At 39.2% G+C, this 72,089-nt stretch overlaps 2 protein-coding genes, 1 long non-coding RNA gene and 1 pseudogene across 4 annotated transcripts in view; 2 read left to right on the forward strand and 2 right to left on the reverse strand.

Annotated features, from left to right (window-relative positions):
* Positions 1-4,723, reverse strand: part of LOC106386450 (adenine/guanine permease AZG2-like) — a 6,411-nt gene extending 1,688 nt beyond the window's left edge. Inside the window, exon 1 of the mRNA XM_048769481.1 lies at positions 1-4,723. This exon is cut by the window's left edge and continues 1,688 nt beyond it. Coding sequence (XP_048625438.1) covers positions 2,931-4,610 — 1,680 coding nt within the window. The 5' untranslated portion in view covers positions 4,611-4,723 and the 3' untranslated portion in view covers positions 1-2,930.
* Positions 4,724-11,113: 6,390 nt separating this feature from the next.
* On the forward strand, positions 11,114-19,007 carry LOC125593206. Of its 2 annotated transcripts, none has more exons than XR_007329160.1 (5): positions 11,114-11,494; positions 11,594-12,380; positions 17,722-18,158; positions 18,258-18,596; positions 18,666-19,007. It is a non-coding gene; the product is annotated as an uncharacterized LOC125593206 (long non-coding RNA). The 2 variants fall into 2 exon arrangements; XR_007329161.1 differs by having other exon boundaries at positions 11,115-11,494; positions 17,769-18,158.
* Positions 19,008-33,024: 14,017 nt separating this feature from the next.
* LOC106383251 lies at positions 33,025-35,238 on the forward strand (annotated as a pseudogene).
* Positions 35,239-48,893: 13,655 nt separating this feature from the next.
* Positions 48,894-49,718, reverse strand: LOC125592636. Its single transcript, XM_048767961.1, has one exon. It carries the CDS (start codon positions 49,716-49,718, stop codon positions 48,894-48,896), a length of 825 nt encoding a protein of 274 aa, XP_048623918.1.
* Between the last annotated feature and the right edge of the window lie 22,371 nt (positions 49,719-72,089).

A 72,089-nucleotide genomic window follows, 5' to 3' on the forward strand; every position in this document is an offset into this window, starting at 1 on the left:
TCTCCTCTGTCACAGCAGCCTTCCATTTTGTCAACTCCACCGAGCTCGCCGCCATCTCTGTTGTACAAGAGGAACCCTAAATCCGAGATCACCTCTGACAAATCCAGATTTAAATCGAAGATAAATGAAAGTGTAAGTCCTGAATCTATGCAATTCTAAGTTATTATCACATGTTCTTAAAAGTATTGTTTGATTCAATGTTAAATTTTGAAAACCCTAATTCCCAACACCTCAACACTTTACTCACATTCCCAGTGTTTTAGCTTTCCTACGGTAAGATTATGGAATGCTTTTTTGTGCGCCAATGCTATATGAAGGGAATAAGAAAAGGTTGTTGTCCAAAAGTTGAATTAAACCTTGTGCAGTTATCTTTCGAGATAACTGAATGTTCACTTGATAAACTCTGACCAGAAGTGACACTTTTTATATTTCATATACAGGTCTTACAAAGAAAAAAGATCTGCATATGCCCCTGAGGCAGGAATGAGATATGATGGTGTTTATAGGATTGAGAAGTGCTGGCTAAAAGTTGGAGTGCAGGTATGTATACAGCTTAATAACCATAATTTTTCACCAGCTATGTCTGTGCAGAGAGTTGATTATTTTTCTGACCTGTTCTTCTGTTTTCTATAGGGTTCTTTTAAGGTCTATTGTTACCTTTTTGTTAGATGTGATAACAAGCCAGCGCCATGGACCAGGTTTCATATAGATCGTCGATTCTTTTATGTTTTCTGTTTGAGTCTAACGCTGCGGGATATGCTGCAGTGACGAACATGGAGATCGTTCAAGACCTTTGCCTAAGCTTGAGGGCAATAGACATGTTTGAGAGAAACGAAACTTCGTCATTGGATCAGCGATTTTGATCTTTGGATTATACACTGTGATTTGGGGAAAAGAAAAAGAGGATTCAACTAGGACTGTAGCAGGCTCTGAGAAGTCACCGTTGTTGGTAAACACATACCTTATAAGATGTGACTGATGAAAGTGGAATACTTTTCAATGGATATGGAGCCATTAAAAGATATGGTCCCTATATTTTTTACGTGTACATTATTTATTAACTTGTACTATCATTTGGTACATACCTTGTAAAGAAGCTCTGCAACATAAGCTAAAATCATTAGCATTCTAGTGTATATATATGGTTCCCTTGTTATTGTTCTTTTCAATATACCCTGAATAAATAAGCAAAGCCTTCTTCTACAACTTATGTGCAATCTAAGATTAGCAGCCGCTAGTATGTTATGTCTATATGAAACTATCTACTTGAATTCATGGAAGCATAACCAAAGAATTTCACTCACCACAGTCAGATATTGGTGAGGCATGAAACCTTATAACTAAGTTTGAGTATTGACTCTTACCTTAGCTCAAACTCAGTAAATAACATTGTTTCTTTGATACATCATTGAGTTCATGTTTCTCCAAACATAAGGAGTGCAACAAGTGATTAAACCACCATAAAAAAGGACAACTTGATAAGGAAGAAAAGAGAAATGACAGAGATGATGACAACTACAAAAAATTATCTAATTCTAATTTTAATTAACGTAAAAATAAACCAGATTCGAAATTAATGTAAACCGATCGAAATTGAATATTAAATTAAGTTTGGTTTACATAAACCTAGATTTCCGTCAATAAATCTGCCATAACATATATTAAAAAGTCTGCCACCATATAAACAAAAAGCCTACCAACAATTTTAAGTCGGATATATAAATCTGCCATAAGAAAATAAGTCGAACATAATAAAATAAGTTGACCACAAAAATCTACCATTTATAATAAATCTGCTACCTCACTCGACAGACATATTCCTAAAAATCTGTTTTCTATTCAAATCAGACAATTAACTCTGTCGTGGAAATAAATCTGACGTTTTTAAGAAAGTCTGACACCACTTTAACAGTAGTTTATTTTTTTATACAGATTTTATAAACATACTTATTATTTGACAGATTTATTTTTTTGAAAATAAATCTGCCGTCGATCAAAAGTTAAGAGTATTTTGGTAATGTTTTTTTTGTTATAACTATAGACAAATGCAATTTCGAGCATAAAAATATTCTAATAATTTTCAAAAAATATGAGTTATTCTATTAATAACACAATTAATTTGTGTCATTTAAGTAAACTTCCCTAAAAAAAGAACAAAAAAGCATTGTTCCAGTCACGAAAATGTTGCAAAAGAAACAAAAATTGGACAACCAATGTTTCGAGGTCGACACCATTGACCAACACCAAAATAGAAGGGTAATTTTCTCATTTTTTACATAATCAAAGCATCAAAAGTTTACTCTGGGATGGAGATTCTCTCTTATTTATTTTTTCAGATCATTTTTGGCGGAAAGACAAATATTTGATTAGTCTTTAAGATTCAACTGATTTGAAATCATTTTTTGAAATTATGGCTGGAGAGTTAAACAAGTTTTAGTGAAGACATATCCATCGGTTCCTAAAAAGAAAACTGTGCAGAAAAAGATCACTCAACCTTGGCAGTATCAATTTATCTTAGTTTAAATTCTTTCTGATATTATTATTCTCCCACCATCATCACACCAAATTCACAACGACCATAAATCCAAGTTAATTAAGATCCAAACGTCTCTGATTGATGTATTTGCTACATTCAAACTGAAGAAAAGCGTTTTGCTGAAACACAAAAACAATGCATGCACAAGCAGCCGTGAATTTTAACAACACACTTCATGGCAGCTAATGCATCCAATGCTAGTTCACTACTCACTCCTACGCAAAGTAAACCAAAATAACAACAGCAACAAAAAGAAGGAACATAAATAAAACCCACCGAGCATTCATTACGGGTCTTTGCATAGTCATCCGACGACCGACCATGTGAAACGTCCACCACTTCCGGTACACTCAGACCAGTAAACCGGTTTAGTGACATCGATTACCGTAAAAAATCATACGATCTCGACGGTTGCGTCAGAGAAAACTTGATTATGTTCTCTCATGACCCGTTTCCTAACTCCGTTAAGCCACGTGACGATTCCCGAAACGATATCGTACATGCTTAGAGCAAGATATATACCAATACCAGCAATAATCCCATTAGCAATGGAATAAGTCAACGGCATCAGCAAGATCGTTATAAACGCCGTAACGGCTTCTTTAGTCTCTCCCCATCTAATATCTTTCACAACTCCCATCATCATCACACCAACCATCACTAGTGACGGTCCCACCGCCCACCTAGGCACGTTAGTCACTAACGGCGTCAAGAACATGGACACCAAGAAGTACATACCGATGATAACGGCCGTTAACCCCGTTTTCCCTCCTTCTTTCAAACCCGCAGAAGATTCCACAAAAGTCGCTGTCGTTGTAACGCCTAACGCTGACCCCACAACGGAGGAGCCTGCGTCCACTAAGTAGGCAGTGTATTCTCCTTCGAACTTTCCGTCCTCCTCCACGAAGCCTCCGATCTCAGCCATCGTGTAGAGTACTCCAGTCGTGCCAAGGAGATCGACGTAAAAGAGAGTAGCGAACGCGACCCAAACCTCGCTCTTTCTAAACTCCGTGAAGCTTATAGCTCCTAACGTTGACTGGATCTTGTGAAAGTCAACAACTTTTGTGAAGTAGTTATAGTTTGAGTCACCGAGAGGAGTGTGAGGAAAGGTTGTGACTTGGGTGTTTCTAAACCAAGAAACAACCGTAACGAAAACGATTCCATATATCATACCCCCCTTGACGTTCTTCATGAGACCGTAGCTCGTTATGAGAAACCCGACGACTGCTAACCAAAACGTAGGACTCTCCATTTTCCCTCCCAGACAAGCTCCGGTGACTGGATCTGTCTCTGAGCATGCGGTCAACGTTACTAAAGTTGACTTATCGGGTCCCACAAGACCAACACCTTGGTTCATCTGCAAACCAACAAAGGCAATGAACATTCCGATACCAACAGCGCATGCTAGTCTCACCGTTTGAGGGATGAGACGAGCCAGTCTTCCGCGGAGTCCTAAAGCAGACACTGCAAGAAATGCGCATCCCTCGAGTAGCACAATGGCCATAGCGGTATGGTAAGAGATTGAACCGGAACCGCGAAAACCAACCACGTCGTATGCGATGTAAGCGTTGGCACCCATACCAGGAGCAAGTCCGAATGGGAGATTAGCTAACAACCCCATAGCTAAAGATCCCACCATGGCTGACAAAGATGTGGCTACAACGAGGTCCTTTTTGACCCTCGCAAGACATTCTTCGTAGCCTTGGTTGGAGCCAAGGACGCAGTTCGGTTTAGGTGATGAAGAACCAGAGTCGGTGGAGCAGTCATGGTCATGGAAGGAGCAAGTGGCACCAGAGTCAGCTAGGATGGTGGCGTTTACGGTAATGATGTAAGCCATGGTGAGGAATGTGGCTGTTGCAGCTCGTAGTTCGGTTGTGAAATTTGATTTTCTTGCTTCTAGCTTGAAGTAACGACCGACTATGCTCTTTGAAACGGTATCATTTAGATGTTTCTTAATTTCGTTCCATGACTTGCACACCTTCGTCTCTCTCCCCATGACGGAAACCAAGAGAGGAAAAGAAACAAAATATGAGGAATTTAGGGAGGAAATGCAGGTGGAGGATGCCAGATACATATGAAGGCCCTTTAATGTTTATTATTTTTTTTCTTTTTCAATTGACAAATATTTAGTAAATATCATATTTTTATATATTTGTGTTTTATTTTATAAAAGACTCGCAGGTTTATTTTTTTTTTTTTTTCAATTGACAAATATTTAGTAAACGTCATATTTTCATATATTTGTGTTTTATTTTATAAAAGACTTAAACTTTTTATCTGTATTTATCGTATTTCATTTTAAATGACTATTTATGTTTAAAAAATTAAACTTTATTTTTTAATGAATTAAGTTGGTATAACTCTGATAAATTAATTTTATTATGTGTTTAATATTTTAATAAAAAAAAACAATACACTTTTCAATGAGAAAATTCAATTTTTTTATGAATGCTTAAATTATATTAAGAAAAGAGAAAAAAATAATAATTAAGAATGGTTGAAAAAAAATTATTTGAACTTGGACTCAATGGCCCAAAGGAAAAAAATATGTGAGAATTGGATGTGATTTATTAATCGGTCCAAATGACCCAAGAGAGATCTGATGTGGGCTGGATCCGAAAAAAATGACCCAATATAAATGTGTTATTAATATTACTTGATTGCCCTTAATAAAACATGCAATGTTAGTAAAGAAAATGGCAGACTAAGGTAAAAAAGACAATAGGATCCTGCTTTAATAGTATATATATATATATATATATATATATACAATATAGTTTAACAACTAGTAATTAGTAAACATGTGAACACAAACTAAGAACATTACCGATGCATTTTGTTATTTTTCGTTTAAAATTGAAAAACTTTATAATAGATATGAGATTTGTTCCCATATATTGCTCTATAATATTAATCTTCAAATATAGAATATAATATAAAAGAATGTTATTTCTAAATAGAAAAAAAAAATAATTATTTTTGAAGAACAATAGAGATGAATTCAACTAATTTTGTCTATAGATGTTATTATAAAAGCAAATATACAGATGCTTTAGAAATGCTCTAAAATATATACAGTTGACGAATAAAAGACACTCGAATATACTCAAAAGCCAAAAGAAAAACAAAACAAATAAAAAAGACTTAAATCTTTTTCGTTTCAATTAATAATAAAACTAATATGAAGGCTCTCAACCACGTGATACGCTCTTGTGTGTGTGGAGAAAATCTATCACAGTCTAAGCTTAGTTTAAAATCCTGATTAGAAAATTGATACATAGGCCTCGAAAAAGTTGTTGCCTAAACGAAGTTATGAATTGGCTTCGGTCCAAGAATCAAATTAATTCGTTTTTTTTTTGGGAAAGAATTGACAAATCAACAAAATAAATTTAGCAAAGGCGGTCTTCAAAATTTTCTTGCAAAGTGTAAAAATAAATTCCACTACGTATCAAAAAATTGAAATAGAACAACATGTTGGATATGGACCCGAATACCTGATATACCAAAATTTTTACCACTTTTTAATCATTGTACAAGTTTTTTATAGAACTTTTGTTATGTATTGTAGTCATTTCAGGTTTACGTATAATTCGTACAACTTTAGAGATTCTTGAACTATTTAAAATGCAAAACTACACAAATGCGTTAAAAGTTTAGCAATAGATAGAGAAATTTCCAGGATCTGGCTAAGTTCATATTTTGATACAGTATATAGAATTGAGTTAACTTTTCAATTATATAGAATTGAGTTAACTTTCCAATGTCACCGGTTTGAAGTCGATCATATGGTTAGATCAAAATTTATGCTCGGTCTACTGAAAAGTGGTCTATCTGACGCGCGGGAGAAAACTATCGAGGTTTTAGTCTAGTATCAACCGACACCACCTTGGTGTCGAACGAAATTTCAACACACTTCCTGATTCATATCTGACGAGTTTTTATCAAGTTCTAAGAATTCAGTTTAGCTAAGAAATTTCCTTTATTTACAAATGAACACAAAACATGTTTAACATATATTTATCTTTTTTTCCAGCCTTTTTTAGGCTAAGTTTTCTTTTAGGTTTGGTGAGAAGATTAAACTCCTCCAGAGATCTGTTGAGAACTCTTTTTAATTTATATAATATCTATGTAGACTCTGATTTGTGTTATTTCTTTCATGACAGAGTAGTTTTCTTTTTAGATTTAAGGATTTTATGAGTTTAATGTCAAACTGATAATCATTGATTGCTAGGGTTATTCATAGAATTCTACACTAGGATTGTATATCATACTAGGATCTAGAGACATTAACTAGAATCTAGAATCGTAGGATCATTGCGAGACACGAGAGTGTAATCAATACCTGAATCTAATCGTAGGCTAAGTTTTCTTTTAGGTTTGGTGAGAAGATTAAACTCCTTAAGAGATCTGTTTAGAACTTTTTTTTATTTATATAATATCTATGTAGACTCTGATTTGTGTTATTTCTTTCATGAAAGAGTAGTTTTCTTTTTAGATTTAGGGATTTTATGAGTTTAATGTCAAACTGATAATCATTCATAGAATTCTACACTAGGATTGTTTATCATACTAGGATCTAGAGACATTAACTAGAATCTAGAATCGTAGGATCATCGCGAGAGACGAGAGTGTAATCAATACCTGAATCTAATCTTCTTGAACTAGATTTCCTTTCGCAGCGAGGTTCGGTCTAGGATTTTTAGTTGAAAAATATTGAATCTAGTGTATTGTTGTTTGATTCATCAGATACACAATAAGAGTTGGTATTAGATTAGAGTTAGACGTCTGGTAGTTTATCGCAGCGAGAGTTGTATAACTTACTGATTGCATTTGAGTTTTGGAATTGAATCTTACAAATCCTTTGCACCATCTCTTATTTGATAAATCCCTAGGTCTAACGTTTTCTTCCATCGTTACAGACTCTCTTTGATTTACTGTCTTCTTTTCCACTTTTGAATTATCCGCCTAGCTTAATTTGAATCCAAAGTCTATGGTGCAAAATATTGAATCTCTATTGATATGATCCTTAAATACTACTACAAAAATGTTATTTTTGAGAGTTGCTTAAGGTAATTTGAGCATATCAATTATACAGAACCCGAGTCGATCCAGTCCCAAAAGAAAAACAAGGCCAACGAACAATAAAAAAAAGAAGAGATTTTAGGTCCATTCTCAATTAGCAATCCACCTGCTTGCGAAGAAGGATTCTGATACAAGCAATGGGACGGTGATATACCATGGATTTTACCCATTTTTAGCCATGGTATATAGGTGTTTTAGGAACTATCTAGTATGCTTTAGAGTCTTTTAAGCACATTTACAGGTTCATGAGTGATTTGGAGAAAAATGATGATTTGGATGCATTTTGGAGATAAAATGAGAGGAAACTCGAAGCTGACCATCGAACCAGTTTGAGGTCGACATTCAGAGTCCACCATCGATCGATGCGCAAAGCCCAGCCGGCTTAAAACCCAAGTTTAGACATATTTATAGAAATATCCATGGCGACTTTTGACCTAATATTTATGTGCTCTGCTATCGTTCTAGGCAACACACGCTTTCTACACTTTCTAGTTTTTACACATCAAACTACTCCTAAGGTTTTTAGTAGATTTAAGGAGAAGATCCAAGACTCCTTCAGAGATATATTGGAACACCAGTGTGTCTAACTGTAATCTATTTATGCATTCTTTTATGATTATTGTTATGAATTGCTTTGCTATGTCGGAGTAGTTAATCTTGTTAGGTTTAGGGTTCAAATAGAATTATGAAGGATTAGCCCTAAATATAGAATTGCTGAGTTGTTTGTGATATCCATCAATTGAATTGCTCTTATTGCTTATGTTCTAGAGTAGCTAACTAGAACCCTGATATTAGGATAATTAGGCGCAAGCGGAAGGCTGTTCTTTTACCTGAAATAATTCATATTGTGGTAGGATTGCTAGAAATAAATGAAAGTTGATCTAGGAAACCTAGTGAACATAGTTCAAATCCGCTCGGTAAAGCTTACTGGAAGGAACATCGATCGACAACCCTATAGGTGTATCGATCGACATTCTGAAAGGTGTATCGATCGACTATCCATCGATACCATCGATCGACACTTTCTCCAGGTCAACAAACGATAGTTGAGATCTGAGATCCAAACAATTGAGATCTGAGATCCAAACAATAGATATCCTAAACAAACGGAAGTTGATAGAATATTACTTTGTTTGAGTTCTAAAATATCCAATATTCAACCTAGCTTCTATACTATTATAATCCTGATTACCTGAATAGAAACCCTAAGTCTAACACTTTCTCATATTGTTTACAAAACCTCAAAACCAATCAACCAAACAATTGTTCACCAATGGTTGCAATTTACTATTTTCATAATTTATCTATCTTAATCATAAACTGTTTAAGATCTTTCGTGTGCCCCAGTTCTTTGTGGATTTGATCCTTAAGTATTATAATTCGATTTCTTAAAAAATCACTTAGGGTAATTTGAGTGAAATCGGACGGTTTAAAATGAGAACGCAAGACCTAGACGCAGCTTTGAACATAACTACTAATTGCTTTGTCGATGACTGTGCAAGTGAGTTGCTGTAATGAAGATTACATGGAATAGTTGAAGCAAAGAAAAAGAAATGGATCTTAAAAGGAGGAAGAAGCGAGAAGGAAAAAGAGAAAAAGAAAACGACTACCCGATCTTAAACTATTGACTATATACTATTCATTCTCGAGAATTCAAATTGGTATCATCTTTTCCCCTTTGGTTTGTGCATTTCAATAAACAAAATCTCTGGTGTCATCTTCTATAACTATTGTTTTTCTAATCTCTAAATTTGGTTACAGGTTTTAGAATTTAACACAACACTAAACACTAGATCACGATCCGCGCAACTACGGGGATTTTTGTTTTCAGTTATTTTTTATAAACATTTTGTTTTCAATTCTAAATTGGTATATATTATAATATATACGAGGTGTGTCTATCAATTTTTAAAACATAATAATTTTACTGTATATTTTTTTATTGAATAGATTGTTTGAAACTTTCACATGTATTTGTATCTTCTTCTATATATATATTTTTGGATTATTATTTCATTATTGAAATCGTAACTATATATATAAAGATTGGTAAAATATTATTTTATTGTCATCTTCAAAGATATTGTAACATTTCCCAAATTAAGAAAGTTTTTATAAAAATTAAACTTTTAGCTTCATAGATTTATATTATCGAGTAAATAATTAAACATTTAGTTTTTGTTTAATTTTTAAAATAAATTATAGAGTTTTAAATTTGTTTTCATTGGTTTAAGGTAGTATAGATTAATCATTGTTAGATAATGATGATTTTTGTTATTAAAAAAAATCTTTATAATTTTAAAAATTAAAATCGATAATTATTTAAATAATTAACATATGAAGGTATACTATTACAACATTAAATTATATCTATTTAATTTATACAATCTATAAATCCAATGGATGATCTATTGTTTAAATCCAATTATTGATAACCCAATAAAAATTTTTCGTAAGCCCAAAATTATCAGGTAACTAATTTTTGTTTGGGAATAAAACGTGCTGTAAACCTAACATATTTTGTAACTTGTATGGGGTGTATTGTCGGTGATCTTCATCGTCCCCTCTGTTTCCTCTGTAACCTAAATAGGTAGAAAAACATACGAATTTATAAAAAAAACTTCAATCCATAAGTAAGTAAAAACAACAGCTTGACGAAATTCAGGTACCATAATAACTAATTTTCCTTTCCTCGAGAAGTGAATATCGGTTGGAGTTTCTGGAAAATGAAAACACCTCTTACGATTTATAACTTTTAAAAAACAGTCATAGCATTTACTAATATACATTAAGGTATTTATTTAAATCACATACCTCTTCATGCCTCCTTCGCTTATAGTTGATTCTGTTTCGAAAAATATAGGAAACCATTTGAGAAGGTCAGAGCTTACAATCATATAATCTTTGTTTATGTCGCTTACACTCATAAACCCGGTCCAAATACGAGTTATAGAGTTATATGTCTTTGACTGAAAAAACAAAAGTATTAACAACACCACGGAAACACAATAAAACTTCATATTCATAACAAATAAGAAACTGGCATACGAGTTATAGAGTTCTATGTCTTTGACTGATAAAACAAAGGTATTCATACTGAAAAACAAAAGTAATCTTGATTTTTTCATATGTTTTTGTAGAATGATTTTATTTTATCATTGATATGGGTATGATAAAAATAATATATGTGTCGTCCAAGAAAAAAGAAAGAGTAATATATGTTAATCATTCAAATTAGAGTTAAACCAATAGGAATATTAGTTTTCTTAAAACATAACCGTGAGATAAGTTGGTTCCGATCGTTAAGGGAATAAAGCAGATCAAACAAGTAATAAAAGAAGAATATACTCAATGGAGAGTTTGTCCACGTCAGATTAATAATTCAGACCAATCAGGAACAGGTTTTTGTACACATCAGATACGTTCTCCGTGTGGGCCTACTTCAACGTATGGGGTTAGATTAATTTGTTTCAGCCCAAGTGGACCCATTCAGAAACCCAAACCTACGAAGAATCCGTCGATCGTTATACCCCACCACTTCGTCTTCTCCGATTGAAGATCATAAAAACTCAGATCTAATCGAATCACTTCTCAGCAATCAGTTCTCTTCTTTACTCATGTCAATCAATACCTTTTTAATGAGTTCATTTCACCTTCCACTTTTTCTCCTTTTTTATATACAACTTTTCTTTCCTCCCTACAAACCAAAACCCTAGAATCGACTCCAATTAAGCTCTAGCCATAGCGATGAAACCAAACGGAAAGTCCCCTGTCTCCTCCGTCAATGATCACGAAGTTATGTTCTTCAAAGATATCTCACTAGGTCCCCACGAAACCCAGTACGATTTAACAGAAGCTTAAAGTGATCATCACTAGGTTCAAACTCATATCTCAATCGAGATCCAAACCCTATTTTTCAGAAAATTTCGTCTGTTAAATCTCAGTCATACTCTAGGAAAAATGGCCTCATCGCAGATTCAGATGTCTGAATTGAAGGCGAGACGGTGCAGTCCACGTGTTGAGACAAGGTTTTAGCGTTTCCGACAAGCCCGAAATGTTGAGAAAGGTGGTGAGCTCATGGGCGTTGATATGCTTTCGGTTGATGCAAGGTAACTCCCTTCCACTTAAATTGTTATGGCCACCGTCCCTTCACAGTTGACGCTAATCCAAACCTCCATCAATGTTCAACGGTTTAACACCTTCTAAAACCTCTATTCAAAAGCAAGCTGAGAGCTTGACTATTACAGTATCATCGATTGTGATTCACACAATGATTTCCCAGCCGTTTGTTTCAATCCTTACTCCTTACCAATTCTGTTACTTTTTAATCTGACAAAACATGCTTATTCGATGTTTGTTTGGTGGTTTTACAGGCTGTTTTCTCTTGAGATTGAAAATCATTAATGTAGAATGAAATAGGATTGTGTTGGGTTTACTAAGGATAAATTTAGATAGACATTTATGTTGATTCTTAAGATTTTTTTTAATGCACACAAGCTGTTAAACTCTAGACACATGTTTATGATTTCTCCAACGGGTAAATTGCTTGCTTGCTCATGCTATTGTTCGTTTATACAATGTTTCAACACAAAAGTTTTACTGCTTTCTCTGTTTCCAAATAGAACGTTGTTGGTTAATGAACCTATAATGGTATCGCAAAACTGAAAAACAAGAATGATTTACACAAGAACTCTAGGCCTGAATTAAGGACACCTAACCTGTTTTTTGGTGAATCAATATCTGATGCAGCTCTTCCTCCAAGGTAAGAGCCTTCTATTTGTTTCTGTTATTCTCCCAGTGACATTTTTTACTACTAGCCTCATGTTCTCAGTTCAGGTATACATCATAGAGTAAAATATATATATTTTTTTTGAATGAATGTTAAATTTTATTCATATCAAAAAAGCCTTTATACATATCATATGCTTCCTTTATGCTAAAAGCTAATAAAATGAAAAAATCAATTTGTTTTAAAAAAAAAAACTCTCTAGATTCTTGTTTGAAACTAATATTGCATCAGCTTCTCCATACCCTTTACTCTCTTCATCCTCATCAAACTGATTCTGTTTCGAACACCCTTATCAATCATTTTAATTAGCACTGGCATTGGCAGGAGTTTATCACCATGCTTTATCTTGTTCCTCTCCCTCCAAATCGCATAAATGACTGCCTGGAAAGCATATCTAATGCAAAACAAACTCCATTTATCCCTTGTGTCATCAAGAATCAATCCCTGAATACCAGACCAAACATTAGTATAAGCATTCAGCAACATTAATTAGTTATCTTCTCCCAAATCTGAGCAGAGTAAGCACACTCAAAGAAGAGATGATTCCTTGATTCGTTTGCGTTTCTAGAGAGTACGCAAGTAGTGTCAATCCCATTACTCCATCTCGCAATCCTATCCATTGTTGACATTCTATCTTGCATTGATAACCAAACCATAAACGCAAATTCTGGAGTTGCTTGAGCAAACCAAACAGCTTTAGCCCAATTGCATTGCGGCTTAGCTTCTCTCAACAAAACCCAAGTCTCCTGTGTAGAAAACTTCTGCTTATATCCAGTTCTCCCTTTCCAAAGAATTCTATCTGCTGTCTCTGAACTCAAATTCTCCTTTATAATACTAAGCTCTGTTTCTATCTCATTTAGTATCTCCGTGCTATGTCTTCTTCTCCTTCTAGTGTTCAAGACCGCATCCTCCACTGTTGCTTCTTTACCCACTCCCATATCTATAATGCCTCTAGCACCCAAAACATCCGCTAGAACGCCTTTCTCAGACCATTTATCATACCAGAAGGATGTATGCCTCCCATTCCCCAACTCCTTCATAAAGAAACTCTTTGCCACCTCCCTAAGTTTCAGCATCTTATGCCACATCCAAGATCCAGACTGCATTTTAGAGTTAACAGTCCAGAAACTCCTTCCTTTGAGTAAATTGCTTTTAATCCATCTTCCCCATATAGAATCCTCAGATAACAATCTCCAAATCAGCTTAAGCCCAAACACCATATTAACTTCCTTTAAATCTCTTAGTCCCAACCCTCCTTCACTCTTCATACTACATACTACCTTCCATGCCACCTTTGCATTAGTTGATTTGAGCTCAGATCCAGTCCAGAGAAAAGCCGAACATATTTGCTCTAATTCTTTTACACATCGACTTGGTAACCAGAAGACTGAGATCCAAAAGTTGATTATGCTGGTCAATACTGAGTTAATCAATTGTAATCTACCTGCATAAGATAAAAATCTGCAGGCCCAAGAGCTGATTGTGCTTCTGATCTTCTTCAGTAGAGGTAGATAGTCCTGTCTTCTCATTGCCTGAGTCATTAAGGGCAAACCCAAATATCTCACAGGGAGTTTCCCTTCTGCAAAGGGAAAGTTTCTCAAAATACTTCTTTTCTCAGATTCTTCCACACCCGCCATGTAGATAGTGGATTTCTCCATACTTATACGCAATCCTGACCATTCTTCAAACACATCATAAACTGATAGAGCACCTTTTATAGATTCCTTAGAGCCTTCAACAAACACCATAAGATCGTCTGCAAAGCAGAGGTGAGTGAGAGAGAGTCGTTGACATCCCGGATGATACATAAACTTCCTTTCCTCCACTGCTTTATCAAACTTCCGAGACAGTACATTCATACTCAATACAAATAGATACGGCGAGAGAGAGCATCCTTGACGAAGACCTCTTGAACTCTGAAAATATCCCGCAAGATCACCGTTAACTTGCACCGAGAAAGAAGGAGTAGTAATACAAAGTTTGATCCAGTGTATGAATCTCGCAGGAAATCCCAACGCCCCCAAACACTTCAACACAAAATCCCATTGTACCGAGTCAAATGCTTTCGATATATCAATCTTCATGACACATCTTGGAGTAATCCCATCTTTATGGTAATCTTTAACCAGTTCTGAAGCTAACAACACATTCTCCATTAAGAGTCTCCCCTGAACAAAAGCAGACTGATTCTCTACTATCATTCTAGGAAGTAGCCGCTTCAACCTGTTAGCCAATATCTTCGAGACGACCTTATAGAGCACATTACAACATGCTATAGGACGATAGTCTTTCATCTCGAGGGAATCAAGCTTCTTGGGAATCAATGCTAGTATAGTTGAGTTCACTCCCTTTGGTAAAAACCCATATCTGAAGACTGATTGGACTGCAACGGTAAAATCCTTCGAGATCACTGCCCAAGTTGTTTTGAAGAACTCACAGGGAAACCCGTCTGGTCCCGAGGATTTGTTATTAGGCATTGCAAAGAGAACTTTGCGAACCTCCTCCTCATTAACCTCGGCTTCAAGCAGTCGACAGTCCTCTGTACTACATCTGAAATTGAGTATATCTTGCAATTCCTCCTCCAAAACTCCCTTATAACTCTCTGGACTCTGATTTAGAAAACCAGAGAAGAAATTTTCAGCCTCTCTTTTTATCTCAGAATGAGTAGTCACAACCCTTCCATTAGCACATCTAATTTCTCTAATCAGATTATGAGCTTGTCTAGTTTTTATAGCTCTATGAAACGTCTTGTTGTTCTGATCCCCCATATCTAACCAGTGTAGCTTCGATCTTTGCTTCAGAAAGTCTTCCTCCAGACTCGCAACATGCAACCGTTTTCCATAAGCTTCACCTTCTTCTTTAATAGCATCTTCACTTGGATTTGCAAGAGTAGCACTCTGTTTCTCACAAAGAACTCCAAACGCTGCCTTGGCTTTCTTAGTTAGGTTACCTAGCTTATCTCTCCCCATCTCCCTGATCAATGGCTTCAAATTTTTGAGCTTTTTCGAAAATCTGAACATGGCCGATGTGGAATGGAACAATGGCACCGTAGAGCTCCAATACTCTTGAATCATTGGAAGAAACGCACGAAGACTACCAATCGCATTAACATACTTAAATGGACGTTTGATTCTTTCACTTTGGGGGAGAAGCTGAACCTTACATCTCATATGGTCTGAACAGCCTCCTGATTCAAAAACCGAGTAAGCATTGCTGAATTTATGCAAACCTTCTTCATTTAAAAGAACCCTATCCAGCTTCTTACAAATGATTCCCTCCTCTCTTTTGTTGCACCATGTGAACAATGGCCCTTGATATGCCATATCAGTTAGTTGACAATGGAGAACCACGTTCTGAAACTCCCTCATACCACTCAAAATTCTTCCTGTATCCTCAAAATTCGAACTCTCCAACCCATCCAAAATTTCATTAAAGTCACCCATGATCATCCAAGCCTTGTTTTTAAAACTTGAAGAGTTATGATGATGAATAAGATCCTCCCATAGCTTCCTCCTACCTTCTACTTGATTACTAGCATAAATACAAGAACAGTAAAAGCCCTCAACATCCTTCATCTCCACCCAAGTAGTGATTATCTGCTCCGTTTTATAAACTGGAATTATATTAACCGGCTCCCTCCATAAGAACCAGATTCTTCCTCCTTGACTGTCTTCATAATTAGCTATTGAAGACCAATCTCTGAATGTAGAACTCAATATCTTTTCTGCCTTCCTTTCTTTTACTCTAGTTTCTAAAATGCATCCAAACTTCATCTCCTTATTATTAATCCAATCAGTAACCACGGAATGTTTCAAAGTTTTGTTAAAACCACGCACATTCCAAAAAAAACACGCCATGATTAATGATTTCGCCTAGAGGACCTTTTGCTCTCAAGAATTTCCTGAGCTTTGGCCTTCTGGACTCTCTTCCCCCCTTTTTGCGAACCTGCTTTATCCTTTACCTTAACTAGTTGATCTAGTAACTCGTCTTCTAACTTATCCTCCTCTGTAATCTCATGATTTACTCCTTCCTCACTGCCTTCAACACCCCCTACATGTAAGTCTTCCTCCGGGATTTCCCCTTCCTCCATATCAACCAAACTTAGAACAGAGAATTTTGAAGCTGATATTTGAACTCCCATATCTTCCTGCGTTACTTTTGTTCTTCCTAATTTATCTGGAGATACTGAATTCCAACCATTCACCTTTTCCTTCATATTAGAGTTATCAACAATAGTTTTCTCTCCTGATGACTCTAATGTATCCTTCTCAACCATATCAGCCAAACTACTCTTCCTTTGTTCAGAGTCTTCTTTCTGATCATCCAAAATAACTACATTCTCTTTCACCTCTTCTTTACCCGGAGATGTCCCTACAACTCTAGCTCCCCCACTCGCTTTGACTCCACTTCCTTCATTCTTCTTTTCCCTCTTCTTCGTCACACAAACAGTCTCCTTATGACCCCATTTTTCACAAATCTTGCACCTTGATGGCAACCACGGATAGTAAAACTCAGCAGTAAATTCTTTCCCATTCAAAGAAAACTCAATCTCCTTTGGCAGTGTTTTTGAAACATCTACGTTCACAAAGATCTTTGCCTCCTCAAAATTAGAACAAGCTGCTGTCTCTGGATGAAGATGCAGAGGAAATCTCACCGTACTCGTCATAAAACTTAGCGCTTCCCATGAGAACATATTCAAAGGAACCTTCTTCAAGTGAACCCACATCGGTATGGCTTCTTCCTCCTGCTTCTCTTCTTCTGTTTTTGGTGTCCATTTCTTCACTACCATCGGAACACCCGCGATATTCCACATCCCCCTTTTAATAACCTTTTCTCTAGCTTTCTGATTTGATATCTTAAACCTCATCATCTTTGCATCCACATCATACACCTCCACCTTAGAGTTTGAATCTCCATAGCTCCAAATCTTGTTCACCACCATGTGAACTTTTGCTATGTGAGGCGCTATATCCAAAAATTTCTCTACTACAAAATCCTCCCAAAGTGGAGTTGAATCCACCAGAATCTCTCCTGGAATCACCACCTTGTGCTTACCATCTTGCGATTTGACTTCCACCTCATACTTTTTCAAACTTTTCTTCTCCTTAGCCTTCATAGCCCAAGTCGAGCTTCCATTCTTCAAATCAACTTCCTTCACTGCCCCAGATCCTACCTCTGAACCTTCCTGAATCTTCCGATCCTTTTCCGGTGGTTCAAATGAGCCCGACGGAGCTCCCAGATCCATCGGAATAGCCGTAGACTCGATCGCACCTTTTTTGCCAGTAAAATTCTCTGTTACTTTCTTTTCATATAGTGCAACACAGAGCCATGGGTTAAGTCTTATCTAAGGCTATGATGCAGTTATATTACTGCAAGTTGGTTACTTGAAAGCTGAAACAATGCTTCAAACTGCCGATGAACAAGTCATGACCTTAAAGAAGCATAGTACTTTTCTGGCTCTGTTAGCAGCAAAAAAAAATCAATATGCAGAGTCAGTTAGCAGAAACAATCATCTCTTACGCTTGATTCGTGCTCAGGTCTGTAAGTTTGCTTCGTTTACTGAATTTTATTTTTTCTCAGGATCCTTCTAAGCATGTTTTTCATCTTGCGACAGATAAACTAAAATTTGGAACAATGACCATGTGGTTCATCCTTAACCCACCTGGAAAGGCAACCATACCTGTGGCAAACGTGAATTCTTTAATGCAACATATGAGACTCAATTCAACTTTGGCAATGAGATCAGTGCTGGTTAGTGGTTCCTCTACATATAAGATGCTCAAATAATAGTTTTTTACTTACACTTTCATCATAGACGCCTACTCAAACATGACACATTATTCACCACAGGTTGTGTTACACTGATGGTCATTGCTCCTCAAGTTCTTTGATGTATGGAGGTGTTCAGAAAATATAAACAGTAACGGTGCCAGAGCTTGATTCGTCACCACAGGTCAATACCGTACTAGCTTCTTATTTTTAAGCAGGACCCAAGTGTGGAGGATCCGTTGCGATCTCCCACAATGTCTCCCGCATCTCCGCTCTCCCAACAGTGCTGTCAGAGCCTAAACTTTTCAGTTGCAGCTGTCTAAATTCAAATTCTCTTCCAACCATCAGACATTCACTATCTCCGCTCTTCGATCGCAACTGATATAGACACAGTAGTAGCTATCTAACATTGGGATAGACGTAAGTCCATCGTTATCAGAACGCGTTCTCATCTATAATCATCTGACATATTAAATGGTGTGTTGATAGGGAGGCAATCACAACCCTGCCGATGATATACCAGGAGCTACATGTGTTTTCTGCAACAGTTCTGAGGGAATGAAGCTCACTGGTAGCTACTGGCCTTGCTCATGAAACACATCAACTCGCAAGTCAAAATGACTTAAACTTCTCAAGTTTCAGATATTACGACCCTATTTACTAGCAAATCATGATATCACCTACTATGTTTTCAAATTATGCGCACAATAAATTCGTACTTTGCACTTATCCAAAACTTTTTGATTTGCTTATTTGCTACTTTTGGTCAACTTATTAACAGAAAACAACAATGTCCTACAAACTTAATGAAAGGATGATGTTTTCTCTATCCAAGTCACCGTATGGTCCGAGAAGAGACGAAAAAAACACAGTAGTAGCTATCTAAAATCCAACCAGAAATTTACATTGGAAGTCCATGCAAATGTACGCACTCATCTTATATACACGATAGGTTCGTTCTTTACATATTTCCATCCTAACCAACTTCACAATGTTACTAACAGAGAGTCTACATTCTAACATTTCCTATAGATAAAAGCAAAAGACTTTTAGGCAAGTGCATGCTATTCAGAGAAAAACATATTTTACTTCCCTCTAAGGCATTTTTTGAGAATTCACTGAATGAACAATAATTTCCATTGTTTAATTATTCGTAAGAATATAAATCAACAATAACATTTTTTAGCAGCGGCAGTGAATTATCTCTAACATTACAATTCTAGAAAAAAAAAACAATTAGGAATCTAGGAAGCCAAAATATGAAAAGATATATCATAGTAAAACATAACTCATAATGTGAAAGTGAACTTACCATTAATCATAAAATAAACAAAAATGCAAATATATCTGAATTAAGCAACACAAAATAATAGAATGGAAAATAACATGTCACTATACTAAACATAAATAGATATGTCTAAAGTTCACAATCACGTGTACTCCCCAAACCTTCCATTTCACACTTGGCTCATGTTTTCATATTTGAAACTATATTTTCAATTGTCGGGGTACTAATTTGACATCCAGTCAATGAATTTGTGAAACGGCACATTGCCTTACTCCTAACATTGTTGAAGCCATAACAGTAAATCTAAATTACATTGATTTTGTAAATCCAGCATCATAACGTCTCAAGTCGTCATTCAGTTTATGTTACTGATATTCTCCTTTACGTTCCACAAACCAATATTTCTACTATGAGAAAAAAGAAGCAAACAAACTGATTATAATAATAACTAAAATAAACTAAACATAAATTACTTTTAATTTAACATTTTAATGGATAAATGCCAAATGTAGTAAACGATTGTGATTCATTTGTATTAGCAACCTGAACACATCACTATGGGAATGAAATAATTAAAAATAAATCGTGAAACATATGTTTAACAAAAAATATTACAAATCACACCAATATAAATATAAATTTCAACCATTATATTTCACTAAACTAAACATGGAATAACAGAATAAAACATACGAATCCGGCGCTACGCGCCGGAATACCACTAGCTATATTAATATCTCTTTTTTAATATCAAGATTATTAATGATTGAAAAATGTAATGTGACCAACTCTAGTAGATAGTCCATTTAAAAAAAAAAGAATCACACATGAAAGAGAAGTCATGACTCCTTTTTTAATCTAATATATATATATATATATATATATATATATATATATCTTTGCTCACAATGGAAGGAAGATGAATTGACTATCACTTTGTGCCTAAGTTATATCTTTATTGTAAATTGCAAACTATTATGGTAATGAAAATATCAAATATATCAATATAATATTTAAATTATCCCGATATTAGATAGCTGGATAAAGTTGTAGAGATTTTTATATATGACTAGTTGGGATACAAAATGAGCTAGCAATGCATAAAATCAGGCACTAGTTGACGATAGGGGAATCGATTATTGTCTTATTGATGTACGTAAAATATAATTGGTATATGACTTTTTCATAAATATTGATTTGAATATGTGTACTTGTTAATAGATAACACATGGAATACAAATTTTGAAACAACTTTGTCCACTATAATGGTGACTTTTTTGTTTGATAACCCGGAAATACCTGATCGATCGGGGCCTAACCGACTAATTTTTTTAGGAGCTTATCTACTAGCTTCAGACATATCTTGTTGCTTGTAATAGAAATTAGGTGTGTCAATTAGCCACAAAAAAGTAAATTTGAATTTGATAGGTTTCTAACCGAGATTATTAACACATTTCCAAGTTCGTCGTACTACTAGACTATGCTTGCGTAGTTTAACGGTGATTTCCTCATAACTAAATTCTAATATATACATGCACAAAAGCGAAGCTAATTATTCAGCCACAATACTCCACATGCGCTTGGTTTTTCTCCCCAAAACTTTTGTTCGTCCTCGCAGCTCGTGAGATTCCATCGGTCGAATTTCAGTATCTGTATATATATTGTTGTTTATTAAAAGAGAAATATACATATTTGTCTCCTTTCATATTCACTTACCGTTACCTTTGTTCTTTAAAAAAAAAAGATAAAGTGGCAACAGGCCTGCACTTATTTTATGCAGTTAGACGTAGCGGGCACAGTGCCATAGCATTCTGTCTAAGAACGTTTAGGTTTTGTTGTTATACCAAAAATAATTTATTTAGTTTTACCAAAAAAATACATTTAGGTTAATTAGTAGTATAATTCACACTACAAGAATTTTTTTTTTTTTTACGAGGACCGTGTTCCTTGTTAATTCATCGTAATTGGGCTATTACGACGAATTAATGAGAAAGCACGTTTCTTTGTTAAACGTCCGTTATAACGGAAGTTTCGTCGTAAATGCCTCGTAACATTTACGAGGAAGAACATTCTTCGTAACACGGAAGGACGATTTCGTCGTAATAGCGTCGTTACATTTCGTTGTATAGTACTCGTTAAATTTCGATGTAACCTCCATGTAATATTTACGAGGACTTAACATGTCCTGCGATGTAAAGAACTCGTAAAATTTGCGAGGATTTTACGAGTCATTCCTTGTAAATTTCATGTAAAGTTTACAATGAATTACATTGTTTCCCATATATAAAAAATAATTATTCTTTAAAATATTATGAAATATTCAAAATTTAAAATATCTTAATTATAAAAACGCAATATGAAAAAAAAAATTTAAAAAACTAGATAAATGTCATAAAATAATATTTAAATTTATAATACAAAACGAAAGAAATTAAAAAAGCTACGGGAGCACATTCTCGAAGTTGTTGGCAGTGGCGCTCAGTTCTGGAGACTCTCGATTGTTTGATTCGGGATCCCGTTGTTGCATCCTGAGAGCCGCACGTCTGTCCTCCAACGCTCCTGCAAAGTCAGGTTACCCACCGCCATCACGTCCAGCAGATCCTTCAGGGAGTCCAAACGATCCTGTTGGGACTCCATTCGAGCCTGCATCCGAGAAATCTCCTGGTCCCGTCTCGAAGAGTATGACAAAGTCGCCCTTGCAACTTCGTTAACATAGCCTATTCCCACCGTCCATCTCTTCTTTCTAGGAGCCACCTTTAAAAGCTAACATATTAATATAGTTAATTGTATTAAAATAGTTAAATTAATTTAAATAAAATTTTAAATTTTTACCTCTTCGAAAATCCTGTCGATCTTTTCTGTTCTCAATTTGACGGGTAATCCATTGGGAGACTGCTGGGTTAGTTGCATCTCCCGCTCTTCAACCCGAGCATCCACATCGTTGAAGAGTTTCTCGGATGCAGGATCGACAAAAATCCCGTCTGATGTGGCGTGAGTCATCTTGAATAAACCAGACAGAGATGGTAAGACTCTCCGTCTTCTCAAGCTAGACACATAAAGAATACATAAAATTAAATATTAAAATTAAAAATAATTAATAAATATAAATTTAAAAGAATAAAAGTAAATATTACAACTAAAACTTACATCTTCTAGAAGGATCCCGACATAGGCTTTTTGTCCGGTTCTATGAACCATGGGAAAGTGACCATCTTTATCCTTCGTTCTTCGGGAAGCGGACCAGAAGTTGGCCTTACGGATCGAGGAGGGTAGCTTCCAATAGGCGATGAGGCCATCCCATGTGTCCTTCGTGATCTCGGTGGGCTTTCCTTCGTAACCGTAGTACTCCATCTTGTCCTTCCAATCCGAGACGATGTTGCAAAGGAAGGTCTTTGCTTTCGAAACAAATTCCCTCTTCACCCTCTCTGTGATTCCTAAGGACCAGTGACACCATTGCTGAAACAAACAAAATTTTGAAAAAAATTAAATAATAAATTAATTATTAAAAATGAAAATTTATAATTAAAAAAATTACCGCAAAACATTTAAACCACGTCGTCTTAACGTGATATGGAGTCATGGTCCAGTTCAGATAGGGCCATCGAAATATTCCTTGATCGTCTCCGAAACGCTCCGGCCTACACGGTTGTTGGCCCCAAACCTGAAAATAGAACCAATTTGTTAGAAATTAAAAAAATTTCAATTTTAAAATAAAAAAAATTAGTAACTTACTAATAAGTACCCGGCGGTTTACCGGGGTCCAGAATTTCCAAATCGTCTCGTCCAGGCTGGCAAGCAGATCCTCCACCGTATATCTCGCGTATGGTGCAGACGGAGGCACACACAAATCTGGATGAACTGCACGTGTTGGGACAGGCTGAGGTGCAGCAGGTGGAGCTGCTGGAGGAGGAGACATCTTAGAGGGCATTTGAGGTGGAGGAGGAGGGCTCTAAGGAACTCTCTGAGATGTCTGAGAGTCAGGAATTGCGCGGAAGATGAAGGGCTGGAAGAAGATGGCCCGGCACCATCGCCAAACATCTGGGAATAAGTAAGTGGTCAGTGCTTCCTGTGAGCCATCTAAATAATAATAAAAATATCAGAATAAATTTAATTGAAAACCGAAACATAATCTTTAAATATTGTTCTCTTACCTAAACTAACTACCTAAACTAATTACCTATAAACTAATCACCTAACTAAACTAGTCTTAAAAAAAAAATTAGAGAGACAGAGAATACCTTAGTAAGGAGAGAGAGAGGAGATTGTGAGAAGTGAACGAGGCTCGCCTTGTTCTGGCGTAGTGTATATATAAGAATGATGGCGCCTCGTAAATTCGTCGTAATGTTACAACGAAGTTACCACGCCGTGTTTTTAATGTTACGACGAATTTACCACGCCCGCGTTTTTAACGTTACGAGCCGGCGTTACATTAAGACGAAGTTACGAGCTCACGTGTTTTGACAGATTACAACAAATTTACGTGGATCGATGTTTTACGACGAAGTTACCACACCCGTATCTTTTTACGACGACTTTACTAGGAAATATATGAAACCCCTAAAATCAAATCTCTAAACCCCAAAGTTACATATCTATAACATCATCATCTCCTTTACACCTTCATCCTCTATATCAAATATCTTAAACCCTTAATTCCAAATTTATTTTTTAAAACCCAAAAGAATAAGTATTATATAAAACAACATTTGTTACACATACATTAAGTCTATTAGTTAACTGATAAAAAAACATTTGTCACATATATTACATCATTTTGATTCGTTTGAGTTCTCATCAATATCAGTACAATGATCATCGTCGCTTCCATTAAACTCGTCTTCACGTGCTTCGTCTGTAACATCTTGGGGGAAGATCTTCATACTGACGGTTATCCGGGATGATTTGAAGGATTTCATCAGTTTGTTAATATCAGCCAAATCTATATTATAATGAGGCAGTTGCCTCATTCTTGTGCCGCCACGTCAGCGGTCAGTGGGTCCCACTTTTAAAAAGTGTGAAAAAAGTGTCAAGCTTGTGGCTCGAACCCGAGTTATTGAGATATAAACACCAACATTTATACCACTAAACTAAAGGATACTTTGTACATTGATGACCGAAACTTCTATATTATAATGAGGCAGTTGCCTCATTCATGTGCCGCCACGTTAGCAGTCTGTGGGTCCCACTTTTAAAAAATGTGAAAAAGTGTCAAGCCTGTGGCTTGAACCCGAGTTATTGAGATATAAACACCAACATTTATTCCACTAAACTAAAGGATACTTTGTACGTTGATGACCGAAACTATATTATAATGAGGCAGTTGCCTCATACCTGTGCTGCCACGTCAGCGGTCTGTGGGTCCCACTTTTAAAAAGTGTGAAAAAGTGTCAAGCCTGTGGCTCGAACCTGAGTTATTAAGATATAAACACCAACATTTATCCCACTAAACTAAAGGATACTTTGTACATTGATGACCAAAACTTCTATATTATAATGAGGCAGTTGCCTCATTCCTGTGCCGCCACATCAGCGGTCTGTGGGTCCCACTTTTAAAAAGTGTGAAAAAAATGTCAAGCCTGTGGCTCGAACCCGAGTTATTGAGATATAAACACCAACATTTATACCAGTAAACTAAAGGATACTTTGTACATTGATGACCAAAACTAATATATATTTATGATATGAGAGTTTACTCTGTCCTTAAGGTGTATACGTATGCATTTTATAAAGACTGTGGGGTCCATGATTCTCGGTTTGGTTTAGTAATTCTGTTCTCGCGTTTGGTTTTTAAATTATATGGTATGATTTGAGTTTTCCCGTTCAATTAATGTTTTATTATGTTATTAAACACAGCGTTTTGTCGATTAGGGTTTTTTTAATTGTTCTTCGTCTCTTTACCTTTGCCGTCTCCATTCAGTTTCTCTGCAAACACCAAACATTAATCTTCCCTATTGTTCAACATATGTCTCTTGATTTACCAATTAATGTTTTCGTCAATTAATTCAGAAGTGATGTCGACCTCTCCGTTTCCTTCACGCCAAACCTATAAATTATAGATGAAACTTCAGAACCTCTGTTAGTTAATCTTCTTTATCAAGCGTTCATTGTTGCTCGACTTCCCCCGTTTTTGGAACTCGAAAAACATCAAGAAGCATGATGAATTCATGGGAACCACTCTACTCAGGTATTGTATCGACAAAAAATTAAGAGATTATTTACTTTCATTTTTTTGGATGCTATATGTTTCAGATTGTCCCTCATCACACTGCAGGGAATTATATGAAGTCAAAGAAGGCAAATAAGAAGTTTGATTTCAAGGTGTTCACCGAGACCGGTCCAAAAACAAGTCTGATTATGGATGGTACACAACAAAGTAAGCGTACAAGTCTGATTTCTTTTTATGCATTAGAATTTCAAGAAGAAAACATCAAAAAGAAACATAAGAATTTTATCTGATTAATTTTCTATATTATAGGTTCAAGATAGATGACAGTGACCTTAAGAATAAAGGAGGCAAGCCTACTGTTAGAGTTTCTAACGTTGGCCACGCATTGTATGATTTTAGAGAATAGAGTATGTATTGAGAGAATAATGGTAGATTAGAGAAGATTAATGGGAGATTTGTAGAGAGATTAGGTAGTAATCATGTTTAAGAGTATTTAAGAATCATCATGAACAAGAGAGAGAGTCTAGAGAGATAATCTCAAACTTCTTAATTATTAATCTGATAAGAGTTTACAATATATATGAGGAGGCAACACTAGGATGAGGGTTTCATAAAGAGGCACTATTACAAGAGATAAGGTTTGGTTTAATTCAAACCATCCAATGAGCTTCTTCCTTGTGCATAAAGCTCCTTTTGCTTTATCCAGCTCTTCTCCAGCCTGTCACATGCGCCTCCTCTTCCCTTGCAACGGTCTGATGCCTTAGCAAAGGGAATAGGACTTTTCTTCTTCATCCAAAGTTACCCGCGTAACTAGTATAACTAGTATACTAGGATAACTAGGGTAACTTTGGTTTAACCTTTGGAAGTTACTCGGGTAACTAGTATTACTACGGCATGTACGGCCTCTTCATCATACTCAACTCCTCATGTCTTTCTCTTCCCATATATTGATCTCATCACAACACTCCCCCTCAAGCTTAGCTTTGTGAAAGTCTAAGCTTGGATAGCCATGAGATCTTTCTCACTAAAAACCTCATCAAGGAAAACCCATTGGGACAAAACCTTGATGAGGGAAAAAGAGTAAAGACCTCATGACTTAGGAGATCAGTGAAACACCCCAACCCGGAAATCTTGAAAAAGACTTGAAAAATTCTAAGTAAAAATTCAGGAAATTTTCCAAGAATAAACTCAAACAAAACTCCAACTTTATTAATAAATCCGAGAAAATAATGTAGAGTAATAGTATATGATTCATAAAACACCCAATAGAAATCCCAAGTTTATAAGAAAATAAAACCCGCCCCGATGGTCTTCATTGTCCCGCGCTCCGGCCCAATCAACTACTCGTCACCTGCATCACAAAAGGAGGCATGAGCATACAAAAGTACTCAGTGAGGACGCTCAATACCGCCCACTATAGCCCAATAAGAATACTAAATCAAACTAACACCCTAGCATCCGGTTCTATCATTCTAACGTAACTAGTTAAATCCTTTTTATTTCTTAACATTTCTTAACCTTTCGACCCGAAGGCCCATAATCCTGCGGCCGAAGCCAAACCTGCGGCCGAAGCCAAACCTACGGCCGAAGCCAAACCTGTGGCCGTAGCCAAACCTGCGACCCGTCGGTCCATTACATTTCCTGAATCATTTTTCCTTAACCTTTTTCCTTAACCTTTTCCTTACATTAACTCAATTCATTTATTCTTTCCTTAAACACATTATACCTTCCTGACCTAGGTTCTCAAGATCAAACATTCATTTCTTAAGAACACGATGAATAAACTTTCCATAAACAGTTTCTATCATACATTTCCCTATGAACATGATGAACGAACTTTCCATAAACAATTTTTATCCAAGCATAAACACAATCATATCGAATCAAAACAGGACAAATAGTTCTTATTGGACTATCACGAATCACGTCCTCACCTTAGCTGAATCTCTAGGATTCGAAGACTCTGAACTTCCTAGCGTTTCTGACGAAGAACTCCTTAGCTCCTCCTCGTTTGATCCCTCTTCTCAATCTTCTCTCTCTACCAACCCGTTCTTGCTCTGATTTCTCTCTAAATATGTTTTTCTTGGTTGTGTCCTAGAAATGAGAGTTCAAGGAGTCCTTTTATAGGATTTCTCAAGCTTTCTCACCAAGTCGGGCACTTAATGCCAGTTTCCTTATTTGGCTTGGTCAAAGATCACCATCAATGACTTGACTTGATATCTTTGATTCTTTCCTTAGCTGACTCCCGCAGATCCGACCTTCCTTTGGTATTATCCCGCAATGATGGCTAGTCAAACTTTCCTTACTTGGAACCCACATTGCCCAACAGCCGAACATTCCTTAATTGGTCTTGATCTCGCTTCATGTATGTTCTGATCGTTCCATGATCAGTTTATCATCGCTCCGCTAGTTCCAAATTTATTCCATGAGCTCACTTAAGATCTGACACTTAGTTAAAATACATCTTCATACCCAATCTTCACGATTACAAGTGTATCTACACTTAGAAAAATACTCTCCTTGTAGACAAAAAACTTCTCACGGTTTATTTCCTTCAAATTTAAAAATACTCCGGGAGCGGGTCGTTATAATCAGCTCCTTCTCTTCCCAAGATCTATGAGTCCCAATCTGTTGTGAATGGACTCCATAGTCTTTTGTCTTGCTGCCTTGGTGAACACATCTGCCAACTGATCTTCACTTCTTGTATAACATGGCAAGATCACTCCCAAGACTATCATCTGCCTCACCTTGTGGCAGTCTACTTCAATGTGCTTTGTCCTCTCATGAAACACTGAGTTTGTAGCAATGTTAATAGCCGCCTGATTGTCACAATGCATAGTCATTGGTGTTGCTTGCTCAATCTCCAAGTGCCTAAGAATCCCTTTGATTCATACCAACTCTTTGGTAAGCTTGAGCATAGCTCTATATTCAGCTTCAGCACTAGAGTATGATACAACCTTCTACTTCTTACTCTTCCAAGTAACCATGTTTCCACTAATGAAAGTGCAATATCCTGTTGTAGACCTTCTATCTGCTCTATCTCCAGCCCAATCAGCATCACAATAACCCACAACTTCAGTGCTCTTATTGACTCCCATCCATATACCAAGCCCTCGAGTTCCATTCAGGTACATGAGAACTCTCTCTACCATGCGCCAGTGATGTTCTCGTGGAGCTTGCATATGCTGGCTTACTTGGTTAACAGCAAAGCATATGTCTGGCCTGGTGATAGTCAAGTATATCACCTTCCCCACAAGCTTCCTATACATCTTTGGATCATAGAACAGCTTGCTGTCTTCAATCTCCCCCTCACGTGGAACCTTGTACCCATCTTCCATGGGCATCTTGGCTGTTCTTCCTCCATACTCACCAGCATCCTTCAAGAGATCCAATGCATACTTCCTTTGAGAGATGAATAACCCTTCCTTGGATCTGCACAGCTCAATCCCAAGAAAGTACTTCATCTCTCCCAAATCCTTTATATCAAATACTGATTTCAGAAACTCCTTGGTTGCTCGGATTCCTTCCTTATCACTGCCTGTTATGATGATGTCATCCACATACACAAGCAAAACAATGATGCCTGAGGGAGTATTGAGGGTAAAGAGGGTGTGATCAAGCTCGGACTTCCTGAAGCCTCTACCATTCAGTGTTGTGCTTAGCTTACTGTACCATGCTCTAGGTGATTGTTTCAATCCATAGATGGCTTTCTTCCGTCTAAGAACATTTCCTGGCTTCACCATTCCTTCAAGACCCGAAGGTGGTAGCATATAGACTTCATCTTCTAGCTCTCCTTGGAGGAAAGCATTCTTCACATCCATTTGCCAAAGATCCCACCCAAGGTTGGTTGCAACTGATAGTACAATCCTAATGGTATGGAGCTTTGCAACAGGTGCAAAAGTATCAATATAATCTTCTCCATAGGTTTGTGTGAAACCTCTTGCTACCAGCTTTGTCTTACGCCTATCAGTCTTCCCATTAGGTAAATACTTGATGGTGAAGATCCACTTGCATGACACATCTCTCTTCCCCTTAGGCAACTCACTCTCATACCATGTATCATTTCTAATCATGGCATCAGCCTCATCATTGACTGAATCCCTCCACTCTTGAATCAACATTGCTTCTTCATAGCTTTCATCTAAGCTTACCATAAAGGAGTAGTGCTCTTCCGGAAACTCAGCAAATGAGCACACAGCTTGGGAAGGATGCTCCATAGCCTGGGCATTGTAGTACACTCTCGTGTTTACCCAGTTTCTCGTGTTTGCCCACTCGGAAGCATCCCTCCTTACCCGTGTGCTTCTTCTCAAAGGAACTTCTACTTGTTCCTCAATAGCTTCTTCTTGTGTCTGGATTTCTTCTCCAGCTTCCTGGCATTCATTCTGAACTTCTCTTACTGATTCATCTCCACTTTGGACAGGAGAATATGAGCCTTGATCTTCTAGACCTCCAGCTTCTTCTGAGCCTTGATCTTTTAACCCTTCAGCTTCAGATTCACTTCCCCCCTCATGTTCAAAGTGGGATGGTTCTTCAGTGGCCACTTGAGTAGACTCTTCACGCCTGCTCTAATCCTGGGACACGCCAATACCGAGTTCTTCTAGTATGTTTCTCAAACTAGCAGCTCTATCTGATGGTTGAGAAAGCTCTTCAAGCTCCTCCCAATTCTTCTCTTCATAATACCCTTTATCTTCCATGAACTTCACATCCCTAGACACCAAGACTATTCTAGCAGTGGGATCAAAGCACTTGTATCCCTTTTGAGATGTGGAATATCCAATAAGCATAGCCTTGGTGCTCTTTGCTTCAAGTTTGTTTCTCATCTCTCCTGGCACCAGTACATAGCACACACACCCAAATGTCCTCAAGTGATCCAGAACTGGTCGACTCTTGTTGAGTACCTCAAATGGAGACTGATCCTCTAGGATTCCGGTTGGTATCTTGTTGATCAGATAGCAAGCAGTCATCACAGCATCACTCCAAAATCTCTTAGGGACACTCTTGTGGAACATCATTGAACGGGCCACTTCCAAGAGGTGTATGTTCTTCCCTTCAGCAACTCCATTCTGTTGTGGAGTGTAAGGACATCTAGTCTGATGTAGAATCCCATGTTGAGCTAGGTGATCTTTAAATGCATGGCCTATGTATTCCCCACCATTATCTGACCTGAAAATCTTAATCTTGGCATGATAATGGTTAGTAACATAGCTTTGAAATTTTTTAAATGCATCAAGAACCCTATCTTTTGTTTTGATGAGTGTTAACTAGGTGTATTTGGATTTTTCATCAATGAATGTGACATAATACTTATAATCATCCCTAGATAAACAAGGTGCAGTCCACACATCAGAGTGAATCAAATCAAAGAAATTCTCATAAATAGTGGATGATCTTTGAAACACAGTCCTACAATGTTTGTCCAAAATACATGCCTCACAATCATTATTTTTAAACATGACACCTGGTAACATAATGCTTAAAGCCCTAACATGTGGATGTCCAAGTTTAGCATGCCACAATGCATCTTTACTTAAGGAAGAAACATAACTAAATGAGAAGCAAGAACTAGAGATGGGACTAAGATCTTCAAGCATATAAAGGTCTCCTTTGGTTGCTCCTTGCCCAATCAACTTACTGCTCTTAATATCCTGAAACTTAACATCATCAGGACTAAAGATAACATTGCATTGAAGATCAGTGGTGCATCTTTTGACAAATAAAAGATTAGAAGTAAACTCATGCATGAAAAATGCTTTAGAGTCCTTATTAAACAGTTTCAGTTTACCAATTCCTCTAATAGGAATTCTATCTCCATTAGCAATCATAACATGTCCATGAGCCGGTTCTATGTTTTTAATCAGGTTATTATCACTAATCATATGATGAGATGCACCAGAATCAATGATCAAAGGTTTATGCATGTTTCTAGTAATCTCAGTCCTTGATGGTTCATTTTGTTTTATCAGGTTTCCTAGTAATCCTAACATCTTACTAGTTATACTCGGCTCACTAGTAGCAGTGTAAGCGCTTTTAAACATGTCTAGTAACTTATCAGTATTACTAGGATTACTAGCAGCAGTGTAAGAGCTTTTAAATATGTCTAGTAACTTATCAGTAGTACTAGGCAATGTATGAACAGCATATGAGTATCCAAGGGTGTTTCCGAGACTGTTACGAGACTCCTTAAGAGCTTTGAAGAAGGCTTCAAGGTCAGCTCTCTTGAATACCTCCTGATCCATACCCTTTCTAATTAGTTGATGAGATGCCAAGGCTCTACCTTTACTTTCACCCACCTTAGCGCCTGAGCTAGCTCCGGATGAACCATTACCATTTGCTTCAGCAGAAAGATGAGCCTTTGCTTCCCTATCCCTGTTGAACCCGCGTGGTCTGAGGTGAGGATGTAGGATCCAAAACTCACTCTTCTTGTGACCGGTCCTCTTGCAATGCTCACAGCTTCCCTCATACTTTTCATACTTCCTTCCTGAGCCTCTGTATGCAGCCTTGTTTGCTTGCATTCCTTCAGCTTGATGAGCCATAGTGAGCTCACCCTTGCCTCCAAACAGGCCAAGAGATCCCTCCTCCTTCTGAAGTTGCGCGCATACTTCCTCCATGGATGGTAGGTTAGGCGATCTCAAGATGTGTTTGATGCCATCCATGTAGAAAGGATCCAATGTCATCAACAACCCAAACACTTGATCTTGTTCTCTTCTTTCCATAAGAGTTGCTTGATCAGTGGTGTTAGGTCTTAGACTTTCAAGTTCAGACCATAATGATCCAAACTTTCCCATGTGTTTGGTGAGCTCTCCTCCATCTTGCTTCATGGAGTTAATGGCTCTCTTCAGCTCAAACACACGGCTGATGTTGGAGACGTTTCCAAACGTCTTTAAGAGGGTCTCCCACAAGTGTTTGGGAGTCTCACAGTAGCTGTAAGCATCAAGAAGAGGGACATCAAGAGATCCTTGCAGCACGGAGAGCACCATCAAGTCTTCTTGCACCCACTTCTTTGCTTCAGCTTTTGTGAGAATCATTTCCTCTTTACCTTCTTCACTTTCTTTGGTCACTGGCTTCGCACCATCATCAGTGATGTGGCTCCACAGCCCTAGCCTTCCAATAGTAGTCTTCACCAATCGAGACCACAAGAGGTAGTTTGAACCACCTTTCAACGCAACCGGGACAGTAACTAGCTTGCTGAAGTTGTTTCCCTCCATCTTCTCTTGCTTGAACCAGAAATGACCAGAAAGCTTCAAACTTGCAACTCAGCTGAAGAACACACAGTACCAGACTTCAAGAACACACGAACTCAAAGCACAACACCACATGACTCAACTTTATCACACAGCTTCACGGAACACTCAAGAACACAAGAGCAAGAACACAAGAGCTAGAAAAAGAAAGAAATGGAACGAGGTTTCTCAATACCAAACCCAACCTGGCTCTGATACCATATGATTTTAGAGAATAGAGTAGGTATTGAGAGATTAAAGGTAGATTAGAGAAGATTAATGGGAGATTTGTAGAGAGATTAAGTAGTAATCATGTTTAAGAGTATTTAAGAATCATTATGAACAAGAGAGAGAGTCTAGAGAGATAATCCCAAACTTCTTAATTATTAATCTGATCAGAGTTTACAATATATATGAGGAGGCAACACTAGGATGAGGGTTTCATAAAGAAGCACTATTACAAGAGATAAGGTTTTCTTTAATTCAAACCATCCAATGAGCTTCTTTCTTGTGCATAAAGTTTCTTTTGCTTTATCCGGCTCTTCTCCAGCCTGTCACACGCGCCTCCTCTTCCCTTGCAACGGTCTGATGCCTTAGAAAAGGGAGTAGGACTTCTCTTCTTCATCCAAAGTTACCCGGGTAACTAGTATAACTAGTATACTAGGATAACTAGGGTAACTTTGGTTTAACCTTTGGAAGTTACTCGGGTAACTAGTATTACTACGCCATGTACGGACTCTTCATCATACTCAACTCCTCATGTATTTCTCTTCCCATATATTGATCTCATCTCAACACTTTCATGTCTGGCTCAATGGAGAATACCATGGTAAGATTCAGAAGCTACAACATTTAGATGTTATGTTTAGAGAATTGGAATAATTAATGAATTTGTTCAGGAAACGGACATGGTAGCCATGATGAGAAGAGCCCATGGTCATTGTCAGGACCCTGCTCTGTTACTTTCTCTGTGCTAAGCCTAGCAATGCCTTTCCATGGCTGGCTCTCCTTCTTCATTACACTATACTATAAGTTGCCTCTCAAACAAGATAGGACAGGTTACTATGAATATGTTGGTTTTTGTCCATGAACTCTTGGTTCTGGAGTGCAGTTTTCCACACTCGGTAATCATCTCACATTACTTTTATCATCCACAATCTTCTGATGATCTGTCTCTATGGTTTCTCAGGGATGTTGACATCACAAAGAGGTTGGACTACTCATCTGCAATAGCCGTTCTCGGATTCTCACTCATTGTATCCATCCTAAGAACCTTTGATGTTCGGGTGGAGGCTGCAAGAGTCATGGTATCCGCTCCAGTACTAGCTTTAGTCACCACCCACGTACTGTACATTAACTTCTACAAACTTTACTATGGTATACAGAGAACTCTTTCCCCTATCTGAAACCAGTTCCATTTTTTTTTCTCCACATTCTCTGTGAGTTCAATGTTGTTTACAGATTGGAACATGATTGTGTGTGTGGCCATGGGAGTCGCTCAGCTTTTCCTATGGGCAAGATGGGCAGATGTTTCTAGGCATCCTTCTAATTGGAAACTGTGGGTGGTTGTGATAGCTTTAGGTTTAGCTATGCTTTTAGAGATATATGACTTCCCTCCGTATGGAGGCTACTTGGATGCTCACTCTATTTGGCACCTCGCCACAGTTCCTCTAACCATTCTCTGGTGGAGGTTTATTAGAGACGATGCTGAGTTCAGAACTTCTAGTCTTCTCAGGAAATCTAAGACAAAGGCGAAGTAACTTTACTAACAGATGCAGAGGTTTCTTGAGCTTTTTCAATGTTTTTTATTCAGAGATTTGACTTGGTCTTGCTTTTGGTCAATTGAGTCTTAAGACTTTTGTTAATCTTTTTGGAGTCTTAAGACTTTTTGTTAATATTACGAGAAAATCTTGTGATATATATGTGATTGTGTTACTAAAATTCGATTTTACATAAATTGTGTGAATTGTAGGGTATTTAATTAAAAAAAATTAGCTTTAGTGACCATTCATAAAAAATCTAAAGTATTTCAATAATTTCATGACACCATATTAACCATTGCGCAAAGTCACTTAAAACAATTGCAGCAAGGAACCACAAGTCGAAAGCCTTGGTCAGTTTATATACATTTACTCATGTTTGATACAATAATGTTCCATATTGAAAAAAATATATTTTCGGAAGCGCAGGACTACGCTCCTAGATGCCTTTGGCGGGGTGGACGATCATTGGGTTGAATTAATAACTAGAAACCTAGAAGCTCTCCCAACGATGAAAAATAAAACGACCTAACGGTTGAGTTAGAAGCACATAAAACTAATGTTCCAAGGTCCACCAAATTTCAAACCTAAACAATTTAAACCCAGTTTATTTTCTTGAAACATAAAGCTATACCAATTTCTTTTTTTTGTCTACGACTGAATTTTTTTTTAAAACCACAAAACCATTTTTATTAAAAAAATTAAAAAAATCGCTAAATCTCTATACCAAATAATTATATAACAATATAAATATATAAATATCTTCACTTATTACTTTAATTTTACAAAAAAGACTACATTTGAGAAGTTTCACAATAAAATCCGTGTAAACTAAGAAAACTATTTTATTTACTGTACATATACATTTAAAATTTTTAAAATAAAAATAAAAATTTTAAAATCAAAATCAAAAGTTCGGTTATCTTTGATCATTTTTACGGTAGAGGTCAGTCAAATCTATACCAATATAAGATTAAAAAAATAACAACGAAATAAATACTATGGTTTTTGTTAGATCTACCTAATCAACATGTATAACTTTCAATCCTCCATTCATAGACAATTATAGACAACATGACAAAATTAACTTTTATCAAAAAAAACAAACAATACAATTACATGCACAAAACAACACAATGCATCGACAACGTACCCAGCCCCCGCACAAGCCTCTAATTACCATAAGGAGTGACTTTTACTCTCTCAAATAAGAGGTTCAATTGTAGTACATAGGGATCGAATCCATAAGAAGCTAGTGCACACAATATATCTAAATAGTTTGTGAGTAAGCTAGGTAAATATTGAAAACAATAAATTGCAAGGTGAACAAGGTAGTTGTTCAGTTGATTCGTTTGAGGTTTTGTAAACAGTTATTAGAAAGTATTAGATCTAGGGTTTCTATTCAGATAGTTGGGATTATAGAGGTATAGAATACTTAGGTTGTCAATCCTAGAACTCCACTTCTAGTGTAAAGATATCCAGCTTTCGCATGTGATTCTTATGTATTGGCTAAGTCCGATATCTTAGCTATTGCTTGTTGATACAGACCGAACGTCGATCGATATTGTGGTAAGAACGTCGATCGATGTTCTCTTAGACAGGCGTTAGCGAGTTAATTGATAGGTTCACCAGTATTGTCTAAATCAGCTTCCGCTTGTTTCTAGCAATACTAGCTCAAAGGAATTAGTTCTGGTGCAGAACCTACCGTTGTAGTTGTCCACAATCCTAAGTTCAAGGTTCTAGTTAGCTACTTAAGAACACATGCATTAACCACAATTCTTTGAAGGATATTTATCACCTTAGCAATTCTATATTTTGGGCTAATCCCTCTTAACCTATTTGAACCCTAAATCTAACAGGTGAATTATTCTGACATAGCAGAGCAATTCATAAGCATAAACTGAATAAAATGCATAAATAGATTAAGGTTAGAAATACTGGAGTTGAAATATAAATATCTGAATGAGTCTTGGATCTTCTCTCCAAATCTACTAAAAACCCTAGTATTGTTTGCTGTGAAAAGTAGAAAATAAGAAAGCATGTTTTGCCTAGAACAATGGCAGAGCCCATAAATATTAGGTTAAAAGCGGCCAGGGGTATTTTTATAAATGTGTTGTGACTTGGGATTTAAATCGGCTGAAAACCTAGCTGGGTGTTGCGCGCTTCGCTGTCGATCGACGGCACAGAATGTGCGTCGATCGATGTTTATCTCTAAATGTCGACCTTTGGACTGATTCGCTGGTCAGCTACGGGTTCTTCTTATTTTATCTCCAAAATGCACTAAAATCAGCACTTTCCTCTAAAACACTCCTGAACCTGTAAATATACTAAAAAGACTCCAAAACATAATAAATAGTTCCTAAAACACCTATATACCATGGCTAAATATAGGTAAAATCCATGGTATATCAACTCCCCAGACTTACGCTTTTGCTTGTCCTCAAGCAAAACAAAGAGTAGTCTTTATTAAAAAGGTTTGAAAACAGCAGGGATTCACACAATTCAAGAACTCACTATCATCACCTCTACAATGTTGCAAGCCATATCAAATCAATTATAACTTTAGAGGTTTTTAATATACAATATCCTATCTTGGCAACCAAATCCATCTAACCATCAATTTAGCTAATACTATATGACTAGCCCCTCTACTAATCTCATTTAATACATATATATATATATATATATATATATATATATATAGTGGAGGCTTTACCTTGGGAGTATCAATCAAAAGACACATGGATTCTTACTCAAGCATGTTTCTGAACACACAAGTAGTCTTATCTGATCTCTTTCTTCCTTCTTTCTCTCTTCTCTGAATCTCAATTCAAATGAACAATGATGCTTATACGGTACATCTTTATTCATATTCTTGTCGATTTCTCTCTCTTTCTTTTTCTATGTGTATATATATATATCCTTTTCTTTTCTTTACAAAGTGTAAACGAATAATGGGGTCACATGAGACACTCCTTGTATTGACCCTGGTTAAGAGTAAATATGGTCGAGGAAATCAAAGTGTTCAGATGGAGGAACAATGAGTTGTATTAGCTTCAGAGGATCAGAACTAGAGGTTTGGTCGAAGCGATTTTTGTTTGGGTGGAGTAGAATGCATGATGGTCGATGCATCTAAGTTGAAGGTCGAGGAGGACCAAAACGAGATTTTGAAGATGTGTAAATTGTGAGGATCTTTGTCTAGACTAATAAAGATTGTCAGGAGAGGACATTTGGTTGAGAGAAAATTAAATTGGTTCAGGAGGAATCAAGAGTTGGACGGAAATCGACATTTTTCGGTAAAACAATATCGATAAGACCGATAAGCGATTTTTGTGAAACGAAGCGTATTTGAGGGTTCCTGAATGGTTTTATAGTGAGATTACATTCAGATGAAGTTTATTTTTGGAGTTGACGTGGCAAAAGTGTTTTGGTCGAAGATGACATGGCGGTTTGCGATTGGTCGAACTAGAAGCGATGTGGCGTTTTCTTTGTGGAACCAAGTGTCAAAATCTCATTGGCTGGAAGTGGTGGACGTGTGGCAACCTCAGGATAGTATTCTAGAAGGTGTTTACTTGTCATAAGGAGAAGTAAGCATTGCCATTTGTCATGGGAGATCCCATGTGTCCACATTTCACACCAAAAGTGAATGTGTGAGTGACACCTTGCACAGCCATGCAAAGCCACCCCTTAGCTATATATACCCATCCATTTTCCTTCATTTCTTCCATCCAAAACCGTGGTGAACTTTCCTTAAAGAGTGAGAAAGTTTCTAGTGAGGAAAGTGAGTTTTCGGAAGGGAACTTTCGGTTCGGGAAGCTAGCGTTTAGGAAGAGTGTTGGGAGAGCTCGGGTTGTTTCAGTTCGCCTTAGTCCAAATCATAGGTGGGTTCCAGGGAGTTCTGTGTGTTTTCCTGATGGTTTGTTGCAGGTGGAGAGCTTAGACCGTTGGGTCTCTAAGCGAGACCCGAGAAGGGGTAAATTAACAGTTTTATGCAGGCGGTTGGAACTGTGTGTAGACGCCATGCACGATAGTTTTGTTATGTTAATGCATGTTTATTATGATGATATTGATGTGTTATTTCATGCTTGTTTAGATGACGTTATGATGTTATGTTGCATGCATAGTATGGATGCAATATCGTCTAGACGATGTGAAATTATTAGGCATGCATGATGTTAAGTTGATGGTTATGCATGAGTTGCATATTGTTGAGTTGAGTTGCATGTCGAGTCTAGCGGAACCATGTAGGTTAAATAGGACTATTGTTGAGTATAGCCTATTCTCGAGGAATATTGCTCATTTTGAGTTGTCTACTCTGTGTGAGTAGAACATGCAACTTGGCTGTGTGCGATGGTCTAGCTTGATCCCGTAACGGAGCGCTATGACTTGTGGTGATGACATAATCGCTGACCAGCGGGGCGCGTCATGTGTGATGTGAGACGGATTGACCTCGCTCATCCGCTTATCATGTGAAGTGGGTTGCGCCCATGGACAAGCGCTACATGACAATGTAGCTCAGACTCGAAGTTTGGCCGTTTGCCGAAAATGATGTTTTTCAGCTATGTGACTTTTGTGTTTGTTGCTGGGAGTGTTCATATGATGAGATGGATAGGCTTCCAGTGTGATGTGTGGGATCCCATGGATGTTGTAGCAGGTGCTCCATCCGAATGTTGAGATTGAGATGAGTGTTGAGTATGGGTCTAGAATCGAGTCTAGACGAGAGTTGTTTAGGACAAGGCTTGTGGTTGTCTTGGTCCTACGAGTTGAGATGAGTCTCTGTAGTGAGATTGCATTCATGCATTGTTGCATTGCTTCCGCGTTGTTCAGTTGCATGCATTTTTACCCTGGGACTATGTGTTGTGTGTGTGTGTTGGGGCATGGTTTTTGGGGGATTGTTGTTGATTAATGGAACTCACTAATAATAAGGAGATGGATAGTTTCACAAAGAGGATTCTAAGAATCTCAATGGATAAGCCATTTGAGGAGGCTTACTTTACCCACAGGCTTTGGATGTTCTTTAGAGAAACTAAGGAGACTGAAGAAGACATTATGAGAATGTTCCACCAGATCATAGAGAAGATGAGACAGAGGATTACACTAAGAAGAAGAGTGATCGTGGAAAGTTTCTAGTACCATGCTTGATAGGAGGCATTGATTACCCTAGTGCACTCCGCGATGCAGGTTCTTCAGTCAGCATTCTACAAAAGGTGATGGCAGATCATCTAGGTCTGAAGATAGAACCTTCATAGGATTCATTCACTTTTATTAATTATTCTCAGAGAAAATCAAGAGGAATCATCAGAAACCTTGAAGTGCAGATCAGTAATGCCCCTAGTTTCAGTAGACTTCTATGTCCTGGACATCAAGCTCAACTGGAATTCTTTTCTACTACTTGAGAGAGCCTTCATGGACACTGTAGGAGCAGTTTGCGACATGCATACTACAAGTTGTGCTTGAAACTCATATACCCCACTGTCTACTACGATCCATTGAGAGTTGTCAAGCAACAGACGGGCTACATGGAGATTGGACATGATCCATGATTCATTGCAATTTGCTACTGCGACCATGAAGTTGAAGTGGAATCGAAGATTGAAGCATCAATCGACACTCAACCTGAGGCATCGATCGACTGTGAAGTCTGAAGCGACGATCGACAAAGAGTTAGAAGCACCGATCGACAGTGGTTCTGCGAATGAGATAGACGACTTCCCAGAAGGATCTATCAAGTTGGGAGAATGATTACTAACAACCTAGCTTCAACACTCAAATTTGTTTCGCTTCAGAGGCGCACTTCTTGCTCCAGAGCTGGGAGCAAGGTAGGGGAGAATTCGGCCACAAAGTCTGCAAGGACCTGTGACTTTATAGCTGTGGCTGGTCGAAAAATCACATCGTATTCCCCTACTTCCACAGCCCATTTCGCTAGGTGTCCAGACACTTCAGGCTTCTGGAAGACCAATTTTATGGGGACGGAGGTGAAGACCATGATTAGGTGAGCCTGAAAGTAGGGCCGCAACTTGTGGGCGGCGACTATCAGGGCTAAGGCCAGTTTCTCTAGATGGGTGCAGCGGGTTTCTGCATCCAGGAGAGCCTTACTTACGTAGTAGATTGGTAGATGCTTTCTTCCTTCTTCGCGCACTACGCTTACGGCGTGCTCCGAGACTGCTAGATATAGCAGTAGGACCTCACCGAGCAGTGGCTTGGATAGGAGAGGAGGAGTGGTGAGATATGCCTTTAGCTCATGGAGAGCGGACTCGTACTTTTCCGTCCACTGAAAATCCTTTGGGTTTTTGAGGGTCCCAAAGAAGGCGTGAGATTTGTAGGAAAGCCTGGAGATGAACCTGCTCAGGGCTGCCATTCTTCTCTTTAGCTTTTTGACCTCTTTGACGTTCTTTGGGGAAGGGATCGAATGAATCGAGCTGATTTGCTACGAGTTGGCTTCAAGGCCCCGGTGGGTTACAATGTACCCACGGAACTTGTCGGAACTGACCCCAAAAGAGCACTTAGCTAGGTTGAGCTTCATGTTGTACTTTCGGAGAGTGGAGAAGGCTTGTTGCAGGTGAGATATGTAGTTTTCAGCCTCTAGAGATTTGTCCAGCATGTCGTCGATGTAGACCTCCATCGTTCGCCCTATCTGGTCCGCAAACATCATGTTCACCAGAAGTTGGTAGGTTGATCCTGCGTTGTTTAAGCCAAAGGGCATAACTTTGTAGAAATAGATCCCTCTGGATGTCATGAAGGACGTCTTCTCCTGGTCTTTCGGATGCATGAGTATTTGATTATAGCCGGAGAACGCGTCCATGAAGCTCATCAGCTGATGCCTGGCTCTGGCATCGACCAGCTTGTCGAAGTGAGGCAAAGGAAAGGGGTCCTTTGGGCAAGACTTGTTGAGGTCTGTGAACCCTATGTAGACTCTCTCCTTCTTGTTCTTCTTCTTGACTACGACCACGTTGGCTAGCCATTCCGGGTATTGTACCTCGCGAATGAACCCTGCGCCAAGCAGGCTTTTGACTTCATCGTTGATGATTGCGTCCGTTTCGGGGGAAAACTTCCTCCTCTTTTGTCTGACGGGTTGGTGTAGGGGATCCATCTGTAGCTAGTGCATGATGATCTCCGGATCGATCTCGGGAATGTCGGAGTTTGACTTGAGGAAGTCTATTAACCTCCTCCTTAGTCCTTCGGTTAGCTTGGAGTCGACCTTTAGATGTTGGGTCTAGTCCTTGATAGGTCATGGATTTTACCCACTTTTAGCCATGGTCTATAAGTGTTTGAATATATATTTACTACTATATAGAGTGTATTTAGAGTATTTACAAGTTCATGGACGATTTGGAGGAATGTGGTGATTCTGGTGTCTTTTTGAGCCTTTTGATGTGCAGAGCTGCACAGACGCATCAGATGTTTAGCTATGGATGGATACCTTCCCACCGTTAGATTGACACAAGATAGAGCTTTTAGTTAGCTTTCCAATGCCACCGGTTTGAGGTCAAGCAGCATCCTATGGCAGAAGTTATGACCGTTTTACTGAAGGGTGGTCAATCTGCCTCGAGAGAGGAAGCTGTCGAGGAGATGAAGGACTGTCGATCGATGAAACAGCATTGGTGTCGGTCGACAGTGATGTCAAAATATGGTCTGAGCATATTTTATGACCGACTGAAGCCCAGAAGCAACCACAAATTACCAGAATACCTTTGGACGACCTAAAACACTGTTTATGTGTTTTCCAAGCCAATGTTGACAGCTAAACTTTATTTTATTCATAGTTCTAATTTAGGAGAGAAGAGAGGAACTCCTGGAGAGAGTCCTCTTGGAACTCCTTTGGTTTTTATAATATCTATTGCAATTTCATCTATTCATCTATGATTTTCTGTGACAACTTCATGTATGAATAGATCCACCTGTTAGGTTTAGAGTTCAGATAGGTTATGTGGGATTAGCCCCAAATATAGATGTGATAAGTTCTGATATTCATCATTGAGTCTGTTCTTATTGCTTGTTCTTTAATTAACCTGAACTTGATCATAGATTTATTAAGCACAAGCGAAAGCTTGGTTTTTTTATCTGACTTGTCTTCTCTGAGCTAGGATTGATAGAAACAAACGAGAGTAGATCTAGAAACCCTAGTGTACATTTAATCAACCCGCGCTAAACGCTTACTAGAAGGGTGTCGATCGATTCTCATGAGATAGCGATCGACACGACAAAAGGCGTATCAGTCGATGCTCCTATAGAGACATCGATCGACGCTTTATAAGATTCGACATCGAGAGTTGAAGGTCTTGGATCTAGTAATAGATAATCTAGAAATCGAGAGATGATCGGTTATTCTAATCGTTGAGCTCTATAATATCATGCTTTAGTCTCTATATCATTATAATCCTGATTTCCTGAATAGAAACCTTAGATCTAGCAAACCATCCTTCCATCAAACAACTCTCTGCCAAGCTGAACAATTGTCTTGTTCAACTTTTTTACTGCTTTATTTACTACTTTTCTATCTTTATTTACTGCTTTAAACCTATTAGCCTAGCTTAATGATATAACTATTACATCTTTTGTGTGCCGGTTCCCTGTGGATTCGATCCCTAAGTACTACAACTCGACCTCTTATTTGAGAGAGTATAAATCACTCATTAGGGTAATTTGAGTGATATCAAATTTGGCGCCGTTGCCGGGGAACTTTGATCGCCATTAGATCTTGTCTAGTTAGATTTAGTCTAGGTTTTACTACTGTTCAAAAAAACTGATAAAAAATTTTCTTGTGTTTTAGGTACATCCATATGAGTACCAGAAGAAACAAGCGGATAAGGCTCTTACTAGTAGAGCCACTGGATTTGGAATGCGTGATCCATAAGTCTAAGAGGGCAATCGACACCCTCCAAGCAGCGATTGGCAGAGTAGAAATCCAAACGTCGATCGATACTGTTCACCCAACGTCGATCGACGCTGTTCACCCGACGTTGATCGACACTGTTCACCCGACGTCGATCGACACTGTTTACCTAACATCAATCGACACTGTTAACCCGACGTCGATCGACACTGTTCACCCGACGTCGATCGATGGTTATCGACACTGTTCATCAACTGTCGATCGACACTGCTCATCAACCGTCGATCGACACTGCTCTTCCACCATCGACAGACACTGTTCATCTGCCGTCGACTGACACTGTTCATCTGCCGTCGATCGACACTGTTCATCCACCGTCTGACACCACTTGTTTGGAGGCTGAGAAGGTGGAAGTGCTCATACTTAAAGTTGACGAGAATGGGATGCTAAGAGACGAAGAAGGTCACACTTGCAACAACACATGACAATTGATTAATGCAGAGGGTGCTCTAATCCTTGATGTGATTGATGTTGCTGAGACAAACGACTTTGATCTGAACCACGAATGGTATGATTGGGGAAGTGTGGACCGTTTCCAAGGCCTTCCTTATGAAGATCCCAGAGACCTTATCAAAGAACTTGAGGAGCTAGCCTCTGCAAGCGAGCAGAATGAAGTATCTGTAGACCACATTATCTGCAAGATATTCCCCTATTCTCTATCTGGAGATGCATTTAGCTGGTTCAGTCAGCTGCAGCCAAGATCTTTAACCTTCTAGGAGGACATTAAGACCGCCTTCCTCAACAAATTTCTCTATGAAGCTACAGCAACTCGACAGAAAGAGTTTAAATGATATGTTGGACAAGATGATTAAAGGCCAGGAGAAGGAATTGATGTTTAGTTTCAGTCAGATGTTGGGTACAGTCTACACTGAGCCGAATGAGGAATCTGAAACCATGAACGCTCAGATCGAAAAGCCAGACATTGAGGTTCAATGGACAGATGAGTTTGCGCGAATAGAAGAAGCTGACATTAGTGACACAACCTCCACGTCTACCGACGGTACGACCTCAACGTCTACCGACAGCAGTACTTCAATGTCTACCTACGGCACGACTTCAACATCGACCGACAGCAAGACCTCAACGTTGACCGACAGCACAGCCTCAGAGTCGATCGACGGTACGACCTCAACGTCTACCAACGGTACAACCTCAATGTCGATTGACGATATAGAAAAAGAGATCACCATGGAAGATTTCTTGGACCTAGAAGAGTTCTTGGAGTTGGAGTTAGAAGAATTCTTGGAGCTGGAGGAATGGCTTGAAGATATGGATCAGAATTCGAAGAAGAAGCTTGATGACGATCAGAATACTGTGAGAGGAGATCTGGAAACTTCACCAAAGGCTAGCATCGGTCGACACCAACCTTATGATATCGATCGACACCCACCCTGCATCATCGACCAACACCCACCCTATATCATCGTTTGCCATATACCAGATAGCCTCGACCTACACCTACACGAGAGCATCGATCGACACCTGTTGTTGGACGAACCGCACAGTTTCATAGTTGCGATGGAACCAATTGAGGAAAGAATGCACGAGTCTGAAGCCTCACACAATGCTGACTCCAAACATCTGAGACCACTTATATGCGCAGAAGAAGCTGCTGGGCTTCACAAAAGAGTGAAGAGGATACATGATCCTGTGTAGATTGTGGTTTCATGCGCTGTGGTTGAAGTTGAATTTCCTATCCCACCAGATAGAAGTATGCAGTTAAGTCCTTACAATGGAGCACTTGATGATCCTCTACATGCAGAAGCTTCTCAAAGAAGGTTGCAATTTAGAGATGAAGTCGATATGTGCCCAGAAAAAGCAGCATCGATTGACACCGACCGGATACCATCGAACGACACCAACAAACCAGCATCGATCGACACTACCACTTCACCATCGATCGACACTGGGTGCGTATCAGAGCTGAATGAGTTTGATGTGTGCGGAAATCTTAGGGATGGAGATTGCACCATGCGATCAGACAAGTCTGGGGGAAAAAAGAGGAGCAATTGGAAGAAGAGGAAAAGGATCAAGGACGGTCTTCAGGTATCATTAATCCCTCACTTCTCAGATGGTGTCAGGAAATCCAGAGTGCGCAGGATATGCTTCTCATAACCATTTACAAAGCTTCGAGCACTCCTTATTGCTGAGATGATAGACAAAGGAGAAGAGTCTATGGAGGAGTCTTTCACACAAGAATGAAAAAGCTTCAGAGAGCAGACATTGAGACTTGTTTTGGAGCATGTTCTCATTCTCATTCAGACTAAATCAGATCTCCAAAGTCAAGCTAAATGACTATAACAAAGCGCTGAGTGGGAGGCAGCCCACTATTAGGTAATTTCATTCAGTTTATGTTAGATTGTTACTGATTTTTGTTTTTATTTTTTTGCAGGTCAAAAAAAAAAAAGATGAGCAGTGACGACGACACTGTAGCATCGATCGACACTGTAGCAGAAACGTCGACCGACACTGTAGCAGAGGTACTGTTCATCAAAAAAAAGATCCAAGGTCCATGAGTTCTCAACCAGCATCGATCGACGGTTGGCCAACGTATCAATCAACAAAGAATCACATGTATCGATCGCCACTTAACTGTGTTGATCGATACTCACATCAATGGCAGGTATACTCGCGAAACCTTGTTAATATTGTCCTTATGATTTATTTTCCCACCAATCTTAGATTGTATAACACTGGTCACAGTGTTGTTTAAGTCTGGGAGAGGTTCTACTAATATTATGTATTAGTTAGCTATTTAGAAAAAAAAAATCCGAGTAGACGATTGAGTCGAGAAGGGGATAACGAACTTATTAGATTTTTGCTTGTTATCTAACCACTCTTTAGCACTATTCTAGACTTACTGATTGCAGATAGTATTAAAGATACTAAAGTGGATCAACTTATCAACTATTCACACTTGCTGAGATTGTTTGAAGGAACTAAAGCAGACCTCCAACACTAAACCTGACACAACTGCTTGTCTTGGGGCTTGGTATACATGAGATCGGATTCTTCAAACAAATTGGGAAGGTAAAGCCTTGTGTAGATTTATCATCTTTTCTCTCTCAATTTCGACCCTAGATTTATAGGTAGAGATACTTGTTTTTCAAAAAAAAAAGAAAGAAAGAAAGAAAAAAAAATATATATATAAATAAAAAAATAATATATATATATATATATATATATATATATATATATATATAATAGGTGTTAGTTAGGTGGAATCCGAACAGGATTTGGTGGCTACAACCATTAAGGCTTGCTTCATAAGGATTCCAACAAAAAGAATTTGAACGGGACTTGGTGGCGGCAATCATCAAGGTCCGATTCACATGAATTCTTGGATATAGGTCAAAAAGAACTGAACATGACTTGGTGGCAACCACCATTAAGGCTTGATTCATGGAACCTTGTCCAATCTTGGTCAATGATCCTGCAATAGAAGCAGACTTTGACTAAAGAGAGAAATTGAAGAGACAAAAGATAGGAACTAACTTTTACCAGCAGATCCAGATACTTGTTTGAAAATCCTTGCATCATGTGATCGATACTCCCAAGGTAAAGCATGTACTTTTATTTAAGTTAAGAAATGAGGTTGCTGGAGGGGAATGTCATACATGATTTGCTAAGTTGTTGGCTAGGTGAATTTGGTTGCTAAGTTAGGATATGGTATAATGTGCTTTTGTGATTAGGACTTCTTAGATGTGGATTGCAATATTGTAGAGGTGATGATTCTAAGTTTTAAATCATGTGAGTCTCTGCTGTTTTCAAATATTTTTTCAGAGAGACTGCCCGTCTGTTTTGGTTGAGGACAAGCAAAAGGGTGAGTCTGGGGGAGTTGATAGGCCATAGATTTTACCCACTTTTAGCCATGGTCTACAAGTGTTTTAATATATATTTACTATTATATAGAGTCTATTTAAAGTATTTACAGGTTCAGAGACGATTTGGAGGAATGTGGTGATTTTGGTGTCTTTTGGAGCCTTTTGATGTGTAGAGCTGCACAGATGCATCAGATTTTGGAGACCTTCCCACCGTTATATTGAGCCTATATTTTGACACAAGATATAGCTTTTAGTTAGCTTTCAAATGCCACCGGTTTTAAGTCAATCAGCATCCTGTAGCAGAAGTTATGCCCATTTTACCAAAGACTAGTCAGTCTGCCTCGCGAGAGGAAGCTGTCGAGGAGATGAAAGCTTGTCGATCGATGAAACAGCATTGGTGTCGGTCGACAGTGATGCCAGATTATGGGCTGAGCATATTTTATGACCGACTGAAGCCCAAAAGCAACCACAAATTACCAGAATATACTAGGACGACCTAAAACCTTCTTTATGTGTTTTCTAAGCCAATGTTGACGGCTAAGCTTTATTTTATTCATAGTTCTAAGTTATGAGAGAAGAGAGGAACTCCTGGAGAGTCCTCCTGGAACTCCTTTTCTTTTTATAATATCTATTGCAATTTCATCTATTCATCTATGATTTTCTGTGACAACTTCATGTCTGAATAGATCCACCTGTTAGGTTTAGGGTTCAGATAGTTTATGTGGGATTAGTCCCAAATATATATGTGCTAAGTTGTGATATTCATCATTGAGTCTGTTCTTATTGCTTGTTCTTGAGTAATTAACGTTAACTTGATCATAGATTTATTAAGCACAAGCGAAAGCTTGGTTTTTTATCTGACTTGTCTTTTCTGAGCTAGGATTGATAGAAACAAATGAGAGTTGATCTAGAAACCCTAGTGAACATTTAATCAACCCGCACTAGAAGCGTGTCGATCGATTCTCCTAATGAGATATCGATCGACACGATGAAAGGCGTATCGGCCGATGCTCCTATAGAGACATCCATCGACGCTTTCTAAGATTCGACTTCGAGAGTTGAAGGTCTTGGATCTAGTAATAGATAATCTAGAAATCGAGAGATGATCGGTTATTCTAATCGTTGAGTTCTATAATATTATGCTTTAGTCTCTATATCATTATAATCCTGATTTCCTGAATAGAAACCCTAGATATAGCAAACCATCCTTCCATTAAACAACTCTATCTCTACAAAGCTGAACAAGACAAACTTGTTTACTGCTTTATTTACTGCTTTGCTATCTTTGTTTACTGATTTAAACCTATTATCCTAGCTTAATCATATAACTATTAGATCTTTTGTGTGCCCTAGCTCCATGTGGATTCGATCCCTAAGTAGTACAACTCGACCTCTTATTTGAGAGAGTATAAATCACTCCTTAGGGTAATTTGAGTGATATCAGTCTCTTTCGAGCAATGGCACGTTGTTCATTTCTTCGACCTCCGGTTCCTCGGTGTGATGAGCCGGAGGTCTGCTCTGTAATTGCTATAAGACCTTGGTTTTTCCCTTTAAAATAGTCTGGTACTAGGAGCGGGAATACTCTTGATCCTCTCTGATTGCTCTTATGCCCCACGGTGTAGGGAATTTCACCATCTGGTGAAGAGTCGAAGGAATGGCTCCCATGCCGTGAATCCAAGGCTGTCCCAAGATCATGTTGTAGGATGAATCGCAGTCAACGACAAGGAACTTGGTTGACATGTTGATCCCTTCAGCGTATACCGGGAGGGTCACCTCTCCAGCAGTCTGGTTGACTTCTCCGCTGAATCCTATGAGTGGGGTTATCCTACGAGTTAGAGCGCTTTCCTCCAGCCCCAGATTCTCGTATGCAGCCTGGAAGATGATGTTGCCGGAGCTTCCATTATCTACCAGTATCCTTTTCACAAGGCAATTCGCTACAATGAGCGATATGACCAGGGCGTCATGATGTGGGGTGAGAACCCTTTCCTGCTCCTTGGCCGTGAAGCTTATTTCCTCCATACCCAGGAGCAGGCGTTTCGTCTTGCCTGCCTCTAGGCCATGCTTGGCATTCCAAGTGTTCTTCTTCGCGGCTGTGTGGCTTATACCGCTGATTTCTGAACCACCCGATATGACATGGATCACTCGAGGTGGCGAGACGGGAGCAGCTTCAGTGGGCTTCCCCGTTGTCTCCTTGCTTAGATGGCTCTTGGCCTTTTCGGAAAGGAACTCCCTGAGGTGTCCTTTCTTAAGTAATTTGATGACCTCGACCTTCAGTGCGACGCAGTCCTCCGTTTTGTGACCATGGTCACGGTGGAAGTCGCACCAGAGACCAGGATTCCGGAAAAAAAAAGGTGCTTTCATCTTCTGAGGCCACTCAACCTGTGGGCCCATCTGCGTCAGAACATTGATTAGCTCTAGCCTTGAGATGGAGAGGTGAGAGATGTCTGGCTAGGTGGACACTGCCATCCCTTATGCCTTCTCGATCGGCCGGTCCTAGTATTTGCTTCGGCTTCTGTTCCCGTAATACCTGGCTGGTCTTGGAGAGGGTTTCTCGTCTTGCTCGGCTCGGTCCGGTCTGACCGCCTTGGGGTCTTGCTTAGCTGCGCCTTAGCGCGACTGGCGACATCTTCTTTCCATTTTACATGTGCCCAGGCTCGGGACAGAACGTCTTCCATGATCTTTGCACTGGTACTTGGTCAGCTCCTTAGAGAGGTCCCCATTGGGGAGTAAGCCTCTCTTGAAGGAAAAGATGGCAATGGGGATGCTGCATTCAGGAATGGTCAATTTCTCTTCACTGAAACGGGTTATGTAGCCTCTCAGGGGTTCCTCCCGATGCTGGAGGATTTCGTATAGACCGTTAGAAGTTTTCTCTAGGTCTCTGCTGCTGGCAAAATGCTCCACGAACTTGTCGCTAAGGATAGTGAAGGAGGCTATGGACCTGGAGGGTAGGTTGATGTACCATTGCAAAGCGGGTCCGGTCAGGGTTGAGCCGAATCCTTTGCACATGGTAGCTTCGCGTAACTCCTTTGGGAGTGCTACAGCGAGCATCCTTTGTCTGTATTGGGCGACATGATCATCCGGATCGCTGGTGCCATCATACGCCTTCATGCTGGGAAAGGAGAACTTTCGAGGCATCTCGATCAGGTTGATCTCATCCGTGAAAGGAGTATCGGCGTAGGAATCGGGGTTGCTCTTCTGGATGGGCGGAGCTACTTCTGGGAGCCTTTCAACCATGGACTGCATGGCGTCGAGCCTCTTGGAGAACATTTGCTCTAGGTAAGCAACCATGGAGATTCCGTCATTACTGCTCCCTCGGTGCTTCCTTGTTGGGGTTTGGCTCAGATTCGCTGTCTTCTACGTCGTAGGTTTGAGAACCCTTAGTCTTTTCGCGCGTCGCTGCGTCTCCATGTGACGTCTTAGGCGGGAGTGTCGTGCCTGTTCCAGAGTTAGGTGTCTCCAGAGTCGGCATGGGTCGGATATGAGCTCGGAATCGACGTTTCTTGTTACTTGCCGTATTGAGGGCTTGGTTCTCGTCTTGGAGGGTTAGATTCTCCGATTCGAGCTGGCTGAGCTTCTCGGCGCTCTGCTCTAGTTGCTTGGAGTGTTCGTCGAGCTTCTCCTTCAAGCTCTAGACTTCTGAAGAGAGCTTGGGATTCTCCACAACCTCTATTCGAGCTCTCTTTAGCTCGGTTACTTGACTTTGTATACCGTCGAGTTGCCTTTGGAGCTCGGCTTCTCTCGGAGTAGCTTCGGGTAGCTCGGTCAGCTCATCCACCGCCATTATCACGTAGCTTAGATTACTCCCCTCCTTCTAGCGCCAAACTGTCAGGGAATTTTTGTGTAGGATCTTTGTGAGTACCACGGAACGATGGACAAGGCTTTGATTTTGTATGAGTTTGAGAGAAATATACTTGAAGAGATGTTTTATTGAGTAAAGAAGCCGAAACTTGAATGATTTGAGTATGAACCCTAGTTCTAGCCGTCTAACTCTAATCTCTAAGTCTTGAAGTGTCGATCCCTTGCTATAGGGTTTAGGCTCCCCTTATATAGTTCTTTTTAGGTCGGCCTTAGTCGGTTTGGGTAGGTTAAACTCTTGCATATTCAGAAATATGGAAGGTTCTCCTTATCAGAAGTTTTCATTTTCCCGAAGGAAGGGGGTGGTCCTTGGGACCGGACCCGGAATACCTCATAGCGGGGACCTGAGGCGTCTTCTAGCGGGGACCCAGAGGCCGGTGTCATGCCTGGGGTCTGCAGGAATTCAATACCTGAGTATTTTTCCCCAACACCACCCACAAGCAAATTGCCTAACAATAATTGACTTTACCGTCAATTATTTACTCAACCACTTTAATATTCTTTAATATTGCTAATTTACCAATCATTTATTTTATTTAATAAATAATGCAACACTTCATTGGATAAGAAAACAAACCTTATATCGAACCCTTCGGCGGTCCGGATGGTCCTGGTAACTCTAAAGTGTAAGCCCTACCAGCACTGGCTTGTCGCATACCAGGAGGTAAGGGTAAAGGTGGGTTAACTGGTACAATGGGTGGAACATTCGAAACAACAGGCTGAAGAAGATGAGTGAGTGGACATAGTGTCTCATAACGTCCTCACTCTCCACACGTGAAACAAGTGATGTGAGATGGTACAGCCGGTCGGAACTGTCCCACGGCTGGACAATCCCTCCAAACATGGCCTAGCTGGCCACAACTGAAACAAGTCAGGGTTCTCGGTCTCGGTCCTCCCGTACCACCTCCCCGAAAAACTCTACCTCATCGTCCTCTCTGCATAAATGAAGATGGCTGACGCTGGAATGGAACATATGGACGTCTAGGTGGTGCGGAATGGTAGAAGAAGCTCTCTCAGCAGAAATGGCTTTCTCAACAATCACAACACGCTCAACAAGATCATCAAGCCTATGAAACTCCACTGCTTCGAGTCTGCTTCGGATATCCGGGCTAAGTCCTTGAAGGAACTTACGAATAATCATCATATCTTCCTCCTGACCATAGCAGACTTACTTCCAGAGAAGGGTGAACTCCGCCTCATACATCCTAACAGATAATCATCCTTGAACTAGCTCCATGAACTTAATCTCCAATCGATCATGGGCCTCCGGTGGAAAGTACTTTTGAACGAACACTGTACAAAAATCCGCCCAACTCAGATCGAAATCTCCGAAGTTCCTCTCTACATATAACCACCAACTAATGGAGTCCTTTTCGAGATAGTAAACAGCCATGTCCTTCTTGAATTCTATCAGAAACCGGGTTCCGGCGAAGTTTTGCTCGAGGTCGTGTAGCCACACATCAGCTTCAAATGGATCAGTGCCTCCCTAGGAATGCCTCGTCCCTAAGTTCTTCATAATCATGACTATCTTCAGGAAGTCTGGATGAGAAGTGGTAGGTATTGGAGCTGGCTTAGCACGCTGTGTATTCAGTTGATGTTGCAAATTTACCATCTCAGCCATCAGTTCTAGAAGTGCCACTATATACAGATATGTTGATCCTGGTTCAGGTTGTTCCGCCGGAATAGGTGCCGCACTGGCTGGTGGAATATGAGCGTAGGAGATGCAGGAGCTGTGGGATGATCTCCAAGAACTGGACTATTGTGTACCACATCCACCTCGATGCCCATAAAATATGGGTCTGGAGATAAAACCATGTGCACCGGTGTATGATTATATGACCCTTAAGACGGGTCAGTCTCAAAGCTAGAGCCCGAGGTGTAGCCTCAAACCTAGGGGTCGAAACTGGTGCCAGAGTAGATGGCGTCGAATAGTCTGAAGATGATGAAATAGGTATCGGTAGATAAGCTCCATCACGTTGTGCCTGTCTTGGTTGCATCTGCAAGGAAAGATCATGGTAAGTTTCTACCCATGTCTACCTATTTCTAAAATAAGGAACAAAACGGCATATCCTGATTATCTTTGCGACACGTTTTTGACTCGAAAAATTATTTGAAACAAGTCCCATTATAGCATCGTATAACAATGCTCTAATACCACTTTTGTGACACCCCCGTGTCATGAGCAGCTAGTGAATATAAAGACTTCACATGATTTTCACTTCTATAATTATTCCATAACTAATAATTAATTAGTCCAAGATTATTCAATAATTACACGATAATTAATCGAGTTAATCTAAGACTGGAGTTGGCCTCTTAGATTAATCATTAATTAATCCAAGATTAATCCTTAATTAATCCATAATTATTTCATAATTATTTTATAATTATTTCATAATCATAATTAGTATTTGAGAACAAGTTCTAAGGTTTGGATTAATGCCGCTTAACATTTTCGATTATTCTTTAAGGGTAGGTGTTTACAATGAGTAAACACAACACCATTCTTAAAGATTTTATAAAATTTACTAACTTAATCAAGTACTCATTCATGATCTATCTCAACATCTGTCTAGACTATCACCTAAAGATTAGTTTTAAAACTGGCTTGGACATGACTTGAGTTTCACTTGAACAAAGCTGAATGGACCTGAGAATGGACAAGGTTCTGATCGGTTACTATGGTTAACTCAAAAACTCTCCGAATCAGTTGATTGTGTCTTATGAAAATACTGACTGGACGGGATGGGACTAGCAAAGCTCCACACCTTGCCTGATCAAAACAGAGCAAGGTTCGGTTCAGAACATCAACAATCCGACAATTCGGTTCAAGCTAAAAAACTTAAGAACAATTAAGTTTAAGCTCAGTTCGTCTCATACAAGATCAGATCAGTTCAGTTCTATTCAGTTAACAACAGTTCAGAACAAGATCAGACTGAGTTCAGTTCGGTTTAACTCCAATCAATCCATAACAGCTTAGCTAACTGTTTTAAGAGATGGATTCAAACCAAAACTAAACAAGAACTAAACTGTATCACAACTTATACAACTGATTCGAGCAAGATCTAAGATAGCCATGAACTGTTCTGGTCAGATATTGAATGAGGCAAGGAGACCAAATCTTTCCAAGACAAACCAAAGGACTAGATAGCCTCGGCTGATCCTCTTCCCCAAGGTTAGCTTGCGGCTGAACTTCTGATCATACTCTCAATAACAGATTGAACCAACTTATGGATGAACTTTACCAAAGATTAAAAAGACTTTTTCTCTTGATTTATGTTTCTGAATGTTCCCCAGTTTTCTCTTCTTCTTTCTCTCTTGATTCTCTCCGAAAATTCTCTGGTTTTCTTGTATTCTCTGGTTTTCTTGCTGTCTACAGAACGTGGGAAGTGATATCACTAAAATTACCTAAGGAGTGATTTATACTCACTCAAATAAGAGGTCAAGTTGTAGCACTTAGGGATCAAATTCACAGGGAGCTAGGGCACACAAAAGATCTAATAGTTATATGATTACGCTAGGCTAATAGTTTAAATGTAAATAGCAGTGGTGAGCAAGGTAGTTGCTCGGCTGATTGATTGAGTTGTTTGATGGAAGGATGGTTGCTAGATCTAGGGTTTCTATACATGTAATCATGATTATAATGATATAGAGACTAATTGTTGTATGCAAGATATTAAAGAGCTAAACACTTATAAGAACAAATCGATCAGCTTTCGCTTTCTAGATTTTTCTATTGACTAGATCTAATGATCTCAACAATCTTTTGTCGATCAATTGGAAAGTGTCGATCAATGATTCTAGAGGAATATCAATCGATACACCTTTCACGACGTCGATCGATTATTCTATTGGAATATCGATCGACACGCTTCTAGCAAGCTTTACGCGCGGCTTGATAAAGTACTCACTATGGTTCCTAGATAAGTTATCACTTGTTTCTAGCAATCCTAGTTCAGTGAGGATCTATTCAGAGAAAAGACCAAGCTATCACTTGTGCCTAATGATTCTAAGATCAGGGTTCTAGTTCGCGACTCTAGAACACAAGCAGTAAGAACATCCTATTTATGAATATCACAACCTAGCAATTCTATATTTGGGGCTAATCCCTCATAACATATTTGAACCCTAAACCTAACAGGTGGATCTATTCAAGCATGAAGTTTGTCACGAAATCATAGATGAATAGATATAAAACTGCAATAGAATAGATATAAAAACCAAAGGAGTTCCAGGAGGACTCTAAAGGAGTTCCTCCTCTCTCTCCTAACCTAGAACAAGAATAAAAGAAAGCGTGTAGCCGTCAACAATGGCTTAGAAATACATAAATAGCGTTTCTGGTCGTCCATGGGTATTTTGGTAACTTTGTGTGGCTTCTAGGCTTCAGTCGGTCTTGAAATATGTTTGGCCCACGTTCAGGCATAACCGTCGATCTATGGCAAGGGTGCACCGTCGATCGGCAGTCCTTCATCTCCTCGACAACTTCCTCTCGCGAGGTAAACTGACCATTTTTCAGTAAAACAGGCATAACGTCTGCTATAAGATGCTGATTGACCTCTAACCGGTGGCATTGGAAAGCTAACTCCAAGCTCTATCTTGTGTCAAAAGATGGTCTCAATATAACGGTGGTAAGAACTAGATCCATAACTAAACATCTGACGCGTCTGTGCAGCTCTGCACTCAAAAAGGCTCCAAAAGACACCAAAATCACCACTTTCCTCCAAATCGTCCCTGAACTTGTAAATACTCTAAATAGACTCTATATAGTAGTAATTTGTTATTGAAAAAATTATAAACCTTGGCTAAAAGTGGGTAAAATTCTTGATCTATCAACTCCCTTAGACATACCCTTTTGCTTGTCCTCAAGCAAAACACATGGCAGTCTTATGAAAGAGGTTTAAAAACAGCAGGGACTCACATAATTTAAAATCACTACTCCACTTCTGCAAATATGATAGGTGGAAGTGAATCATTACTAACCTTGGATGCTTTCAATATACTACATACTAGCTTAGTCACCATACCATACAATCACACAACACTACTGATAGCCAACACTACTGATAGCGCCTGACGTACCCCTTTGCTGACCTCATTTCTGCATAAATATATATGTGTAGGCTACGTCTTGGGAGTATCAATCAAGGGACATGGAATCTTACCCAAGCAAGTTTTTGAACACACAAGTAGTCTTCTCTGATTCCTTTCTTCCCTCTTTTTTTTTCTCTTCTCTGAATCTTTATAGTTTCAATTTCAATGAATGTTGATGTTGTTGCAGTCCATCTTGTTCATCTTATTGACTTGTCTACTTTTGTAGCTCTATTTGACAAAGTGTAGCGAATACCAGGGTCACAGGAGACACTCCTACCCCTCGTTTCCACAATGTGTGATCATTCCTTTCAAACTTAGAATAATGGGGTCCCATGAGACACTCCTACCCCTCTGCCTCTTCCAGGAAATCATTTTAATATTTTTTATCTTCAGATGCCGAAGAAAGAGAGAGAGAAGGGAACCAGAAGCACACAGACTTTTACCTTCCCGACTTGCAGGAGGACTCCTATCCAATGTATACCAAGCTGATACCACTCAAATGACCCTAAGGAGTGATTTATACTCTCTCAAATAAGAGGTCGAGTTGTAGTACTTAGGGATCGAATCCATAGGGAGCTAGGGTACACAAAAGATCTAATAGTTATACGATTAAGCTAGGCTAAAAGTTTATAAATTAGTAAATAAATATAGCAAGGCAGTAAATTAAGCAGTAAACAAGTTGAACAATACAATTGTTCAGCTTGGCAGGGAGTTGTTTGATGGAAGGATGGTTGCTAGATCTAGGGTTTGTATTCAGGTAATCAGGATTATAATGATATAGAGGCTAATTGTTGATTGCAAGATATTATAAAACTCAAACAATAACAATAATCTACAAGCTCTCGCATGTCTAGATTATCTATTACGTACCAGATCTAAAATCTCAGCTCTGGCATGTTGATCTGTAGAAAGTGTCGATCGATTATTCTATAGGAATATCGATCGATACACCTTTCACAATATCGATTGATTAATCTATTGGATCATCGATCGATATCGCTTCTAGCAAGCTTTACGATCGGGTTGAATATATGTTCACTTTGTTTCCTAAATCAACTCTCGTATGTTTCTAGCAATCCTAGCTCAATTGAAATCAGTTCAGAGAAAAGACCAAGCGATGGCATTGTGCCTAATGATTCTAAGATCAGGGTTCTAGTTAATGACTCTAGAACACAAGCAGTAAGAACAATCCTATGATGAATATCACAACTTAGCAGTTCTATATTTTGGGCTAATCCCTCATAACCTATCTGAACCCTAAACCTAACAAGTGGATCTATTCAGACATGAAGTTCGTCACAGAAATCATGGATAGAATAGATGAAATTGCAATAGATATAAAAACCAAAGACAATGGAGTTCCATGATGACTCTGAAGGAGTTCCAGGGGGACTCTGAAGGAGTTCCTCCTTTCTCTCCTAACTAAGAACAATGAATTAAAGAAAGCTTAGCTGTCAACAATGGCTTAGAACTACATAAATAGGATTTCTGGTCATCCAAGGGTAATTTAGTAACTTTGTGTGGCTTCTGGGCTTCAGTCGGTCATAAATTCCGCTCAGCTCATATTCTGGCATCACTGTCGATCGGCACCAATGCTGTGTTATAGATCGACAGTCCTTCATATCCTCGACAGCTTCCTCTCGCGAGGCAGACTGACCAATATTCAGTAAAATGGGCATAACTTCTGCTACAGGATGCGGATTGACCTCCGACCGGTGGCATTGGAAAGCTAACTCAAATATATATCTTGTGTCAAAATATGGGATCAATCTAATGGTAGGAAGGGCTCCATCCATAGCTAGACATCTGACACGTCTGTGCAGTTCTGCACCTCAAAAGGCTCCAAAATCACCATATTCCTCCAAATCGTCCCTGAACCTGTAAATACTCTAAATAGACTCTATATAGTAGTAAATATTTATTAAAACACTTATAGACCATGGCTAAAAATAGATAAAATCCATGGTCTTTCAACTCCCCAGACTTACCCTTTTGCTTGTCCTCAAGCAAAACAGATGGTTAGTCTCTCTGAAAGAGGTTTGAAAACAGCAAGGACTCACATGATTTAAAAACTTAGAATCATCACCTCTACAATATTGCAATCCACATCTAAAAATTCCTAATCACAAAAGCACATTATACCATATCCTAGCTTAGCAACCAAATTCACCTAGCCAACAAATTAGCAAATCATGTCTGACATTCCCCTCTACCAACCTCATTTCTTAACATAAATAAAAGTGCAGGCTTTACCTTGGGAGTATCGATCACAGGATGCAAGGATTTTCAAACAAGTATCTGGATCTGCAGGTAGAAGTTAGTTCCTATCTTTTCTCTCTACTAATTTCTCTCTTTAGTCAAAGTCTGCTTATATTGCAAGATCATTGACAAAGATTGGATAGGCTTCCATGAATCAAGCCTTAACGGTGGTTGCCACCACCGAGTCCCGTTCATAGGAATCGAACCTTGATGATTGCCCCCACCGAGTCCCGTTCGAATTCTTTTTGTTGGAATCCTTATGAAGCAAGTCTTAATGGTTGTTGCCACCAAGTCATGTTCGAATTCCACCTAACTAACACCTATATATATATAATTTATATTTTCTTTTTCTTTTTCTTTTTCTTTCTTTTTCGTTTTTTTTTTTTGTGAAAATAAATATCTCTACCTATAAATCTAGGGTCGAAATAGAGAGAGAAAATATGATAAATCTACAAAGGGCTTTACCTTCCAGACTTGTTTGAAGAATCTGATCCTATGTATAACAAGCCCCAAGACAAGCATTTGTGTCAAGTTTAGTGTTGGAGATCAGCTTTGGTTTCTTCAAAACAATCTTAGCAAGAGTGGATAGTTGACAGGTTGATCCACTTTAGTATCTTTAGTGCTATCTGCAATCAGTAAGTCTAGAATGGTGCTAAAGATTGGTTAGATATCTGGCAAAATCTATAAGTTCATAATCCCCTTCTTGACTCAATAATAACTTAATTTGAAAACATTTTAATAAGACTAATAAGTAAATAAATATCAGTAAACCTCCCCCCAGACTTAAACTACACTGTCCCCAGTGTAAATTTAGTCGGAGCTATGGTTAGAAATAAACCATAAGGACTCAATGTAACAAGTAAGAACGATATACCAGACCGGAATGAATGTCGACCGATGTAAGGATGTTGATATCGGTCGACGCAGGTAAAGCAATGTCGATCGATGTCGACAGGTTTGCGTCGGTCGATACAGATGGCAATCGTTTACTTGGTTCTTTTTTTCTTTTTTTTTTTTAATAGCTAACTAAAACACAATATTAGTTGAACCTCCCCCAGACTTAAACAACATTGTGACCAGTGTTATAAAGGCTAAGATTGGTGGGGAAATAAACCATAAGGACAATATTTAACAAGGTGAAACGGTATACCTGATTTTGATATGAGTGTCAACCAACACATTGAAGTGGCGATCAATACTGTTGAAGCTCTGTCGATCGACACAGTTAAGTGGCGATCGATCGATGCTAGTGATGCTCTGTTGATCGATGCTGCGCAGCCATCGTCGATCCTCGTGCCAACTCGTCTTCCTCGAATCTTTTTTTTTGACCTGCAATAAATAAATCTTTTTATCAGTAACAATCTAAACTAAACTGAAAGAAATTACCTAATAGTGGGTTGTCTCCCACTCAGCGCTCTGTTATAGTAATTTAGCTCGACTTTTAGAGATCTGATTCAGTCCGGATGAGAATGAGAACATGCGCCAAAACAAGTCTCAATGTCTGCTCTTTGAAGCTTTATCATTCTTGTGTTAAAGCCTCCTCCATAGACTCTTCTCCTTTGTCTATCATCTTAGCAATAAGGAGTGCTTGAAGCTTTGCAAATGGCTGTGAGAAGCATATGCTGCGCACTCTGGATTTCCTGACACCATCTGAGAAGTGAGGAATCAATGATACCTGAGAATCACCCATGATCCTTTTTCTCTTCTTCCAATACCTCCTCTTCTTTCCCCCAGATTTGTCTTATCGCGTGGTGGTTTCTCCATCCCTAAGATTTCCACACACATCGAACTCTTTCTGCTCTGATACGCGTCCAGTATTGATCGACGATGAAGTGGTAGTGTCGATCGATGGTGATGCGGTAGTATCGATCGATGGTGAAGTGGTAGTGTCAATCGATGCCGGTTTGTTGGTGTCGATCGATGGTATCCGGTCGGTGTCGATCGATACTGGTTCAACTGGGCCCTTATCGACTTCATCTTGAAATCGCAACCCTCTCTGAGAAGCTTCTACGTGCTGACGATCATCCAATACCTCAATGTAAGAACTGAACTGCATACTTCTATCTGGTGGGATAGGAGATTCAGTTTCAAATACAGCGCATGGAACCACAATCTTCACAGGATCATGTATCCTCTTCACTCTTTTGTGAACCGCAGCAGCTTCTTCTGTCCAGATAGGTGGTCTCTGATGTTTAGGGACAGCAAGGTGTGAGGCCTTAGACATGTACATCCTTTCCTCAATCGGTTCCATCTCAATTATGCAACCTGGCGGAACGTCTAGCAATGGGCATCGATCGATATTAGGTGGGTGGTGTCGATCGATAAGTTGTTGGCAGTGTCGATCGATGTCGGGTGGGTGTAGATCGATGATGTGGGGTGGTTGTCGATCGATCTCATCAGGTTGGTGTCGACCGTTGCTAGCCTTTGAAGTTTCCAAATCTCCTCTCGAAGTATGCTGATCGTCATCAAGCTTCTTCTTCGAATTTTGATCTATATCTTCAAGCCATTCCTCCAGCTCTAAGGAGTCTTCCATGGTGATTTCTCTGTCTACATCGTCGATCGATGTTGAGGTTGTAACGTTGGTAGACGTTGAGGTCGTGATGTCGATCGACGTTGAGGTCATGCTGTCGGTCGACATTGAGGTTGTGCCGTCTGTCGACGTTGAGGTTGTGATGTCGGTCGACATTGAGGTTGTGCCGTCTGTCGACGTTGAGGTTGTGATGTCGGTCGACATTGAGGTCGTACCGTCTGGCGACGTTGAAGTCCTGCCGTTTGTAGACGTTGAAGTCCTGCCGTCTGTAGACGTTGAGGTCCTGCCGTCGGTAGACGTTGAGGTCGAGTCTTCATTACCAGCTTCTTCTACTCTGCTCAACTTTCCAGACACATGTTGTTCATCCCTTTTTGCCATAATGTCGTCGATCCGCTGTATTGGAATCATATACTCCTCATCTAACGATGCCAAGAACCTGTCCCATTTATCATTCTTCTCCTTTTCTCGAGTCGCTGTAGCTTCATAGAGAAATATGTTGAGGAAGGCGGTCTTAATGTCCTCCCAGCATGTTAAAGATCTTGGCTGCAACTGACTGAACCAGCTAAATACATCTCCAAATAGAGAATAGGGGAAGATTTTGCAGATAATGTGGTCTACCGATACTTCATTTTGCTTGCTTGCAGAGGCTAACTCCTCAAGGTCTTTGATAAGGTCTCTGGGATCTTCATGAGGAAGACCTCGGAAAGGGTTCACACTTCCCCATGTTTGTCTCAGCAACATCAATCACATCAGGGATTACAGCACCGTCTGCATTAATCAATTGTCATGTGCTGTTGCGAGTGCGACATTCTTCGTCTCTTAACATCCCATTCTCGTCCACTGTAAGTATGAGCACTTCGACCTTCTCTGCCTCCAACAAGTGGTGTCAGACGGCGGATGAACAGTGTCAGTCGACAGTGGATGAACAGTGTCAGTCGACGGTGGATGAACAGTGTCGGTCAACGGTTGATGAGCAGTGTCGATCGACGGTTGATGAGCAGTGTCGATCGACGGTTGATGAGCAGTGTCGATCGACGGTTGATCAGCAGTGTCGATCGACGTCGGGTGAACAGTGTCGATCAAGGTCAGGTGAGCAGTGTCGATCGACGTCAAGTGAGCAGTGTCGATCGACGTCAGGTGAGCAGTGTCGATCGACGTCAGGTGAGCAGTGTCGATAGACGTCAGGTGAGCAGTGTCGATCGACGTCACGTGAACAGTGTCGATCGATGCTGCCAATCGCTGCTTGGAGGGTGTCGACTACCCTCTTAGACTTATGGATCACGCGTTCCAAATCATGTGGCTCTACTAGTAAGAGCCTTATCCCCTTGTTGCTTCTGGTACTCATATGGATGTACCTGAAACACAAGACAAAATTTTATCAATTTTTTTAACAAGAGTAAAACCTAGACTAAATCTAACTAAATAAGATCTAATGGCGATAAAAGCTCCCCGGCAACAGCGCTAAATTTGATACCACTCAAATGACCCTAAGGAGTGATTTATACTCTCTCAAATAAGAGGTCGAGTTGTAGTACTTAGGGATCGAATCCACAGGGAGCTAGGGCACACAAAAGATCTAATAGTTATACGATTAAGCTAGGCTAATAGTTTATAAAGTAGTAAATAAATATAGCAAGACAGTAAATTAAGCAGTAAACAAGTTGAACAATACAATTGTTCAGCTTGGCAGGGAGTTGTTTGATAGAAGGATGGTTGCTAGATCTAGGGTTTCTATTAAGGCAATCAGGATTATAATGATATAGAGGCTAATTGTTGCTTGCAAGATATTATAGAACTCAAACAATAACAATAATCTACCAGCTCTCGCGTGTCTAGATTATCTATTACTAGATCTAAAATCTCAGCTCTCGCATGTTGATCTGTAGAAAGTGTCGATCGATTATTCTATAGGAATATCGATCGTTACACCTTTCACAATATCGATCGATTAATCTATTGGATCATCGATCGATATCGCTTCTAGCAAGCTTTACGATCGGGTTGAATATGTGTTCACTAGGGTCCCTAAATCAACTCTCGTATGTTTCTAGCAATCCTAGCTCAATATAATTCAGTTCAGAGAAAAGACCAAGCGATGGCATTGTGCCTAATGATTCTAAGATCAGGGTTCTAGTTCATGACTCTAGAACACAAGCAGTAAGAACAATCCTATGATGAATATCACAACTTAGCAGTTCTATATTTTGGGCTAATCCCTCATAACCTATCTGAACCCTACACCTAACAGGTGGATCTATTCAGACATGAAGTTTGTCACAGAAATCATGGATAGAATAGATGAAATTGCAATAGATATAAAACCAAAGACAATGGAACCAGGGGGAATCTGAAGGAGTTCCTCCTTTCTCTCCTAACTAAGAACAATGAATTAAAGAAAGCTTAGCCGTCAACAATGGCTTAGAAATACATAAATAGGGTTTCTGGTCGTCGAAGGGTAATTTGGTAACTTTGTGTGGCTTCTGGTCTTCAGTCGGTCATAAATTCCGCTCAGCCCATATTCTGGCATCACTGTCGATCGACACCAATGTTGTGTTATCGATCGACAGTCCTTCATCTCCTCGACAGCTTCCTCTCGCGAGGCAGACAGGCCAATCTTCAGTAAAATGGGCATAACTTCTGCTACAGGATGCTGATTGACCTCAGACCGGTGGCATTGGAAAGCTAACTGAAAGCTATATCTTGTGTACAATATGGGATCAATCTAACGGTGTTAAGGTCTCCATCCTTAGCTAGACATCTGACACGTCTGTGCAGTTCTTCACCTCAAAAGAACCTGTAAATACTCTAAATAGACTCAATATAGTAGTAAATATATATTAAAACACTTATAGACCATGGCTAAAAATGTGTAAAATCCATGGTCTATCACAAGCCCCAAGACAAGCAAGTAGAGTAGATTAACGTTGGAAATCAACTTTGGTTTCTCCAGGCATTCTCACCAGGTGTGGATGTTAGCATTACGTGATACACTGCGGTGTTTCTATCTAATACATCCTGCAATTAGTAAATCTAGATGGTGCTACAGAGTGATTAGAGTAGCAATCAAATTGTATTTGATCATAATCCCCTTCTTAACTCGATAAAAACTTTTTTTTTTTAAACATTTGATAAGAGTCACAATAAACTAGATATCAGTAAACATCCCCCAGACTTAAATTACACTGTCCCAGTGTATATCCAGTCGGAGTTATGGTGAGAATTAATCATAAGGACACAATTTAACAAGTTAGAACGATATACCTGACCAGTTAAGTGTCGATCGATGGAGAGGAGTTACCATCGGTCGCTGCAGGTGATGTACTGTCGATCGATATCGACATGCTCTCATTGGTCAATTTTATAATCGTCTACTCGGATCTTTGTTTTTTTTTCTAAATACCAAACTAAAACACAATATTAGTAGAACCTCTGCCAGACTTAAACAACACTGTCACCAGCGTTATATAGTCTAAGATTGGTGGGGAAATAAATCATAAGTACTAAATTTAACAAGATTTCGCGAGTATACTTGCCATTGATGTGAGTATCGATCAACACAAGTAAGTGGCGATCGATACATGTGATGCTCTGTCGATCGATACGCTAGCAAGCCGTCGATCAATGCTGGCAGAACTAATGGATCTTGGATCTTTTTTTTCTCTCGATGAACAGTACCTCTGCTACAATGTCGAACGACATTTCTACTACAATGTCAATCGATGCTACAGTACCTCTGCTACAATGTCGTCGTCACTGTTAATTTTTTTTTTTGACCTGCAATAAATATCAAACGAAAATCAGTAATAATGTAAGCTAAACTGGATAGAATTACCTAATAGTGGGTAGCCTCCCACTCAGCGCTTTGTTATAGTCATTTAGCTTGACTTTTGGATATCTGATTAAGTCCAGATGAGAATGAGAACTCGCTCCAAAACAAGTCTCAATGTCTACTCTCTGAAGCTTTATCATTCTTGTGTGAAATCCTCCTCCATAGACTTTTCTCCTTTGTCTATCATCTCAACAATAAGGAGTTCTCGAACCTTTGCAAATGGCTTTGAGAAGCATCTACTGCGCACTCTGGATTTCTTGACACCATCTGAGAAACGAGGAATCAATGATAACTGTGAGCCTCCCTTGGTTCTTTTCCTCTTCTTCCAATTCCTCCTCTTCTTTCCCCCAGAATTGTTTGATTGCGTGGTGGTTTCTCCATCAAAAAGATTTCCACACACATCGAACTCCTTCTGCTCTGATACGTGCCCAGTGTCGATCGATGGAGTAGTGGTAGCGTCGATCAACGCCGACTTGTTAATGTCGTTCGATATTGCATATGTGGTGTCGTTCGATGGTATCTGATCGGTGTCGATAGATGCTGCTTCTGCTGGGCCCTTATCAACTTCATCTCTAAATCGCAACCCTCTCTGAGAAGCTTCTACGTGCTGATGATCATCCAATAACTCAATGTAGTAGCTGAACTACATATTTCTATCAGGTGGAATAGGAGATTCAGCTTCAAATACAGCGCATGGAACCACAATCTTCACAAGATCATGTATCCTCTTCACTCTTTTGTGAAACCCAATAGCTTCTTCTGTCCAGATAGGTGGTCTCTGATGTTTAGGGACAGCAAGATGTGAGGGTCTCAAACTCATGCATTCTCTCCTCAATCGGTTCCAGCTCAACTATATATCCCGATGGCTCGCCTAACCCTGGGTGTCGATTGATATCATCAGGTGGATATCGATCGATGTAATCGGATGGGTATCGATCGATGTCTGATGGATGATGTCGATCAAGGCTAGCCTCCGGCGAAGTTTCCAAATCATTTTCCAAATTCCGATCAAGATTCTCAGATTGTGCTTCATCCTTTAACTCCAAGAAATCTTCCATAGTGATTTCTCTGTCTACATCGGGGACAAGATCACAACTTGATACATCAGTGCTCTTCTGTGTCGAGTCTGCACTGTACTGAGGAAAACTCGATCTGTCATAGACTTCAAGAGGTGTCGATTGACAACAGGATATTGTGTCGATCGATGTTGAGGTGCTGGTCTCGACCGATGGTGAAGTCGTGATGCCGATCGATTGTGAGGCCAGATCCCTTGTATCAGCTTCTTCAACTCTGCTCGGCTCTTCAAATCCATATTGTTCATCATCTTCTAACATATACTCCAGCATAGATCTCATCTCAATCTCTAAATTTGTTGCTGCTTCATAGATAAATTTGTTGAAAAAGGCGCTTGTAATGTCCTCCCAGCAGGTCAGAGATCCTGGTTGCAGCTGTCTGAACCAGCGGAATGCATCTCCAGTGAGAGAATAAGGGAAGATCTTATAGAGTATGTGGTCTACAGATATTTCTTTCTGCTCACTCCTTGAAGCTAGATCCTCAAACTCTTCGATGTGGTTTCTAGGATCTTCACAAAGAAGACCATGGAAGGGGTCTTGACCTAACCAATCGTTCCGTTCTCAGCTCAGATCAAAATCGTTTGTCTCAGCAACAGAAATCACATCAGGGATTACAACACCCTCGGCATTAATCAATTGTCATGTGCTATTGTGAGGGCGATCTTCTTCGTCTCTTAATATCCCATCCTCATCGACCTGAAGTATAAGCACTTCGACCTTCTCTGTCTCCACATAAGTTGTGTCGATCATCGGATGAACAGTACCATGATGAACGGTACTATGATAAACAGTGCCACGGTGAACAGCGTCTCGATGAACAGTATCACGATGAACAGTATCACGATGAACAGTATCGATCGACGGCAGATGAACAATGTCGATCGACGGCGGATGAACAGTGTCGATCGATGGTTGATGAACAATGTCGATCAACGGCCGATGAACAGTGTCGGGATGAAAAGTACCAAGATGAACAATATTGATCGACGCGAGATAAACAGTGCCGATCGACGTCGGGTGAATAGTAACGATCGGCGCGGGATGAATAGTGTCGACCGATGCTTGGATTTCTACGCTGCCAATCGCTGTTTGGAGGGTGTCGACTACCCTCTTAGACTTATGGATCACGGGTTCAAGTCCAGTGGCTCTACTAGTAAGAGCCATATTCCCTTGCTGCCTTTGGTACTCATATGTTTGTACCTGAAACAAAAGAAAAAATTTAATGATTTTTTCGAACAATAGTAAAACCTATAGTAAATCTAACTAAACAAGATCTAATGGCAACGGCGCCAAATTTGATATCACTCAAATTACCATTATGATTGATTTAGACTCTCTCAAATAAGAGGTCGAGCTGTAGCACTTAGGGATCGAATTCACAGGGAGCTAGGCCAATAGTTTAAATGTAAATAGCAGTGGTGATAAAAGTAGTTGCTCGGTTGATTGATTGAGTTGTTTGATGGAAGGATGGTTGCTAGATCTAGGATTTCTATTCAGGTAATCATGATTATAATGATATAGAGACTAATTGTTGTATGCAAGATATTAAAAAGCTCAACACTTATAAGAACAAATCGATCAACGTTCACTTTCTAGATTTGTCTATTGACTAGATCTAATGATCTCAATAATCATTTGTCGATCAAATAGAAAGTGTTGATCGATGATTCTAGAGGAATATCGATCGATACACCTTTCACGACGTCGATGGATTATTCAATTGGAATATCGATTGATACACTTCTAGCAAGCTTTGCGCGCGGGTTGATAAAGTACTCACTAGGGTTCCTAGATCAGTTATCACTTGTTTCTAGCAATCTTAGTTCAATGAGGATCTATTCTGAGAAAAGACCAAGCTATCACTTGTGCCTAATGATTCTAAGATCAGGGTTCTAGTTCGCGATTCTAGAACACAAGCAGTAAGAACATCCTATTGATGAATATCACAATCTAGCAATTCTATATTTGAGGCTAATCCCTCATAACCTATTTGAACCCTAAACCTAACAGATGGATCTATTCAAGCATGAAGTTTGTCACAAAAATCATAGATGAATAGATAAAAAATTGCAATAGAATAGATATAAAAACCAAAGGAGTTATAGGAGGAATCTGAAGGAGTTCCTCCTTTCTCTTGTAACCTAGAACAAGAATAAAAGAAAGCGTGTAGCCGTCAACAATGGCTTAGAAATACATAAATAGGGTTTCTGGTCGTCCATGGGTATTTGGTAACTTTGTGTTGCTTCTGGGCTTCAGTCGGTCTTGAAATATGCTTGGCCCACGTTCTGGAATCACCGTCGATCGATGACAAGGGTGCACCATCGATCGACAGTCCTTTATCTCCTCGACAGCTTCCTCTCGCGAGGCAGACAGACCACTCTTCAGTAAAACAGGTATAACGTCTGCTATAGGATGCTGATTGACCTCAAACCGGTGGCATTGGAAATCTAACTCAAAGCTATATCTTGTGTAAAATATGGGCTCAATCTAACGGTGGAAAGGTCTCCATCCGTAGCTAAACATCTGACGCGTCTGTGCAGCTCTGCACTCAAAAAGGCTCCAAAAGACACCAAAATCACCACTTTCCTCCAAATCGTCCATGAACCTGTAAATACTCTATATAGTAGTTATTAGTTATGATGGTATTTAGATGAGTGTCAAGCTGAGGGACCAAATATGGGTAAGAGGAGACACCTAGCAGGCAGTTTCAGAATTTGCAGCATGCTGTGTTTTCTTCTTATGAAGCAGTCTCCAACCAATTAAAATAAATCAGGAAGAGAGGAAGCAAGCATGCAGGCAGCTTGTGATTGTTGTGCTGTTACTGTAGAAGCTAGGGAAACAGGCATGTGCATAACATGTGACTTAGTACTGAGCAAGCAGGCTGGTGGAGTTCATAAATTATTTAGAAAGTTGGTCGATAATTTTAAATAATTTTTCAACCAAATATTCTTTGTCCTTCGGCTCTCGTCTTGTTCTCGGATAATCTTGTACATCTTAATAAAAATTCAGCCAAAATATTTAAGACTCGACCAAACTATCAAGGTAAGGTGTTTCGACCACAAAACAATCCCATCAAGATATGAATTTGCCGGGTTGATTTTTATTTTAAATTCTGGTCGAGCGGGATTTTTCTCGACCAAAAAATTGTTAGTTCTTGAGGGTCATTACACACCGCCTCTTTTCCATGTCCCCACCTGGTGACACCAACTCTCTCATCCGTGTCGCCATGGGGGGACACCACCGCTTCCCCGGCAAGGCGACACCAACCATGTGAGGTGACACCAGCCATCACCTTCATGTCGCCAGCGGGCGACACCACCCATCTCTGTCCATGTCGCCATGATGCGACACCATCCTCTCGCCCGTGTCGCCATGAGACGACACCATCAACTTGTACATGTCGCCATGAGGCAACACTATCCTCTCACCCAGTTCGCCGTTAGGTAACACAACACTCCCTTTTCCATGTCATCGTGAGGCAACACAACACTCCCTCTTCCATGTCACCGTAAGGCGACACCACACTCCCTCATCCATGTTGCTAACATGCGAAACAACATCTTCCGCTCATGTCACCACTAGACCATGTCGTGCTCCTTTTCTCCTCTCGCCTGCATAGCTCGTTTGTAGTTCTTTCTTTCGAGTCTCGATTGAACTTTCTCTTGTTTCATCTCGATTGGAGTTTCCGTTGAAATTTTACAATAAAAACAGCAAATGCTTGTTTTCTCGTAAAATTTTAAATCGATAGTGTAAACAAGTAATGGTTAAATTAACACCATTTTTATCTCGATTATACTATTGGTTCTCATCATCCCATTGGACCGACGGTACGGAACATACATGATTTCTAAAAGAAATAATCGTAAAAACGCACAAAATCGTAAAACGGCTGAAGAGGACTAAAACATTGTAATGGCCCACTTATGATTTAAAACTTGAGAATTGGCCCAACAGAAATGACAGTTAATTCAGTGTCGATGAGAAATAAAAAGAAAAGATGATAAATGTTAAATTTCCGAAGATAAACATGAAGATCGAGAAGATATGGAAATTTCCGCAAAATGATAGCTCGAATCAAGGGCATAAGAGAAAAAGGGCACCAACCCTTGAAGGCATATATAAGTACAGCCAAGGCGAGGAGCACAAGGGAAAGAAATTTTTAGCAACTTAGGCACTTAGAGATTTTTGCAATTTTGTTTTTGTTATCGAGCTGCCACTCAAACTAGGTTTAGGGCTTAGGTTCTTAAAACTAATGAATTCGCTGACTGCTCTTACAGCCGAAGCTCTTAAAACCTGTTGTATCATCGCAACGTCCTTATGAAATAATGATTCAATAATATCTTTCTCTTTACTTGCAAATTCATATTCAATTAGTTTGCGTTGGTTACTCATAATTTGATCACTTGTCGCGTAGGTTCAGCAGAATTCTTAAACTTCAGGGAAAGTTAGGATTTCTTGAATTTCTTCTGTTAACGGAAATCGACGTTGAGAATTTCGGTTCCCACAAACTCTGCCAACCCTATTGATTTAACCGCACCTGAACTAACAACCAAGGACTGCCTTCTTTTCAGTCGAGTTCCAGTTGAACCTCTACTCTGCTTACTTCTTGTCCCGATTTGACCGTCTTATGTAGGGTAAAGAATAAGAAATGGCAAGCTTAGTAGGGCTCGAATTTAAAATATAACCGTTATGAGCGGTACGTTTTAACCAATTAAAATATAATCCCCCATGAATCTTTACATGCAATTCGCTCACTTTGGAAGAGTAGATGCAACTAAAAGGGAGGCCTTTGCTCAATTTTCCTCTTCAACTAACATGATGGTGTTCAAGAACAACTAAAATGATGGTGTTCAAAAACAAAAAAAAAAGACAAATAAGATTTTTATTGTTTACAGATAGATAATTTATATATTTATAATTCAGAATAATAATAAAATCAAGCAAATGGTTTTTCTTTTGCGAATTAGTCTGTAGATGCAAGCAAGAGCTTCTAGATGTCAATTGTCTTGTCCTGATGGAGTCACTGATGCAGGTGCGGCAGACATTATCTCAAGAAGTAAATGATGTGAATGAGACATGAAGACATACTTCAGAAGATCACCATGAGTGATGCCTTAATTCTAAAACCTAATCAAAAGGGGAAAGATTGTAAATGCAGATTTTGAATGTGTTTTAGAAGTAATTATGAGATGATAAACTTGCACATCCGAGATGTTGAGAAGCTCGAGAACATCTTGGCGTACGATATGTACTAGGTGAAAGTACTACGTGAAGTCACTGGAAGAGAGTGTTGGTTGGATGATGTCAGTAAAGATGCAGAGTTCACGTGAGTGAAGATGCAAAGTTCTCACGTACATCTTGTATCAGTTGGAAGTGCAACAAGATCTATAGCAGGATCTACACCAGGATCTATAGTGAGATTGAATAATAACAAGATCAAGCTGGAGTTAAGTGGGTGGCTTGGAGATTGGATCTGGAATCGAGCTGGAGCTAAATTAAATGTTACTTGAAGGCTAAGCAACCAGAGATTAACCTTGGAGAAAGGAGATTCATTGAGGGAATATTTCCAAAAGACTTTGTATAAGATTTGGAAATATTCCATAAAGGAAGATTTGAGAATATATCTTCCTTGGAGAGTTTGCTCGTATCAGCCACGAAACTACAGAGTATAAGTAGGTTGTGTTGAGCTTTGTACGATCTCATCGCAGAGAAAAGTATTTTAGCAAAAAGGGGTTTCATAACTTGTAAGGTGAGTGAAACACAAAGGGCCAAAGGGGAGAGGTTCTAAGGTTTTGTATTCGACCTTATGACGTGTGAGGCTAGTGTTTTTCTGTTTGAATGAGTCTTGTAAGTTCATTTTGAAAGAAATCTAGTAAATACATATTCTTTGTATAGAGATTCTATGTGTTCATCTGGCGTAGTACTTTGTGACATAATTGTTGACACAGTACACGTAGTACTCTCTGTATCAGACCCATCTTGTACTTACAATTGGTATCAGAGCCAGGTCACCGAAGTCACTGGTGAGATCCTGAAGGCAAGATGGCTGATATAGTTCAAGAGGAGTTTATGTTGAATCCCAAATACTATGGGCATTGGAAAGTAAATATGAAGGCAATCTTACA

This window comes from Brassica napus, chromosome C9 (genome assembly GCF_020379485.1).
Source record: "Brassica napus cultivar Da-Ae chromosome C9, Da-Ae, whole genome shotgun sequence".
Taxonomy (NCBI): Eukaryota; Viridiplantae; Streptophyta; class Magnoliopsida; order Brassicales; family Brassicaceae; genus Brassica; species Brassica napus.

Excerpts from the sequence above, each read along its gene's own strand:
- LOC125592636 (XM_048767961.1), bottom strand. The coding sequence starts at position 49,718 with ATGGGCCCACAGGTTGAGTGGCCTCAGAAGATGAAAGCACCTTTTTTT.